We start from the raw sequence: 71,886 nt of genomic DNA, 5'->3' as shown, positions 1-71,886 counted from the left end.
TCGCGAGACAACATTATTAGCACTTTGCGCAGCTCCACTTATTCCGCAAGACAATTGCAGAACAGTGCACGAAGCATTTTACAGACTAGTGTTTTTCTTCAGCGAAGTGGTAGAAAGAGGCTTACTGCAAGTATAAGTAGTCTGGTTGAAAAAGATTAAAAAAGGAAGCGGCAAAACTGAAGTCACCTCAAAAGGCGAAGTAAATCAAGACCTTGAACTTATCATTTCCTCTCACATTTTGCGGGGATACGGCAGGAAACTTTGTAAAGTTAATCTCTTCCTCTCTTTCTCCACGACCCAAAGCATGACAGTCATGCAAATTCCGCGATGTGGCGAGTGAAATAGAGCTCCAGCCACTTGTTTTAGAAGACACGAACTGAGACCTCACTGCCTTGCATTCGCAATTGCTTTCCTTGCCATACTTAACGCCGCTCCGATTGTGAACTCGACAGGATAATTTTGCAGCCCGCTTCTTTTCCTGGATATTTTTATTCCGTACGAAGGTTCTTAGCAGTTGCATTTTCATTCCTGTGTTTTCTTAGCGAAACACAGGCTAAAAGCTTGTGATTTTTTTCTAGGGCTGTCATCGTAGCGAAGAGGATCCAGAGATCATTGGAAGTTTCTTCCATGCATTGAGGACATCATTTTCGACTTCTTTGCGTGCGCATGTCAATGAATCGGCTGAAGAAGAGGTGACAAAACTCTGACAAAAATCATTGGACATATCAATCAGCAAGTGCAAGGCGCAGCAGTGTTTATGAGCGAAAAAAGAAACAGAACGACCACAGATTAGGTGACATTAAAGCCGGATTTACAGCGTAGCCGAACGCACATGAATGATGTCGCCGGAGTAAGTTAAAAATAAATTTAGGTGTGTACAAAACGGCTAGCAACTGTCCACACTTTGGAAGACAGTACAATCACTGCATGCGTGCGACGTTTCTTCGTTCAACACACCAACCCAGTGAACACAAACGACGTGAAGAAACACGTGCGACTGCCCTTTTGGTTTGTTGCGCTGGTCTTATCTTGATGCTCAAAGGCGAAGCCATTATAATCGCCCACCGTCTCTACCACCTGATTACGTTTTCGCTTTTCCGCTGTAACTTTTTCGCAGACAGCTAATCAATATCCTTCGCATCGCAAGGAGCAGCTGGGAAATGAAGGGGGAGGAGGGGGGGGGGGGAGGTCGGTGGGATTCAGTTGCCACCAACAGTAGAACTCCCGACGGGCCTTTTTAAGAATGAATCAGCCGACTTATTTACTACTTTAGTCAAGCTACTATTTCACCCCGCTTTTTTTTTACTTTTGCTTTCTAAAAATTGGTTGCACCTCGGCTGTTTTTAAAAACGATGGGAACTCGGACCTCTGTGGCGGCCTCGTGTACTGCAGCCTTACTGCACCACCCCCGCAGCCTGAAAGAGCCACAGAGAATCGATTTTACCAGGAAATAAATTTGGACGCAGCTGTGCTCATTGTCCCTTTAAGTCCAAGTCGCCCTGTCATCTACAGGTCATCCAGCAAAAAGGTTTGACTCCCGTCCCTGATAAAAAAGAGGTAGGGCTCACCAACAAAGTAGACGAGATTGGTGCCCGTCGTATTCGCTTGAACGTTTCCCTAAGGACTGTTACTAGCACTCAAATTTGAAGTTACGATAAAGAAGGGATGCTTCGGACGAAATATATCTCACAGCGATATTCCTAAGTGGTACCGTTTTCACGTTAGATACATTTGAAGAACAAGATATCTTCAGCTGCCACTTTTTTCACTTTCTCGCTCTGCGCTAACACGGATCGAGCTATCAGTTTTTCCTCGCTATCGGGCTATCGGGAACATCACTTTTCTGCATGTCAGTGCCGCTCAGTGGGCTGTTGGGCTGCCACAACGTCTATACCGCGAATAGCTTCAAAATCAGTGAACATTTGGTGCCGTCCAATTCTGTCAGAGTTAGACAGGGAGCGGCGTCCGCATTAATCATGCCCGACTAGAAGCATTTGCCCAGACATCCTGGGCTTGAGCGTATTCAAAAACGTAGGAGGGTGAAAGGGCATTCCACTAGCACCATGCATCGTCTTCTGCCGGATGCCGTAAGAGTTGTCTATTTAATAATGTGCCTTCTTCGGTGGTAACAAACAAACGCGTCATTTTAGCTAGAAAAATGACGATATTCTCTCGCATACATCTTTAAAGACCATACTCACTTCTTTTCTTCCTACTCAGCCTTGTTTAAAAATAGCGATGTTCTCTTCCCGCTTTTCCTATTTCCGAAACAATCGGTCCATTTCACTTGTCATTAGCTGCGTCGTTCAATACAATATTTTCAAAACCACTTGCGTTCCTCTTTTTTCAACAGTAACAGTAACACGTTTCTGCTAAAGTAACAGTAACAGATCAACAGTAACACGTTTCTTTGTCGTAACGCAAGGAATTTGTGGGCAATCTTCTGCCTTATGATCAGTTTCTCCGACGAGCTTTTAAGCTACGAAACAAAATCCCCAGTTCGCCAACATCATATTTGCTGACTGCTGAAAGGCAACTGCTTCTGACAAGCAAGAAAAAAACCCAACGATGCTCACTTGTTTTCTCACTTGGGCTCTGCAATGGAAGAATATTTTCTGAAATATGGTGCTGCGCCCTTGAAACCTGACACCACCGTTCTCGACTTTTTTTTTCTACTTCACTGGCGCAATCTAGGAACGCGAGGACAAAACTATACTCATAACCGCAGTAAATACTCTCCCCACAAACACATACGTATTAAAGCCAGCCAAGACCCCTTCAACGTCAATCAAAAGCCGCTATCTTTCTATCTTTTTTGGAATCCGCGCAGAGTGCGTTGCTTTTATTACCTTAAATCGGATTTTTTCATTTCCGCAGTGTGTGACCACATAAACACTCACGATTCCCATTTGAACCCACGCCATAGCCAGGAGTGTACCAAACATTGATATTTTCTGTTCGACGCAGTGCTCCCTCCTGGCCTCAATAAACGGCCTCAACAAAGAGAACAATGTGGTGGAGTAAGCGCACTGGAGAGTGCTCCCAAGAGGGCGATAGAGCTCGCCTGGGTGCCCAGAGCATTTCCTTTGATTATTTCCGCTTGCAACACAATAATACAGATCACTGGCTACTGCAACTTTACGGCTTCGTACGGTGGGGATTTCGTTCGCCCCAAGACCGGTACTTTCTGAGTCCCCGACAAAAAGCACATCTCGCAGCGTCCAAGCTCCCACGGGTGCCAGGCAGCCAATCCCCGTCTCTCTACGACGCAATTCCACGCAGTATCGCAGCGGCCTGGCGAAAGACCTTAAACGATAATTGGGAAAACGGAAGGCGCGTAGACTGCACTCTGGATCGTCACTGGATTCACCTAGCTGGATGGGCGCGAAATCCTCGCGGCCACTCTCGTGCACGATGCGCTGACATTAGGCAGATGGGCATCTGGCTCAAACCCGTTATGCGGGTTGGAGCATAATACAAGACCCATTATACGCGAAGCGAGGCTGGCCTGCCGCATTGCGTACTTTCGCGTTCACGGCGTCGAAATAGTGCACGCTGTGTGTGCGATTTTGCTCCTCCATTATCAGCCTGAACAGCTGGATGTGTTGAATAAGCTAACTGTAGGCAGTTGACTTCACAAGGAGGATGATTATAGAGCAGCCTTTTGTGCCGTCAACATATATGTCCCCATTGGTTGCCGAAATGAGAGCTCACTGCTTTTCGATTTTTAAAGCGCCGGCGCTCGTAAAATTCTCCCGTTAGCTGGAACGAACTGACGTCACCAGGCCCTGTGTTCCAATGAGACGGAAGGAACTGACATGAACAGACGGGAGCATTTGCATCGGCTAGAGGGAAGTGACATCGCTAGGCGGGAAGTGACGTTTCCAGACCTGAAGCGACGTCAATTCCGGTAAAGGCGTCAGCAGCGTCTAGAGATAGCGCACTGCCAACACATAATAGAATTAGGTGTCACAGAGAATTTTTCGTGATCGTGTTCTTCGTCTTTCTCTGCCGTAACAGTGAAGTGCACGCAGGGTCGTAAAACATGTGAAGAGCTGCTCCACGAGCTTCACACTCTTCTTTTCATTCCAATGCATTCCACGGGAAGCGAAAATTCTACAATGCATCGTATCACACTGAACAACAGTAATCTCATTTGTCGCATAGGTTCTGTGGGTTGCGTCTCAGCAATTCTGTACTCCTGTGTTGTTTTCGCGTTCCTACTGAATTATCAGAAAAGATGCACCACCGCCCATGAACGTATACATGGCAGATTACTATTGAAAACGAAATTAAATACGTTTCTAACTACTTCCCATAAATCACGTGATTGCAGTAAAGTTACATCACCAATTACTCTTCCCTGAATGTATACAATGACACAACAATATGACTGGTTATGAAAAATAACGTTAATACATTAAAATTTCTTCATTCCTGCACACAAAAATCTTAAGCACACAGAGTAAAAGAAACACGAACCCCTCTCTAGACGCGACGCACACCATCTCTGGCCTACACGCCAAATTCCGTCACAGCCAACAATTCCCTAATTCCTCCTTTTTCCTCTAGCACTGGTCATTACAAAGATAAGACAGCCCCAACAAAACCATAAAACCAGAAGCATGGCCGAACACTCGTCACTTCTAATGCGCTCGAGACACAAACGAGCGAAGAACCCAACGCCTTGTTCCCCGAAACTCAGAAGCAGTTCATTTATTGCTTAAATGAAGCCAGGAATCGACCTCGCAAGCTTGCGCTCAGTAATGTTCCTGCTATGCGAAATTCTGCCTGTTCCCCCCCGCGCTCCGGGTCTGTGACCGTAACATAGCACCGCTCTGCCCTTAACCGACGCAAGCTTCGTAGTGCCTCTGCGCTCTCCTGACCAGTTTTAAACTCCAACGTAGGCATCCAGCCTAGTCGACGCCTTAAATCTTGAAGGTGATGCTCGCGACGCGTGGACGCCTGCCTACTCATCCGATACCCGAAGGCAGTGACCGTACTACGGAGGACACTGCAGTCTCGGAAGCACGGTGCTGCTCAATTCTGTCTCTACTTGCCGACCTTGTCCGCTGGCTCAGGCGTGATGCACGTCGTTTTCATTTTCGAAGAGCTGTAGCGAGCGTACAATATACGAACGTCTTGCTGATAAAACGATCAGCGGTGGATTTTTTTATGAAAGTGATTTCGAAAGGAAGTAAATTACTTTTGGGGCAGAATTGCAGCCCCAAAGTAATTAATTACAATACTAAATAACTACGCCAGAAAAAGAATTCAATAGACTACAAATTGAAAGCCATAGATGAGATTTTGGGCCGCCGTGGCTCAGCGGTTATGTCGCTCGGCTGCTGACCTAAAAGACGCGGATTCGATCACGGCCACAGCGGTCGAATTTTGATGGAGGCGAGATTCTAGAGGTCCATCTATTGTGAGATGTCAGTGCACGTTAGAAAACCGCCGATGGTCGAAATTTGCGGAGCCCTTCACTACGGCGTCCCTCGTAGCCTGAGTCGATTTGGGTCGTTAAACCCTCATAAACCAACCTATGACCCTTTCGATACCTAAATCTATTCTAGCATGCTCCGCATGCCTTACCGTAAGCATAGTATTCCCCGTTTCCAAATGCATCGCTTAATACGACACGTAAAATAAATATGACCTGCTCAGCTCCTAATATTCTACTGATATTTAAACGTTTGTCGCTGTATCGCTCTCTCTCGTGAAAGGCACACCTGCAATACTCTATAATCTACCTCTCATTTTATCTACCTCTTAGGGGATCTTTCTTTTTTTAAGAGCAAAAATTAATAGGCAGTCGGAACACAAACTAAGCAGACGGTCCAGCGGTTTTCTGCCTGCAAATTGTGCGCCGGAAAGAGAGAGAAAGAGAGAAAGATTTATTTCTCGACACTGGTTTGGGCCGCCGTCTCACGTCGGACAGTCACAGCAATACTACAACTTGTTGTATCAGGTCAGGGCGAAGCAGAGTGCAGTCAATAGGAAAGTGTTGCTTTAAAAGCACCGCCAATTTTCTACTTTTATTTTGTAAACATCCTAATACTACTTGAAAACAGCGGCTCACTATCAAAATGACCAATAGTGTCGAAGCACCTTGCAGGACACCGGCACCAGGCAATGAGGCGTTGGCCGCAGCTGCATTATTCATGTGAGATTAGTAAACCGTTCACTCCACCTTATTCGACATCTCGCCTCTTGTGTACAGCCATATAGTACATAACTCTATTTCGCTATAAGTTTATACATATCCTACGTAGGCCTCGCAAAATCACAACTCCTTCCTCTAAATGTGGCCGCTGCGGTCAGGTGTTAAATAAGTTGCCTAATTCTAGCAACGATAATAGTGACGACAAACGTGCCCTTAGGAACCGCAGGGGTCATGAGGGTAAGATTAAAACACCACGTTCAGCATACTCAAATAGCCTGAGGTCAGCCTTCGAGACAGGGGTCAAAGGTCTTGGCAAATAAATGAAAACAACCGCATTGATACTGTCTGTGAAAAAAAAAACACGCAGAAATGCCCCTCCGGTCCTTGTGAGAGCTCTCAGAGCTGGAAAGCAGCCGCGAATACAGGGATGGTAGGACGGGCCCCTTGACCTTTTTAAGATTTATGTCCTCCTTGGGACAATGCGAATACAACTGGGCTGCCATACTGACAGTCGAGGATCGGCCTTGCTGATACCAGCGTCCTTGAATCAACAGGACGATGCCTTTACCGCAATACTGACAGGCCAGCGCCGCGGTACCAAGTTTTACCCCTCTTCCGCCCAAGTTTACCACTCGCATGCGGCAGACAAGAGTGCCAGAAAGAAAAACTATGGCACTCGGAATAAATGGCCGTTACTCTACGCTCACGAAGGTCCTGAACTTGGAAGGAAATACGGCACCCCATAAAAATGGCCGTGACAACAGTGGAGGCCGACTCCGCGGCGCCTGCGTTTACGCTGACGCCACTCTTCATGAAGTGAGCTGGTTTTCGAAAGCTGGGGGGGCACATTATATTCACTCACTCGAAGCAGAGGCATGATGACAGCCTTTCAGGGAACGGAATCAGCACAACGGCACATTTCTTGGGGGTATAATACCCGTACCTAAATATACCGCCGAAAGTAAACGGACCAGTGCAGAGAGGTCCAAGTGCGCAAAGTATTGCCCAACAATTCTGGACAAAAGCATTTTTGAACAGGAAATCATTTATGAACTCAGTAAATTTTTATATAATGTAAGATTTTACTATAAAAATCAATATATTTGCAGATCACCCGACTGAAGTCCTGTATTTTTTTTCTATCAACGGTTTTGCTATCGTCAAAAGCGTTCCCCTGTTCTTTTCTACGACAGTGTTAACTGTTCGATGCGGTTCATAAAAACACCTTAAAAAAAGATTTTGCTTTATATGAGAAGAATCGACCATTACCTTCAATATTTCTATAACAGCCTCTTGCAATTTCTCAATTTTCAAAATTTTTATTCCAGAATATTGGACATAGTTTCGATGCAGCTCAGGCATCCTATGCTTCCGTGTGAACGTTTCAGCGTAATGATTGAGTGCCAACATACTACCTCCAACGGATTCACAATGCCCTCCACGCCAGCATAGTTAGACCACGCAACCATATTTCGGTAGCGGTTCGAGCCGACTAGCAAGAGGATATAGCCGCGAAATGATGAACATAAACATAGGCCTATTCTAAACTGACACTCGCAGCCGAACCCCGGCCGCGAGTGGGCAGAGTTGTCAATCGAAGAAGTTTTTTTTTGTTCATGGAGTAAACGTGTTTTGCTGACTTTGCAAGTGATAACGATGGCAGTGGTTGCCTTATTTCAAATAAAAAGTATTTCTGAGCCCGCGTTTCCCGTTTTGTTGCTAAGGTGAAAAGAACAGCAGTATTTCGTACCTACGCCCCTAGTAACACCTAGTCGGTATGGTGTATTTATTTATTTTCATTTATTTAATTAAAACATACTGCAGTCATTGAAGGCCAAGCAGGGCGGGCAATGCAGGTCACAAGAAAATGCATTTCAGCGTCACCATTGGCAAGCAATCACAACATTTAAAACGAACAGGATGCAGTGCAAACACGTGGTATACGGTGGAAAGGGGGAAAATGAATCAGCAATCAGTGAAGCAAAAAATTAACCAGGGTTTTTCGAACACTTTCTTCAAAACTCACATTATCAGCGAAAAAAAGACATCTCTTCGAAGTGCATTCCTCTGGGTGACAGTGCATGAAAAAAAAAGAATTCTTAAATCTGTTATTAGGTGCAAAGATCGGTTCCTGGTTCTATCACTCGCGGTTTCTACTTCTTAAAATGAGAGCCTATTTATACTGCTTAAAAAATGAATAACTTATATCACAAAAAAACATCTTGTGTCCTGCGGATATTACTGTTAGGGAACAATATTCCCATTAGCGAATTTTGGCTTCAATAATGAGCTTACTCGGTGCTCGTCTCATTGCACGAATTCGCCACCTGGCGAATATAATAGTGTGCCCTTCGCTACCCTTTCTACCATCTGGTAAGCAAAAAGAGTGTTCTGTTTTCCATTGTCTCACCATTCTGGCTCTTGATGCGCCGCTGGTGAGAACGACAGGAACTGTAAGTTCTTTCCTGGCGCAACTCTTTCCATCCCTGTTTTCCGCCTTGCTGGACTGGGTTCTCGTTACTCGGCATGACGAAGCACGACACTCCGGTGTTCTGGCCTTACACTCGTAGTAATCAGCACACGGACCATGAATATTTCATGACCTTTTTCCCTCATATCAAGCTTTTATTCTATCTGGGACCGTTTCCCTGGGATTGGCTCTGCATGGCTACTCCGTCTGAGTGAGTAAATTCTCTCTAATATAGAAGGACGCGTAAGCTTTAGTGCGCTATTTGTACAACCGGCGAACATTTTGTGAACGTAAACGTATCCTGTCATCTGAATTCAGGTTACGGAAGCTGGATTCACGTTTTATCACTTCACGCTTATTTTTCAAATTGTCAAAGTGCGATCGAGTCTCTCTTCCGCCTTTTCTGCCCTGCTAAGAAATGGTTCGTGCTCACGCCCACTACTCGTTGTGCAACACCTCGCGCCAGGTAAAACAAAACATGGAGCACTGTTGCTACAAAGGAATATTGATGATAGCATGGAACATACTATTGTCGCAACAACAAGCTTAACGACTGAGTACTTTTTGTTTTTGTTCGTTTTGCGCGTCATAAAACACGCCATTACTCGGTAATTACAGCACTCTCCGTTTCGGGAAAACATTCCTAGAGGCGCACCTTAAATACGCATAGCAAAATAGACCTAGCTCATCTGCCTTTCCAGCGGAGTTATGTCGAACACAAACGCCATCCTGTGCAGGCGCCATTGCACTCGAGCTCCATCCTAGTCCTTAAGGTGTGAATGTAACGACAGCGGGATGGAATTTCGTGTATTCTACTATTCGATGAGCGATAACTTGTGACCTGTGCAAGCAGAATGTAACTGCTTTTAGTGGATAATTTTAAGCAGCGAAAGGACGAAAAAATGAAACTTGAGCAATTTTTAATTCCTCGGACAAGAAGAGACAATAATAGGGAAGCTTTTAACGCTAACGCACTGTCTTGTAGATATGCGCAGTTCATTTTCTCGATGTCTCAAAGTTGTGACAAGAACGTCTTTTATAGACGGGCTGACATTCTCACGTACCTGCAGCTGCAAACCGCTGACGTGCTACTCTCGTGGGAGCCAGGTGCTGTGCAGAGAAAAAAACAGAACAAATAAGAGCAAAAGAACTACGAAACGCCTGTAATTAAACTGGCAGTCTTCTTTTATGAAAATAGGACAGTAGTTTTTTTTGGTGCCTCATATATGGCAAAGGCTGTATGCGAAGTCAATGACAGATGGGAAAAAGAGAGAGAGAGAAAGACGGAAAGGCAGGGAGGTTAACTAGGCAGCGCCCGGTATGCTACCCTATACGTGGGAAGGGGAACGGAGGGAGAGATAGAAAAGGGAGAGAACAAAGGGATATGATCACTTTTCCACGTGTCCGTTGGCCGTTACTTGCAGGGTACACAGGGAACCCACTGATTGTTCACAATCTTGCATTCAGTCCTGAGTCCTTCAAGAACTTTAAAAGTGCCTTCAAAGCTGTCCTCTGCGATGAAGGCTTACTCCAAGCACCCAGAATCTTGGCTTCAGTAAGGAGCCGAGGATCTAAACTGCGGAGTGTTGCAGCAAGGAGTGCACGCTCACGCTGAAACCGAGGGCAGTTACAAAGAATGTGTTCTATAGTTTCGGCGCACCCACACATCTCACACGCAGGAGAGTCTGCCATTGCGATTAAGTGGGAGTAGGCATTTGTGAACGCCATTCCCAGCCACAGGCGACACAGCAGCGTAGCATCACCGCGGGAAAGGCCGGACGGAGGTCTGAGTCGGAGTAAGGGGTCTAGGTGGTGCAGACGGCATGTGGAGTTGCTAGTAGAGTACCATGACGCTAAAAGCTCTTTTCGGCCAAGCATTCGCAGATGTCTTGCTGCGTCGGCAGTTTTCAACGGTATCTGGACAATGTTGGCACTGCCGTGTGCCGCTGGAGCTGCAGCGTCAGCTGCGTTGATTCCAACAATGCCAGAATGTCGCGTTATCCACTGGAAGACGATGTCATGACCCTCTTCCTGCGCCTGGTGTTGGAGATGTCTTAATTCAGCTACGAGTTGTTCGTGATCGCCATGGCGTAAAGCAGAATTAAGACACTGTAAGGCTGCTTTTGAGTCACAGAGCACTACCCATTTGTGGGGTTGTTGTGCACCGATGTACTGCACAGCCACACGAAGAGCGGCCGATTCTGACCCGGTGGAGGTTGTCTGATGCGAAGTTTGCTGAATAATACTGGTCTGTCTCGCAGGAATCACCAGGGCGTAGGTTGAACTTGTACCTGAGACTGAACCATCTGTATACACATGAGTGCGGTCACTATATGCGGCGTGGAGTAGGAAGAGTGTCAACTGTTTAATGACCGGTGTCGATAAGTTTCATTTTTTCGTTATGCCCGGAATTGTAAGGCGCACGCATGGCTCCCGCAGACACCACCGCGCAGAGGAAGGCCGTGCTGCCGGCGTGAACTGCGATGGGATGGGCGACTGGTGGGCTGCTATAACCTTTGAAAACGCTGCGTGTGGTGCGTGTGGTCGTGTCTTGTAAGAACGGGACCTGCTGTAAACATACGCTTCACTTACTAAGCGATGGCGCCACAGGCATAGCTTGCAATTTTTCAGAAAAGATTTCTGTTACCCTATGACTGAATGTGGCATCTGGAAAAATATTCCTCCTTCTTGTTAGCCGCATCACTTCGCACATTAGGAAAGAGGCACCAGATTGAAGTAGATGCCGTTCCCAGTTCTTCCGCAGTGAACGAGACCAGTAGGAGGCGACATGCCTCTGTATTGTAGAAGATGCAGCAGCTAGAAGGAAGAAGCCTTTCTAACTGTCAAAAGCAGATGGTGTTCAGCTGTATATTCTCGACTTTCGGTCCCTTCAAAGACGGAAGCCGAGGATGAATACAGGGGAGTTATGCCTCTTACGAGTATATTGTATGTGTTCAGGCTTTTCATTACATCTCAGAATGTTATACGTGACTACCTTGATTCTCTTCCACTCACGTGATTAATATAATGAGATTGTGTTCCCGGGAATCGACAGACTTCAAATCTTCTTAAGCGCTTTCGTAACTCTGTTTGCGCGAAAGGCCACGACAGGACCGCAAACACGTCCCTCATTGCTGACTTTCGTCCTTTCTTCATTCTTCTGTTTCTCATTTTCTGCATACATCTACCTTTTCCCTTTCTTGCCCACTCAGAGCTCTCCTCACATCAGCTTTTCTGCTTCCCCTTTTTTTCTCTCTCTCTCGTGACGCTGACACTTATGAACAGCTACTTATATGAACACCGAATTTACGACTAATGCAACTCCATGGTGAAGTTCTTTGGCTGTAGTAGCTGCCATATGAATTGTATCCGACCCAGAATGCACTGCTTGGCTTCACAAGGGTGGTGTGAGGAGGATAATTTCATAACCTTTTGGATTGACTGGTGCATCCAATGTTCATAGTAGTGAAACGACCGTAAGCTCTTACCTACAGACGCTTCTGACAATGTCGCCAGGAAAGAGTCCGCCAGCGCCTAACTGAATGCGGTGCCATGGATACATCACAGCAACAAGAAGTTGCAAGTTAAACTTGTTTTCAAATCATTTTTTCCATCGCAGTAAGATTGGCCGCTTTCGAGTGCAGCATAAGGGTGTCCCGCTAGTGGGCATTTTAAAATACCTAGCGTAGCACCGAAAGAGCCTGTGACGAATGAAACTCAGTCGAAAGAACGAAGCCGGAACGAATCCTTGCCGGCTACTACCTTTGGTTGCAGTTTTGTTCAGGTAACTCTCAGGTGCGCTAAAGATACGATGTGCACTGTTGACGACGCACGGTTAGAAAAAGAAGCTTTTGGTCTCCCTCGATGCCTCAAACCGGCAGAGTAGCCTCTGCATCGAAAGCTACATGCCTTTTTTATTCCCAGTATTTCTCTATTCCCTTTTTTGCAACATTTGATATCTCCAGTCTTTTTTTTTTCGGGCGGGAGCTTTCTTACGCCCATGAAGAAATGTTTTTGCAAACATTCCAAGCAAATAAAACATCTGCATTTCGGCCCATTTAGCCAGGAGTTAAACTGACGCTTGAGGCTCGCGACGAATAGAGGGTCCACGTAAAACTGGGCAGTTGTACGGGCACGGGCTATATATAGCGCAGGGATCCCGAGTCATCTTGCTGAGATTGTTTCGCACCCAGCGTCATACCGCGTTAGCACCAGCTGTATGAAATAGTCCCGGTGGGGACGGCAGCGAATCATCTCCCGCACTAACTTCAGGCACGCACCAGCCTTGCGAAATGTCCGGAGAGATTCACTTTTTGTGCACTCATCCTTTGTGCTCGCCGCCGTTTCCATCGCCATTTTGGAATGAAAAAATCTTGGAGTAACTGCCGCGGTCACATTCAAAGGCTGAATATGATTTACAATTTTGTGTTTTCCTTTTTGAGCCCATATTTCACCAAAACCGTGAAAAAACATTATCTGTTATGCAAAACGTTTTTAAACGGTCATCAGCGGGGCTGAGTCTTTTGTTCCCAGCATTACCCGCTCGGCTGCAGCCTCCGACAGGGCGTCGAAATAAATGCAGATCCACGTAACGTTAGGGAAAGTTCAGTAGAAAAGGGCAGTATTATAGGCTGCATATTTTGTCCTCTTTTTAGTTTCTTTCGTACTTAACAATTTCAGAGGAAGCGCTGTAGCAAGCCCACGCCCGTTAACGTTTCGTCGTTTATCGACAAACGCCAGCCTACGAAATTACTGATCAAGAAAGACTTGCGATGCTTCATTAAATGAAACTTACACAACAACTAAGTTCCATCCAGAACTTTAAAAGTGCTATTTGTGCCCCGCGTTTCTGTTTTTGAATGACAAACAAAAGCTCGCAGACTTACATGTATGAAAGCTTGATAGTTGAATATGTATTATGGCATTCCCACACACCCAGAAAAGTGTTGTAGGCTGACCAATTCAGCAAGCGTTGGCTGAAATATTGTTGCGTAATATCAGAGCATTAAAGAGCATCTCCTGTAAATTATCATGAGAACGGGTCCGTCACCGGGCCTAGAGGTATGGGGAGTTTGTCGCGCCTGTTATCTTGTGTCGACTCAGCGTCTAGAGAGGTAGGCATCAAAAAGGGGCCAGTGTATACGCTTCATATTCCAATTCAGCCGCATTATTAAGTGTGGCATAAATTAATATTCTGGCCATTCTTGCTTACCCCTTCTCTGCAATCGACAGCGGAGAAGAAGGCTTATCTTTGCCAAAAAAAAATTGTAAATTAGTGACTATAGAGAAGTCCGTAAGAGTGGCATATCCTTGTTTCGCAATTCAGCCTGAAGCAAGGTCTATTCGAGGTGGGCTTTTGTGGCGTGTGCAGGAAAATGTCGTCGGATGGCACTCTTCGTTGGAAAAAAATTTTTGTACGCGCCTCAATAGGCAACATACAGGCCTGCTTAAGTGAAAGGATGCGTTAAGTAAAGTGTGCCTTCAAAGGTGCGAACGTAGCTAGCTGTGACTGCAGGTGTCTCTCCTTGCACCTTTCTTTTCGACAATTTACGGAGGAATGTAAGCAGCCCTTCACTATTCCTCTGCACTAGCAGTATTGCGATTTCATATGAATTTCTTCCTCTTAATCAGAGAAAAAAATCTACCTTCCAAAGTCCAAATGAGTTCGTATGAAAGAGCTAATACATATTTCGCAGTAACAGCTGCACACATTCTAGTACTGAGAACGAAATACACATCCACAAATTTTTCGGCCAATTTTCAGCGTTGTGCACGAAGTAAACCAGTCTCTTTTGTCCGGCACAGTAGTTGTGATAAGCTCCATTTTTAAGTTGGTAATATATGGCCGCCCATTGAAGCATGTCCTAGCCTGAAGCCCTCAATTTTTATTCGTTTATTTTTCGTTAGCCTCCACGTTTCTGTCCCGTAGGTGAGTACCGGTAAGATACAGCTGTTGTACGCATTTCTCTTGTGAGATATTGGTAACATGCAGTTCATGATCTGAGGAAACCTGCGATATGCGCTCCACCCCAGTCTTATCCTTCTAGTTGTTTTCCTCTCATGATCCGGATCAGCTGTCACTACCTGCCTGAAGTAAACGAATACCTTTGCCCATTCCAGCACCTCGCTTCCAATTGTGAACGGCCGTTCCCTGGCAAAGCCGTTGAAAATACTTTGGTTTTCTGCATGGTAATTTTTAGACCCACCGATCTGCTATGCCTGTATAAATCATTGATCATGCTTCGTAATTCATCTCCTGAGTGACACAGCAAAGCAATGTCATCGTGAATCGCATATTATTTAGGTATTCTTCATTAACTCTTTTCCCAACTGTTCCCAACTCCGGCCTCGGTATGCCTCCTGTAAACAGGCGGTGAATAGCTTTGGCGAGATCGCGTTTCCTTGCCTGACGCCCTGCCTAATTGCAATTTTATTGCTGACCTTTTAGAGGGCTATGGTAGCTGTGGCGTTCCTATATATATCTTCCAGTAGTTTTACGTAAGGCTCTTCTACACCATGATTCCGCCATGCCTGTATGACAGGTGAGGTTTCCACTGAGTCAAATGCTTTCTCGTAATCAATGAAGGCAATATATAGGGGTTGGTTATATTCTGCACTCTTCTCTATCAGCTGATTGATAGTGTGAATATGATCTATTGTGGAATATCCTTTACAAAAGTCTGCCTGATCATTTGGTTGATTAAAGTGTAAGGTTTCCCTGACTCTATTAGCGATTACCTTAGCAAATACCGTATAGGCAACGAACAGTAATCTGATCGGTCGGTAATTTTTCAACTACTTGGCGTCTTCTTTGTGAATTAAGCTAATGTTTGCGTTCTTCTATGCTTCTGATATGGCCGAGGTCATAAGGTATTGCGTATACAGGGTGCATAGTTTTTCTAGCACAATCTCCCCGCCGTCCTTCAACCGGTCTGCTGTTACCTGATCCTCACCAGCGGCTTTTCCCCTTTGCATAGCTCCCTAAATCCCTATTTACTTCCTCTTTCGTTACTGGCGGGATGACACATTGCTGTGCGCTACTTTATCATTAACGGCCTGATTACATTGCCTGCTATATATATTTGCGTAGAAGTCTTTGGCTGCATTAACTATAGCCACTATAAAATTACGTGGTGTATGTTGCGCACAGTTTGTACAATTTATCTAGCGAAAATAGCACAGTCCCTGAATGAGAGGATCAGAAAAGTGATGTCCGCTCATTCCGGAACTGTGATATTTGCCCGCTATTTTTTGTTCTAGTTTCGGAACACGCTTTATATGAGGGCTTTTCCGGAAGACATGTCTGAAGAAAGGAGAAAACGCCCGAATCACTGTGGGGCCCCAGAAAATTCCATTATTTGCCTTACAAAGGCAATGAACGCCATGGTTAAAGAAAGTTCTGCAGTTAAAGTGTGCACTCTGTTGTGTTGCTCGTAAACATGTTTTGTGAAAACAATTTTGTGAACATTATAGTTCGGCAATAAAATTCTCAAGCGATTAACTTTTACAATACTAGTAGCGTTTGGTGACTGCTCTCCCGCATGAGATAAAATTCACGTAGATACTTCTTTAAGATAGCAAAAACTAATGACAGCTAAGGGTAGCGGTAACCAAAAGTAGATAATGAGCGCTCGATGGGCAATATCTTTTATTATCGGCGTAATTTCTTGAAATGCCATGAATTACACGAAAGTCGAAAGCGCCGCGAACAACTTTTGGGCCGTTATGAGTAAATACACAAAGAAAATGCACCGCGGACTATGAGGAACTTCGCAGTGGAGCCCTGAAAAAAAATATCGACCCCAAATTGAACATTGAATATTTCAATGAAATTATGAGCATGTCTTTGCTAATTGTCAAAAATTTAGACCTCACAGGGTTTGCTTCTGAGCTACGCCTTGCAGCTCGTTATGAATAGCCAGTGTTCGAAGGACATTGGTTTTTATCACCCAAAGGCTAGGACAACAGGAGCCTCGCTGCAAGGCTTAGAAGAAATCTCCTTGAGCTGTAAACTTTTCACAAAGCCCGTATGTCGAAAAATTCCTGAATGTGCACAGCTGATACATATTTCATTATTCGTATTCAAGTATAAAAGCCACCTAAACGGTGGAATCGTAGGGCTTTGCAAAGCACTTCTATCTGTTTAAAAAATAATCAACATTTTGTGCTCAATTCCTGAGGATCTCAATAAAGATATCCTTTACTGTCTCATTGAACTGCTTAATTTTAAATTGAATTGCACTGCCTAACTGCTGTCCAGACGATAGATAGTGTCTACATGCCCACTCAAAAAACTTGAATTTCTTCAGTCCGTACATTTCTCTTGATTATGCGAAGGCTGTGACAAAAAGACTTTTCATTATGTCCTGCCGAAAAGCACGTATTTTGAGAAAACAAAACTTCTTAGCCCTTCAGCTGCACCTTCCTCCACCCCCTCCCCCCGCCTCATTTTCATTAGTAAAGTAAGTTCACAGGTGAAAAAAACTTCCCAATCCTTCTTCCTTTAACTACTCGAACCCTATTTTTTTAACAGAGTGCGTGCTTTCATGAGTTCAACACCTTGTCTAAACGCTTGCTCAGACAGAAACGTTCAGTCATTCACAAAGCGTCTGCTCTCAATAAGAAGCTACTCTCAAAGGCCACTGAGAATGTGCAGAGACAATACAAACATTTCATACAACGCTGATAGCCCGGTTGGGAGCGATACTCAATATAGATTGACATCAATGCACTGAAGCTAACATGCTGGGCTTTAAAAAACAATATTTGCATTTTCAGTACACGCTTTGCTGGTAGTTGCACTTCCCCTGCGTTTCTTTATTTGCAGATGAAATCTGCTTTTGCGAGCAGCTTAAAGAGCATGTACTAGGTGCTGTACGCAAGAGAAATAAGATATATCGCTTACGTATTTGCGTCTGTTGATTTGAAGCGCCAAAATATCTTACTTTTCACATCTGCTGAAGTTTGAGTTCTGATTAAAGTAGAACTAGTTTTAGAAAAAAAGCAAAAAGAAATAAGCAGCTTAACGCCAGTTCTCGAACATTATCAGAGTGAGGTGCTATAAAGGAAATACTCATGATTTAGAATGAACAAGCTTGTTTGACCGCATGGACACCATATCTGAACAGCGCTACTTTGGCTTGTTAAATGCCATGTTGCTTCAATATATCCTCGTATTTTTTTCTTCCTGCGAAGTGCCATGCTCAGTGCTTACATTGCCTTCACAGGCATTAAGTGGCACCTTTACCGAAAATGAGGACATTCTTTACAGAGTACATGTTATTAGGCCAGCTATAGTAGATTTATAGTGGTACTGTTGCTACACTTGAATCTTCTATGTCTTCCCGGTATACAGTAGAGGTTAAAGAAAATCGTCTGGTCATTTATTCCCTAGCTGCTTATTTCCTTGATTTCAGAAATGCCTTCCTGCCATAATAAGAACGTGCGGTAGGTAGATTGGTGCCGTTGGTTTCAAATATCTGAGCTACTCATGGGCTATGATGGGCGCCGTATCGGATGATTCTGGATTGATTTCCACCACCCGGTGTTCTTTAACGCACACGGACATCGCGCACCACATGGGCAATTTTACATTTCGCGCCTCGATCGAAGTAGACAGGAGCCTCGATTAAATCCTGTGTCCCTGGACTTAGACCCGAATGCCAAAGCCACTGTGCCACCGCGATGGAAAATGAAATAAAGCTGTCTAAACGCTTAATTGAGAACCGAATAGCTATACATACTTCAATGGCAGTCTGTGTACACCGGCGCACTCATTAGCACATGCCAGTTATCCATAGAGGGTATTGTGAAAGAGCCCTGCCTTCCCGACAGATTTCATCCCGCTGCCTTGCCTTATTGCTTAACTCTCTCCAGTGCCACAACAGAAGCAACCAAACGGAAGAAAACACACTCGAGAACAAACGAACCGCTAAAAGATCGTGTCAAGCAGCCCCTCAGCAAGCGACAGGCGCAGACGCCCACGAATTCAATCACTGATCGATATCGCATTTGAAACAACAGCCACAGCACTGCCAGACTGCGGCATACGTGGCGTCGTTTCTGTCTCCAGAACGTCAGAGTCAGCTGTCTCCTTCTCAGCTGTTACACTGCACGCAAAGGCAGAACCGGCTTACAAATGAATGGGTGCCGCAACGTTGCCATGCCGAGAAAGAGGACGAAAATGCGGACGACAGCGGATGCGACAGGACTCAGTCTCTCATAACAACGACGCTGTCTTCATTGCATCAGCCGGTCGACGTGAGGACCTTTTCAGCGTCATGTTTACACAACGCCGTCTATTGCGAAAAGCGACGAGACGGGCGTCAGCGCTCGCCTCAGTGACCCAACGTTAGGCACAGGTCTGGCGAGACTTCATGAGGTAGCTTTTTTTTTTTATTCGTAAAGTGCGCCATGAGGCATAAGGTGAAAGAGGGGGAAGGAATGCGGGAAATTGAAAGTGAAAAGAATGAGTGAAGACTCGTTGTGCTGAGGCAGTCGCAGAGGTTGCTGATGAAACGATTGTTCAAAGCCCACTGCACATAGGCACGTTCGCGGTTCCACCGCAGGCCCACCGCCCTGAGGAGCCGTTTTTTAATGTCAGCCGTCGCTGGGCACGTCCACAACAAGTGCCGCACATCACAAATGTCCGGTGCAGCGCTACAGTGAGGGCCCCTGTCAGTTGCTGGTAGACCTTTCGCACGCCACCCATGACGGCCAGATGGTGTCAGAGCAGCCCCTGCCCGAATCCGGCGCACGGATACCTCCTCCTGCCGAGTAAAAGTACGGGGGAGAGTGTGCGAACACGGAGGAATTAGAGCGCGTGTTCGCTGGCTCAGAACTTCGGAATAGGAAACATGGGGCAGGAACTGACCTGGGGGAAGAGGGGAATGTGGCGGGTTGTCTGATGTGTGAAGATGAGTCATAGCATCCGCTTGAATGTTATGTGGATCCTGAGCATGGTCGCGAATCCAGTGTATGCGCACAGGATATTGATACTTTGCGCAGAGCACGTGAATTGATTGTGAAATCTGGAATGTTGGTTGAACAGCCTTAAGCTGTTTAAGGGCGGCGCGGGAGTCGCTGTAAATATGATGTGTATTGAATGTTGGAACGAGCTGAAGGGAAGCAATGGCATTATAAATGGCAAAAAGTTCCAATGCCAGGGGAGTGCACGCATCCGCGTTATACGTCGCGCGAGTGTTGAGATGCGTATGAGATGGACTAAACACAGCAGTAACTCCTCTCTCTGCAGTATGTGATGCGTCCGTGTACAATATGCACCCTTGAGGCACGTACGCGGCTGATACCGACGGGGAAACAGTGTGGCGATTGTCTGTGAGCTGGCAGGATGACCACGGAGGAAGTGTCTTTAAACGATGAAGTTGTAGGGACTGTTTTCGAGCTCTGTTTGCCACCCGTTGGTCTACGAGTTCACTGAGTGTGTTAAGTTGGGCGAACTCCTGTAGCACAGATATGGGTGTTAAACGAGGCAGATATGCTATGGCGCGAATAGCCTCACGATTGATAGCTTCAAGGGAGTCCCACTGCCTGTGGGTGAGACGTTGAAATTGAGCCTGATATACTATCCGTGGCTGAAGGATAGAGCGCACAAGCTGGCGGGCCGTATGAGCTCGTGCGCCACCAGAGCGCATAGCTATGCGATGAACCAGACCTAGAGTAGCGTGAGCCGATTTACGGGTGGCTGTCAGCCACGGGGTGCCAGTTCCAGATGAATGGAGGAGAAGACCAAGAATACGAACAGTTTCTACCTGAGGAATCGGAGAATTAAGTATCGTAAAATTTAAAGGAGGAGCTTTCCGTAAGCCGACTTTATTTCCGGGAACTCCGTATCAGTAGCCGGAGTTCCCGGGTTCAAACCCGACCGCAGCGGCTGCGTTTTCATGCAGGCAAAACGCTAAGGCGCCCGCGTGCTGTGCGATGTCAGTGGACGTTAAAGATTCCCAGGTGGTCTAAATTATTCCGCAGCCCTCCACTACCGCACCTCTTTCTTCCTTTCTTGACGAAGAAGAAGGAGCGCCGACCAAAGAAAACAAAAAACAAAAACAGACGTTTCACTCCCTCCGTTATCCCTCCCTTACGGCGCGGTTCAGGTGTCAGCCGGTATGTGAGACAGATACTGCGCCAGTCTTTCCCCCAAAATCAATTATTAATTCCAATGCGAATAAAACATGATTTAGTAGGAGAGAGTGTTGGACACAGAGGTGGGAGTCGAGATGTCAGTACATCCAGCGCGTGCTGAAGGACCAACTGACGCATAGACGCATCTGGATGACAGCACCACAGGGTTATGTCATCGGCATACGCAAGCACACGGATAGAAGGGGTGGTCTCTAGGACTCGAACAAGTGAAATAAAAGCCACAATAAATAATGTGGGGGCGAGAACGTAGCCCTGGTGCACTCCTCTATTGGAAGTGAAGTTACCAAAGGGCTTTCCGTGGACACGCACATTGAAGGTGCGTGTCTCCCTCTTGGACTCCCTCAGCGATTCCTCCTCTCCATTCACGCCTTTTTAGCAAATCATGCGGTAGCACTTCAGACAGCCTACACATAGAAAGCACAGAGAAATAACAAATACAATAAAAGCAGCCTTCTTGATTGAGATGGATTTGTATGCTGCAGATTGTCGCAATTATCCCCCTTTTTGGCAAAAGGATACGTGATTTTCAGCTCAATCTGAACCCGCTTTTCGCGGTAACAGCGCGGATGCCTCACCGGCGGGAACCGGCGTGAGGGACTGAAACAATTGCTCCGAGCATGTTCAGCTTAGCGTGCGTATCGGCTGAGCCGTACACGCCATTCTAGCGGAAGGAAGGACAGATGCATCGAGAAATCATGGACGATGTCCATTAGTCCGGCCACGAGACTGGTACTAAGATGACCTTAAAACAATACAATAATTTACTAATGTGCAAAGCGTGTGTCATCATAAGCTGGCGTTTTTAAAAAAAGAGAACCTGCAAGTCCCACAAATAATTTTGAAGAGTTCTGTGGCAGCCTATGGGCTTTTAAGTCAGTGACAACTGAATCCTCACGTATGTCTCTTCTGATGGATGATGACGCAGGACTTGCTAAGCTGCACCTTGAAGTTCTAGTCCTTTTTGTCGTTTTTAGAACGGAATCTGTGTTCTTTGATCTACAACTGCCAAGGTCAAGTTTGGTGTGCGTTTGAGCTTGAGCCGGCGGAACGGAGGTGTGGCAAGAGACGCCATAATAATAATAATTGGTTTTGGGGGAAAGGAAATGGCGCAGTATCTGTCTCATATATCGTTGGACACCTGAACCGCGCCGTAAGGGAAGGGATAAAGGAGGGAGTGAAAGAATAAAGGAAGAAGAGGTGCCGTAGTGGAGGGCTCCGGAATAATTTCGACCACCTGGGGATCTTTAACGTGCACTGACATCGCACAGCACACGGGCGCCTTAGCGTTTCTCCTCCATAAAAACGCAGCCGCCGCGGTCGGGTTTGAACCCGGGAACTCCGGATCAGTAGTCGACCGCCCTAACCACTGAGCCACCACGGCGGGTTTGACGTCATACCGCGTGACTCGCTTTGGAGAGGCGCCGCAGCTGCATTCGCTGGGAGCCTCGCCGCTGCTGTACCACGTGACTAGCGGGAGATATAACAGCTGCTTCGCTGGAGCTCGGTCGCTCAGTCTCACCATGGATGAAGAGCGCGCCGGGCCCACTCCGGCGCCAAACCATGCGTAACCACAATTAACAGAGCTTTCACTCGTATCACTAGTTCTAACAAACGCTAAAATTGTGCGACTTTATACTCTTTGCATATTTCTAATATATTATAAATCCCTTTTCTTGGCTGCCTTTTCATTTCTATAGGTGTTTTTGCTCACCCTTCATCATTTCGCCGAATCAAGCCTGTTGTTTTTTGGTGGAATTCAAAGCGCTATTTTATTCACCGCTCATGCAGCTCCTAAGACAGGGATCAGGAAAAATTATACTTCGCTGGATTATGTTTCCTATGTACCGACACTCGCTCCTTTTCCAATTAGAAAACGTGCTCCTCGTTCCTTGAAATGGGAAGTTTTCTCCAGAGATGGTACGGGGCTTCTTTGTCAGAGGAGTCCTGAAAGAGGTGTTGCCGATGCCCTACTTTATCCCCTGACCATACAGGGGACAGTTTGTTAAGGCTTACGTTCCTGCTTGTAACCAGCAGGTGAAAGTGGTAATCGCTAGTCAAGACCTTTTATGGCGGCTCCGTCGACGTTACTTATCGGCAAAAAGTCGCATGAAGGGCCATCGCTCAAATAAGTACCCAGTTGTATGCAGCGCATGCTGAACAGGCGCTGTAAATCTTGCATTTCTTCTCCTAAAAAGGCAGTTGCCATGAAGAGCTAAGCTGACAACGCGTGTTGAAAATATTGAATACGCAGCACAGCGATGTTCCACCTAAGGGCGTCATCTGCTAAATAACAGCGCCCATCTTGTCAAGGATTTCCGACAAGAATGCTTGGGTGTTATTGCGCCCCAAGCGGCAAGAAAAGAAAAACATGGTGGAGGGCTCCCTGTCGACAAGCCTGGAGAGCAACGCTCACTCCCTAAGGATAAGAAAAAAAGAGGGTTATGTTAGCGACAGGTGCTGTGAGAACGTCGCTTTTTGTTTTGCTCCGGTTTTTGTAATTCTATGCAATACAAGGGAAGCTCCCACAACCAGAATAAAATGCATCGTCCTCAAGCGCTGCAGTGAATGATCAAGCTGTACCAACCTTGCGGCGAATATAGTGTTCCGCACGCACTGACTCCAGCTTGGCGAACGAACCATTGCTGCAATAATGAACGCAAGAGTCCAAATGCACCAGAAAACCAAAGACACGTAAATCGGGGCTGACGCCAAGAGGAGAAGCCGCCGCTAGCACCGAAACGAATTGCCTTGTCTTTCTTTACAGAATTGGTGAGACTGAGGCTGCAGCATCAGCGCGCAATGCAGCGAACATGCGGAGACGCCAGGTCTCGTCAGGCCGCCTCACTCCGGCAGGTCTGGGGACGACGTGGCTTGTCAGCGCCACTTTGCGAACTCAATTACGAGCTTTAGTGAAGTCGACATAACTGCGCCTCCTGTTCTACAGCACTGAGAAACTTTTGCAAGCAAGTAAAATTCTTAGAGGCGTTAATAGGGCAGAATGGACGAGTTATAACGGGAATGATAGTGATGAGGTGCCGGCGATGACGACGAGCGCAATGAAATAGATATTTATTGCCGCCAATTATAACGTAAACACACATCATTCAGGTCGACATCTGCGGAGCTGCTTCCCTTTTGTTGTAGTTCCTACGTTAAGCTGAAGAGCTAATAATACAGCCCTGATAGCACTCATATGGTACATCGGAGAGTTAGCTGAATACATAATGCTTAGGACACGTGGTAGTATTGGTGCACGAACACGGTCGTAAAAGAGCCACTCATTTCAGCTGACGGCTGCATCTAATATTGGATGGATGTCCCACATGCACAGGTATCTAGACGAACAGAACTTATGGGATAATACTGATGCAATTTAGAATGGTGCAGTCCATAGGGGAGATGCGACGTCCCTGTGCGTGGCTGCGCCAGGTGTGTGGAGAGTCGATGATAATGAATTGAACTGGGTCCTTCGCACTGCCAAAGCTATGGCACAATCTTCCGCCTCTGTGCCGTTTCTGGTGCGCACTGTGGCTGTGGCGGCTGTCACCCCTCCTATCAGTCCCCTTCACCACCGCGTAATGCACGAAAGAAGTGTGGCGGCGTCTTTTATAGAAAAAAGCGTGCCTCTCGGCGGCTGAAACGGAAATAGTTATTGTAACACAGGAACAACATTGTGCCATATGGTCTCGTATCAACGCCGCGGTTCCTACACAGCCAGAATTTCTGGTGATCAGCCTACTTGTGCCAGTTTCATTATTTAATGAACGTTTCGCTTTGGGGACATGCCCATGCTACGCAGCAATGTTCAAGAACGGCGCATTAACTTTACGGAGGAATGAAATTTCCCACAGCGCAATCAAGAGACCGGGTTAGAACATGATGGAAGCGGCAAAGGGCAGTTTATATAACTTTTTTTGTCGTAGCAATGAAGGCCAATGCTCTAATTTGAACACTGCTTAGAGTGATAATACTGTCACGAAGTCGTGACTACAATCCGGAGGACAAAAATACAGGGGAATTGCCACTAAACAAAACTCTTTATTTGGGCTGACTTGCGTCCACAATCGACCGAATCATTCGGCGGCGGCGTAGCCACAAGCGTGCTCGGCGGTCGTCGAACAGAATGCCCGCCCCTGTCGACCGTGCTCAATATAAAGCTGATAACGAACGTTCGAGATAAAGCGTGCAAAGTTACAACAATCGAACAACGTAGAATCGGCTCCGCCAGGATGCGATCAATTAAAACAGATCTGGTCGCGTATTGCATCACAAAGCGATAAAGCAGCGTGCCTGCAGCTTTGAAGAATGATTAAACACTAGAAAGATTTTCGGCGTTACAATACTGATAAAACAGACAAAAACAGCACAATTAGATCAAAATTGATAACCTTATATTAAAGTAAATATATCTAATGCAAATACATAACTGTCAAAAACACACCGCTGCGATGAAAATACATGCTACCATATGATTGCAAAATAAATATGTTACACCTGTAAAAGCCCATCAAAAGTTCAGAAGCGTTCCCTTGATGTTGCCTCGACTTGCAGGAACGCTCCGAGTGCAGTATAAGGGCGCGTTCACACTTGTCCAAAAATTCGGCGAGCGAAGCGGATTCGCTCGCCGGGAAAACTAGTACCTGTTCTCATCTGTTGACGCCCGAGCGAGGCGGAACCGCCACGACGCTGCTGTTTCTCGCTTTTCCACACACTTCCCGGCCACCACGTCACCGCTCGCGGCGTACACAGATATGGTTAGAAAAGAGCATAAATCGATGCTGTCTGTGTACCATAACCGTATGCACTCTTGCGTACGTAAACGCAAGCACATTCCCATTTTTAGTTCAACGTGTGCTGCGCGATGTCAGTGCACGTTAAAGATCCCCAGGTGGTCGAAATTATCCCGGAGCCCTCCACTACGGCACCTCTTCTTCCTTTCTTCTTTCACTCCCTCCTTTATCTCTTCCCTTACGGCGTGGTTCAGGTGTCCAACGATATATGAGACAGATACTGCGCCATTTCCTTTCCCCCAAAACCAATTATTATTATTATTATTATGCAAACAAACTCGCAACGAAACGCCCAGCCTAGTGGCGCCATCTGCTTGTCAGGGCAGGAACTAGTACTGTCAACAAAACCGGCGGTCCTATTAGGCCTAGTAGCGGCAGAATCGTCACTCCAAATAAAAGGTAAAGCAAATTTATCACTTATACTTTTGCTTATAGGTGAGGTGAGACGAAGCGATGTACCGGTGTCCGATTTATGGCCAGTGAACGCGGTGAACAAGGCCGCAACATCGACGAATTCATTCCCATGAATTCCCAGGCGTCAGTCCTGTCTTTTGTGTGCCTTTTGTGTCCCCGTTTCTTGCGCCATTACCAGTTTTTCTTTCATTCCCATGCGAGGGGTCCTGCGTCGTAGGGCGCCGCCATATTTTTCGCCGCGGCGGCGAACGCGAAAAATTTGGGTCCAGGCCGATCGCCCTCGCCGCGCCGCTTTCCGCCTCGCTCGGCGTCAAATGCGGCCGAATCCACTTCGCTCGCCGGATTTTTTAACAAGTGTCAACGGGCCCTAAGATATCAAACAAGGCTGGTTCTGCTGATCGCTAGAAGGGAAAGAAAAATACGCACGGAGGGAGAACCAGCGTCTTTGTGCACCGCATAGAGCATATATTACCCGCTACGCTGCAATAACTACATAATTACCAGAGCAAGAAGATGTGTTGCAACCAACACGTTATGCATCACGTACGAATACAAGCTCGGTTGATAACGCCGAATCGTTTGTGTCACAGCAGAAGCCTGCGGCATCAGAATACAGAAAAAGAACGCATTGCGCTCAGTTCGAAAGAAGAAAACATGAACTATCGAAGAGCTTGTCCGATATTATAGTAGTGAATACAATCAAGACGCCGACGCAAGAACTGAAGGTTGCAGTTCACGCTGGATTTTGATAAAGTAGAGAATTGACGACGGCGACGCAACGAACTAGGCCAGGTGAGTCGGTGAGGTAAAATGTAACATGTTGTAAACATAAAAGAAACGCCTATTAATAATAATAATTGGTTTTTGGTGGAAAGGAAATGGCGCAGTATCTGTCTCATATATCGTTGGACACCTGAACCGCGCCGTAAGGGAAGGGAGAAACGCCTATTATAGATATGTTTTAAGGTGGATCTTTATATAAATTGATATGCATGTGTTCGCTGGTGACCCGCGAGGGCGCACTGCGGGCTGCGTGTTGTCAAACAGCGGGCCTGTTGTGCCAGTATGACCCAGTGGCCATTTTGTCAAGGAGTGTGCGCGCATAACTGAGGCGCGAAAACAGTTTTGGTGGGCAGCCACGCTCAAGTGATTTGAACCTATAAGTGTGAACGATGCCGGCGTTGTCGATGTATGTTACGGCGTCCATCAACGGGCATAGGACGAGCTTAGTATGGTCCCGAAAAAAGTTGACCTGATCAGAAGCAAAACAATGAAAAGAAGGCTATTAACATAATACAGGGAACAATTAATGAAAGGATGCCTCCGTGAAATTCAGTAGTTGGTGTACTGTACTAAGCCTCAGTAAATCCACCGAAAGTTCAAAACATATGTCAGGACTACGTTCAGTATATTTCACCGCATTCACTCGAACATTGCGTGGTGACGGAGAGAACCGGGTGGTCACAGAATAATATGACCTACAGGAACAGCGAAGACAGCTTTACCGGACTTTTTTTTCATAAAAAAATTGATTCTAGGACTCTTTGTTGCTACTTTGAGGACGACAGTGCAATATGCATTTAATGCTGAGAACTTTAATTCAGCCATTCAATTCACAATTATGGATGTCAAGACCGAAAGTTGTGGGTTCGCGTTTGTAGATAATTAATTCTTGACAAGAAAATACGCAGGAAACTACGAAGACGAATTCGAGAAAAGACAGACAAGCGCTTCTCTCGTCTTTGTCTTCGTCGTTTTCTGCGCTTATTTAAGATCCGAAAAGGAGTCCATAATCCCCGTTTTGAAATTAATGGCGCTGCTGGAAGCCTTTGGTATCTGCTTGAGAAAAAATGTCAAGACGCCAACGCAGTTTGCTTGCGAAAACGACCCGAGGACAGCGATACCGCTATTCCATTTCTTCAGCTCTTCTAGTTTATTAGAGCTCACTTCATAGTGATAACAGCATCTGCCATTAAAACACTGAATTTATCGATAGGGAATTTACCGGTAGGGATTGTACCTCCCAAGCTCCTCTTCCGGAGCAACCTCTCGGGCAGCTGGTGCGGTGTCCCTCCGAACCTACCCGTGCAACTCGCACGATCTTCCGACATATCCTAGTACCCGAAGTAAAAAAAATTGGAGGACGCTTAAGCTTGGTCTTTAAGAGTGAGACGCGACAGATTGTCGCAGCGTTGCCGATGGGTACACGGAACGCCATCGCCCGTTCGGCGCGACGCGTGGCCCGTTGGACAACTTAAGGAAAGAACGCCTGTCTCACATATCTCGGCGCACACCCGAACCTGCCATATGGGAAGCAAAATGAAATGAACAATTGCTCTTAAGGAAAGCAAATGACTCCTGTCTCACATTTCTCGCTGGACACCCTGATCGCGCCGTAAGGGAAGGAAAAATCGATCGATCAATCAATCAATGTATATCTATCAATCTATCGATAAATCTACCGAACAATAAATCAGTCGATCGATCGATCAATGTTAACGCTGTCGCGTTAGAATTCCTTCCCATAAGGCGCGGTTCAGGTGTTCACCGAGATGCGCCATTTTTCCCTCACAGCGAAAGACGCGGACGACACCGGCTTTTCTGCGACACGAGCTCTTTAACGCTGTCGCGTTAAAATAGCCAAGCATCCTAACCACTTTCCACTGAACGTCCACCCACAACACAACTGGGGAAGAAGAGTGGCCAGGGCCAGAGCTCTCCTACACAACCACGGAGACGAAACGGGCACAACGTTCGTTGACGCCGCGGAATACGCAGAACGCTCGCGATTCGCGGTAGCGGTCGTCGATTCGAGTGGCGAAACGCGCATAACAGCAAGTGTAGCGTGCGAGCGCGCAGAAGAAGCGCAGGAAGCGGCGGCGGCCCTCGCCCTCACGGATCCGACGTGCACTACAGTACTCTGCGACTCGCGACAAACGGTCAAAAACTTCGCCAAAGGATGGACCTCACAGACAGCGGCCCGAATTATGAGCAATGGAAAAGTCCAGTGGGAGGAAGCTTTTCAAACCAGAATCCAGTGGTTCCCGGCGCGCATGGGAGAAGTATCGAACACATAACTGAACTCAAATGAGACGTCACACGCCAAGGCGCGCGAGCTCGCGAACCGCGCCGGCGACCGTCGCCCATGGGACACCACCAAAGACTGACCAACTACAACGAAATTACGACGGCCCTCTGCCTGGCCCGCCGAGCCTTCCCTCCGCCCAACGAGAAGCTGGACAGGGCGCACGTGGTGGCCCTCGGACAACTGCAGACGCTCACGTACCCCAACCCGGCACAATACCACAGACTCTACCCCGGAACATACCCGACAAATATATGCAAGTCTTGCCACACTGCTATAGCAACTTTACCCCACATGCTCTGGGACTGTAGCAAAAAACCTCACGGTGCTAACTCCGGAACCCTCGCGCCGCGGTGGTTCGCTGCCTTGCGCAGCCCCATGTTCGGTGACCAACTCTGGGCCGTCCAGCAGGCCCGCGAGACGACAGCGAAGCAACACCTCGACGTCGCCACGTGGGAGACCTAAGGCCCCGTCGGCGAAAGCTCTGCTGGATTTTAAATAAAGTTGTTACCAATCAACCAACCTAACCACTGAGCCACCGCGGCGGGTGATGGCAGGGTGGGTGCGCTGCCTAAGCAGTGTGCAGAAGGCACTCAACGTTACGAAGCCCAGCCGCGTCTGCTTGCCCGATACACTGCAGTTTCCGCTCTCTAACCAGATTCAGCAGTAGTCAAACCGCAACGCAATTTTTTCATGCCGCATTGTCTATTTTGACAAAAAATGCGGTGCAATGACTTAAGCGCAGCTTGCTGGTGGATACGCAGAAGTCTTCCTTTGGAATTTTACCAGTACTGTGGCTAGAAATTGCAGCTGCTTCCTCACACGTCTGTGCGCTCAATACCAGAGCAGGCGATTAGAAAGACTGTGCGCTCGATCTCATTCAGCGGTCTTGTAAAGACGGTCAGTGCTGTGGCATGTTGCAAGTTGCGCGTCCGCGCCATAAGTGTCGCCACGGTCGGAACGATTGCAGCGATCCTGGTATCTGGCAGCAAACGCGGCTGGAGTCAATGACACAACGCGTCTGCGCCGCCAGTGCCGCCGCGGGCAACGCTGCAGCGCAGTGGCGCAGTGGCAGCAGACGACAGCGACCGGCGCAAGCATAGCGAGCAAAGTTTTGAGCAATTTATGTTTTTACCGCCAACTCCCAGGCACCGCCACCGTCGCATTTCAAAATCGTCCCCATTGGCTCTACGGGAATGTCACACCCTTGAGACGGTTGCATTGCATTGCATTGCATTGAGTTGTATTGTATTGTATTGTATTGCATTGCATTGTATTTAACTCAGACTATCATGCGCCAAACACCATACATTTCAACGATTGGGTGTCAGCGAAAGTTGTCCGGACAAGGACTCCGAGGAGCCCAACAAATCGAATGTAGACCTCACCCTTCTTCTCAGGCCTGATAGTGAAGGCTATTGTGATCGAGGCGCTCTATGTTCAGAAACTGAGTACCGGTTAGAAGGGCGCAGTTGTGGAATGTCCCGGTGTATATTCTACCACCCAGAGCTATAATATTTCTGGCGGTTTAGCTCTGGTTAACATTGGTTGGAAGCAAAAAAGCTGCATCTCGCAACCTACGTTTGTGGTCTAGCGATTGGCGGTTTCCACGGAAAGTCATACTGACACACAGGCATTTTTTATTCGTTAAACATCTTTCTTTCTTGGAAACGACATTAAAGGCGCTGGCACAAGATAGTATATATTTAACATAGCTTCGGTGATATTTACAACAGTATTATTAAGAGTGAGACGAGAAAGAGTGTCGCAGCGTTGCCGAGGGGTACACGGAACGCCATCGCCCCTTCGGAGCGACGCGTGGCCCGTTGGAAAATTTAAGGAAAGGACACCTGTCTCGTACCTCGGTGGACACCCGAACCGGGCCGTAAGGGAAGGAAAATGAAATGAAAATTGATTTTAAGGAAAGGAAAAGACGCCTGTCTCAATTCTCGCTGGACACCAGTACCATGCCGTAAGAAAAAGAAAATCCCATTCCTTACAGCGCGGTTCAGGTGTCCACCGAGATGCGCCATTTTTCCCTCACGGCCAACGCCGCCGACGCCGATGACAGCGGCTTTTCTGCGACACGAGCTCCTTAACGCTATCGCGTTAAAATGGGAGGTAAAATATTTTAAAGCGAAAGCTTTATTGGCCGCAAACTCGCGATTTCGCCATGGCGGTACTCCATCGAAGCACATGACGTCACAACGCGGGCCTCGCCGCGGAAAGTTACTGTGCTTCGCACGCTCGCCGCGCCATCTGGCATGACGTCACACAGCGTTCCATCCATCTGGCGGCAGAGGCCGCGAAGAGCCAACAACTCTTTGCCTGCATCTATTCGCGGAGGCCCTGGCCTCTGCCCCTAGGCCTGCGCGCCAGGGGTAGGGAATAGAGGGCCTCCATTTCTGATAATAATAATTAATAATAATTGGTTTTTGGGGAAAGGAAATGGCGCAGTATCTGTCTCATATATCGTTGGACACCTGAACCGCGCCGTAAGAGAAGGGATAAAGGAGGGAGTGAAAGAAGAAAGGAAGAATAGGTACCGTAGTGGAGGGCTCCGGAATAATTTCGACCACCTGGGGATCTTTAAATAAAAGTTTTCGGAACTGGAACTGGAACTCGTCGTTGCGCTCGCCTCCGCTCGCTTCGACAGCTGCACTGCATGCGCTATGGGATGTCACAGGATTGAAATGGGAGAGCTGGCGTGCGCCGCAACCACAGTTGAGGCGACAGTATGGACGGCGACAACTCTGATAAGCTGGAGGAGGCGCAGACAGATACTACGCCATTTCCTTTCCTTTCCCCAAAAACCAATTATCATTATTATTCATCCCTTGAAATTTCACACAAGTGACTCTACAATGAGTGAAACCAGAGACAAGTGAAATGTACTTCAACCCCTTTCTAACCAGCTGCAATCCTAATGTTTACCGGAACGCGTAGTTATTGTCGGCACCGCACGTCCGAAATATTCCTTCCCTTACGGCGCGGTTCGGGTGTCCACCAAGATACATCTCATTCCATAATTGTCCGGGCAAAGCATCGCGTCGAACGGACGATGGCATTCCGTGCACCCTTTGGCAATGCTGCAACACGCTACCGCGTCCCGCTTTTTCTTTCGCCTGGCGATCTTTGCTGACGACAACGACATTACGAAAATTTCCTTGGATGGTAGAGCTATACAGCTTCGCTGTAAAAACTTACACACCGTCCTAAAAATGGCTGAAAGAGGTAAGGTAGAATTCAGGATCACCCCAAGACCACGACAAATAAAGCATAAAAACGCACTAGGAGCAAGACTCAATTTTGCCCAAGTACCTACTGCTGCGACGGGGCACCCAGAAGCATGCGCCGCAAAACGTCCAAATGGGCAGTCACTATTTTCCGCGCTTTTCACCGAATTTCATGAAACACCAATCAATGTTATTGCAGCTATAATTAGAGATATACCGAAATCTCTTCGATCATGCTGTACCGTAATGCATTAGGCACCGTCGTTCCTTAGAGACAGCTCAATGATGAACCCAATGACAAATTGAGCGGCGTGAGAGCGGAAGACCGTTCCTAACAAGGCAAAAAAAAAAAACGTCAGCAGGACAAGCATGTCATGTGCTTGTTTGCGCAAGAAAGCACATTTAGGGGCGCACTGCAAAGACAAACCGAAACACTTCAGTTAACTAGCGCGGGCCACGCGAGCTTAATTGGTCAAAATAGTTATACATCCGTAATAGCAATCTTTTGTGATCCAGTCGCCGCGCGAACACATGCAAGTTGAAGAGCTGCCTTTGGCTCAGTTGAGGTTGGCATTTTGGCGGGTGATGATCGCACAGATTGAAAACTAAATATGACAACATTCTTCGGCAGGATGCAGAGTTTTTGAGGTGATAGATTGCAGTTGCATTCCGAAGAACTCAATCGTGCCGATGGGATTTCAATATGTGGCATAATTATAAGTATTTACTCCCTTTCTACCTTCAGAAAATCTAGCTGTGCCATCATATCCTTCATATATGACACTTTAATTGAACTTTAAAAAGGTTCTTTCTAATAAATCTCCCTCTGGTAAAGCGCGATAGCAACAGATTATTGTGTACAAACACGCAAACGAGATACAGCATTCACTTTGTGGAAGCAAGAAAAAATTTGGTCATGTTGCATGTAGTACGCACCTTTGTTTTATAGCAAGACTTCACTAGGAGTGTTTTGGGAACGATCTTGGCTGCGAAACGCTGACTCGTTTTCTGGTCCACAACTTCGCAGCATTTGCCAAAGCCTCCCTAGAAAATAAAGAAAAATTATTCTGGGGGATACATTGTCCTCCGCACATTAAGTAGAAACTGAAATTTTCAGAGTTTAATTCTGCATGCGCAACCAGTGATAAGGAAATAATTTTCTCAGTAACAGTATTAGCTGATGAAGTCTGCGACATGCAATGCACAGCACGAGTGTGTGCTGCAGTTGAACAAGAGGGAGCGATCGGCTGCTGCGATAGCCTAGTGCTCTCGTGCAGTGGCCAGCAAAGCTGAGCTGTTCGCGCCCCCGCGGGCTCATATCCAGTTGCGGCAATAATAATGCGAGCGCGTTACTTGGCTCGCTGTGCCAAAAAACCCGCCGTCGACTGAACGCCGTGTCAGAACCGAGGCACGCGAATGACGTCATCACCCCTCCTGGAGTAATACTACATCACAAGGCAGGGGTAGATCGAGAAAGCCAAGTGGCCTTTCGCAGTGAATGGAAACAGGTTTTGAGGCGCCCTTCCTCACTCCAAGTCCTCATCGTTAGCCGCTCATGCTATCCGCTTACTTCTTATCATCCAAGGAAATAGAGCAAGACCGCAAGCTTACCTCAGCCAGCTTACACTCGCGGCCGGTGAGCAGCGGGGCTCTAGCTTCATTTTGTAGCGCATCTGTTTTTTGTCCACTTAACACTGCAGAAGACGCGCTCAGCATTAACGTAAGCAAATTTCAGTGTGCCTTGCGACAGGTCTGGAAAAGGGCATTCGCCGCAAAATCTTTGTAAAATCCGGCCGCTGCGTGCCATAAACTCAAACACTATGCGTGAACAAGTTCACGCCATTTGTTTCGATTTGCCGTATTTAAACTCCAGTTCAGTGCAGGAATATCTCAAAAACTGCATCAGCAGCTTCAGTATGGCTTCACGGAACTTCGCGTTTTCAATGTGATCAGGATTGATAGCATGCAGCCTCTTGCGGCAACAGCAGACGAACTGCTACATCTCACCTTACCTCCTTCATCGCTACCGCCCAGCCTTAAGCCTGCCACTTTGCTCAACAAGTGCGGCGGCAAAGGCCACCCTCATGCACTACATGTGAGAATGTCCCCAACACATGGCAGTTTCCGCCATATCCAACCCATCCATCTCCTCAATGGAGGCCGCTCTGCGAGCTGCTCAACCAGCTGGCCAAACATGGCTAGTGGACAGCGCTCTCCGTGAAGCCCAGGCCCGTGTACTCTTGAACAAGTAGGAGCCCATCCTTGGGAACCTTTTGTTATTTTCTTAAAATAAAGATGTTCCCTACTCCCAAATGTAGCCATTTGAAAGCCGCATAGGAGTTGTATCGGCATTAGCCTCAATAGCTGAAAGGAGCGCTGTCACGGCCCCTTGGTCTAGTAAAATCTTCCCTGAAGATGTCTTCTTAGAGGCGTGTTGCGCGCGCATGTACATACGTACGCTCCGAATCTACCCTAGCCGCTCGTAGGGGTGCCACTATGCGCGCCAACTCCACCGGCATAAATGGTGTGAGTAAAGAAAATTGCTAGTAACCGCGAAAAAATGGAAGTTCAACGTAGCCAGTAACCCAACGTGAAACTCATCGCCATACGGGGTCAAAGTAGCCAATTTGGCGCAAAGTTGCCACCAATGTAAAGTTAAGTTGTTGGGCGAGTTGGTAATGGTATTCCATGATTACCGCGTGACGAACCGGACATAGAAAAAGGAAACCCGCAGGGGCACAACACAGCAATGTGTTGTGTCCCTACGTGTTGACTTTCATCTGTGTCCTGTTATTCGCGCTGTAGTCATGGAATGCCACCAATGGCCGCTATTTTTTGCAGTTCTTCTCGCTTCTTCACAGTGGTGACCTTGACCTCCAGCTCTGTAAAGCAAAATACCAGAGGGGATATAATACTTGCCTAAAGTTCCGATAGGCTGGAAATGTTTCCCTGCTCATCTAAGCCCACATTTGCCACAGAGGAACGGCAATTGTGTCTACCGCTGCTTTGATGTTTCCCTTAATCGGTATTCACTCCTATATCTGCTAGAGCGCGTTTTCTACAAACGAGCCTACCTGTTCCAGGAATGCCACAAAAAATCGTTTAATATAATGGGCAGATGTTTTACAATGAATTGTCTATAAAAAAGTGGTATACCTGAAATGCTTTTTAATGTTTTTATACGAAGCTATGAAAGATTGTTGCCCAGAGCTTTTAACTGCGGGAACGATGTAAAAGCAGCTTGTGGGCTAGTAGAATTTATTGGACTTGTCACCTTGATGAAGGATGTCTAGGTCACAGCGAATACTGTGTCGTTCACTAACACGTAGCCTTGTATAGTTTTCCGACTACGAAGTCATTCTCGTTCAAAACATTAATGGCCAACTCACAACGTTCTTCGTTTATTTCCAATAGAGGAGAACGGCCGCCAGTGGTCACTTTGGTACTAGGGTCGTCAAACCGCGGTGCTATCACCAGGCAGGGCGTAGGAAGGTGTGAAGGCAGAGGCCCTATAAATGAAGTGAACAGGACAATGAAGATTATACTTCATGGTGCAAGAGAATCTGTGGCCAATGAGCGCGATGGCACAAGGTTTCCTCATCTACTCGAGGTCGCTTCAAAGACGCATTTCCTAAGCAATTCACCCCAATGAAGCCGAGCATGAGGTCAGGTGAAGGTTACGTTGACTCACGAGGTTTTATCGTCCCAAAGCGAATCAGGCTATGAGGGACGCCGTACTGGCGGGCCCCGGATAATTCCGAGTACCTGGGGTTCTTGAGCGTGCACGGATATCGTACTTTGCACGGGCCGCTGTCATTTCACCTTCATTGACATGCACAACCCCAGGCGAGTATCGAACTCGCCAAGAGAACGCTTGTACCCGTTGTGTCATCGGTCGGCCCCTGGCGGCACTGGGTTTCGTACAACGCCCCTCCCGCATGCGAGGCTGATGCTTAAACAGCTAGGCCAGCACTTACCTTCGTACTTCTAGAGCGATTGTTTGGTTTTCTTCTTGAAGAGAGGGAGGTTTTTTGGGTGGGGAATAAACACAATACTGCTTCCTCTAACAATAAAGGAATAGTATCCGTCTCCCTTCAGGAACCTACTCAGAGCATAGCTGTCGCCGACGTTTATCTCCGCTACGGAAGACGTCAGCAATGTGCGATGTCGCTCGTACGTACGCACGAGGCCACCGCAGCCATGTTGCGAGACTCTGCTGTTCACTATTTATGTTTCTTTCACTGGCTGCATGTTCCGTGGTGCGTTTAGAGCAGTCATGATAGTCACAGTGATGATATATGGACATTTGGCGGCACGTCCAAATTCGGTTTCGCTACACATACGACGCAAATTTTATCACCGATTTTTCGTTGCCTATGTAAGTGCAAGTTCTACTTAATATCACAACATGTACGCCTGTGCATATACTGGCCAATTACGAAAAAAAACTCGCACTTCGGAACAATAGCGCAACAGGACAAGGGACCAAGAACGAGTAACCACACAGAGCTTTTTCGAGCCGCATGCCTAGACTTCGGGACGTGAACCTTGCTTCTGAACAGTACTTACATGCAGTTTCTCGCAGTTTTTTTTTTTTGCTGATTCCCAAGGCTCCATACTCTTAATCGTGCGGTTCTCGAACGTCCATGTATGTTCCCCTCTTCAATTGACCTTGGTTTATTTAAATCTTGATGTGCGCTACACCTTGCTTAGTTATAATTTAACCATAGTTGCGTCAATGCTGTACACAGCAAGATTTCCAGAATGCACGTACTACTCGTACCTGCTAACAAAGAAACATTTGCCGCAGGTCGTACAAAATCGGGTTCCGGAACAAAACGGCCATTCTGTTTTGTAATTTAACGCTGACGGCAACGCATTCCCGCACAGTTGCGTAAAACATCTCTGGAGAGACCAAAAAAATTTAAGGGTGTTATAACCACGGTCATGAAGATGATCGGTGCTAGCTGGCCAGCGATTACGTTTGTCTGAGAAGGGTAACGATGAGTGCTTTATGCGGCGCAAAATGAGTTTGGACCGACTTTAGTATCTCGCCGTTCAGCGGGTTCGCGGTCAGCCCCCCCCCCCCCCCCCCCCCCCCCCCCCCCATAGTTTGTCCCATGCCTGCACATTTCTGGCTGAGGCCGTGACCATCCAGCACCCGTTGGATGGCTAGGACAGACTGTTTACGCAGAGGACGGGAACTTCCGCTCCAAAATCAATCATTTTAAAAACGTTACCACCGGTAATGAAAGCATCTTCCCGGATGACGTCGATGCTATGCCTCTTTCCTGGCTCATGCTGAAGCAACCACCAAATGAGGGCACGCGCAAGGGAGCCAACTGTCGAAGGGAAGAGGTACTCGTTTTTCTTTATGCGCACGTAGGTTTCCTGCACGGTGAGAGCCGCAAATGGAGGGTGTACCACAAGCATTGTGTACCTGCAGGGAAATGTGCCACAGTGATCACATACGGCTTTCGGCTTCATCACTATTGCCAACACGGAGGACATGTTACATTTCGTAAAGGATGGACAATATATTACGCACATCTGCGCTATTGTTCCGAAGCAGATACTAGAAATCAGCACAAGCATTCACATCTAAGTGTGATGCACTGAAAAGTTCCGATCCTAGCAATAATATTAATAGCAAAGAAATTGTTTTCTCATTGCATTCGCTTTATTATAAGGCTCCATATCGTGCCGAGTTTATCAAGCTCCACACTGCATGCTAGGATGCAATGTTAGGTAGTGCATCGTACCTTGACCTCTTCCCCTAAATGGCTTGTTTTCAAAAATTTGATAAATTATTTAGATGCAGTTACTATTCCATAATATATGAACAATACTTTCTCGCCGAAATGTCGTCTCCCGCCGAAACTTCGAGAGATCAATGGGCGTGCTAGCTTAAAACAACCATTAAAATTATCTTATCCTGTATGCTTACTCATAAATTTCGGGGTATCATTTTCATCCTGAAAGCAAGAGATTAGGCCTCTAAAATGCAAATATGAAACTGGTCGACCGGTTGAAGAAACCGGTTGACGAAAAACCGGAAACCGGAAACCGGTTGACGAAAAATGCATCTGGTTCGAAGCTTTTCTTCTGGCTATCATGTTGCACACAGTATTTCATTGGCAGTAAGAAACCTGGTGCAGCGCACAGGATGCATCCCATCGACCAGACGTCCACTTCGAAGCGGTGCCGCTTTTTCGATAAGACCTCCGGGGCGATGTAGTTGGGCGTTCCGCACAGGGTCTTCCTGCGCTCTCCCTCAAAACCAATGCGGGTGGCGAGACCGAAGTCCGCCACCTTGAGCTTCATACCCTCGTTGAGCAGCAGGTTTCCTAACTTGAGGTCCCAGTGGACCACCCGCTGCTCCCTCAGGTATCGGCAGGCGGGTAGAAGCTGCCGGATGAAGTACCTCGCCTCGCCCTCTGTCAGCATCTTCCGGCGCCGGTGCATTTCGAAGAGAGAGTGCAAAACAATGAATAAAGTCGGTTTTTTTACCCTCCCGGAGACCGGCAGCCCTGTGCTCTTCTCCAGTGTTAGAGCCGGTCCTCTGTGAGCGCATGGCCGCAGAGCAGGTGGTATGCCCAGCGTTGAATTCGCGTCGCGTCCCGTGAGCATTACGTACAGTTCTTGAACTGAACCGATAAAGGAAGATTTGCAGTGTGTGTGAGCTCATGAATAGATATACCGAACCATCGTATGCTTATACGACATGCCATGAATATAAGGGCGCGAAATGAAATGAGCTGCACCTAATGCAGCGCATGAATGACCCAGCATCAGCGGCAAGTATGTATTCCATAGCCAAAAATTAGTCATTATGAAATGTCATATTGCTTCGTCTTCATTCTCTACTCTTACACACGCACATGCGACGTTAATGAGTGTATACGTATTTACGATAAACTGAATCATCGAAACATTATCGATCGTGGTTAACAATGGAAGGTAGGTGCTGTACACTATTTTAGCACGGTATGAGAAAATATACATACGAGTGTTGGTGCATGGTAGATAGCTTCAATCTGTCCATGCAGCTTCGATCAAAATTTCCTTAGGAGCAGTGCTTGGGTAAACTGCCTTCGTGCCCTCCGTTCTAAATTCTTAGCCCTCCATGAGTAAAGCCAGAGAACCTAATACAAATTTAAAAAGACATTAATAACGAACTTTGCTCTCTGCTGCTTGCAGGGTGGAACGATATTCCGATATGCCCGCAGTTGAGCACTGCTGCACGTTCTTATTAACCATCGAGATAAAACTTCCCGCCATAGCACTAAAACAAAGGGTCAAACAATTTCCTTCGCCACCGTGTTTTTCTACGTGCCTCAAGGTTCTCCTTGTGGTGTCGAACTCTGCAAAATAAGAAGTTCTTTTGCGAATCGACGGAAACGCCTGGACTCCAAGCAAAGGCGCACATGCAGTATGAGTGTATGTCCTTCTGTGCCGTGCTTTTGTATGGAATGGGCACACCATTCGTTTCTTCTTTTTCTCGTTTTTTGTGTACTTGTTCCGCTTTTTTTGACGTGGAATCACAAAGAGCCATGAACAATATGAGCATTTACGAGAAAGATAGGAAGCTGCTGAAGGCAAGTTCATACCTGTCTGCTACACAGCTCAAGGATGATGTAAACATTGCTCCCATCCTCGAAGCAGCTGTGGAAGCGGATATTGTGATTGTGGTCAAGAGCCTTTTGGATTTGGATCTCCTGGGTGATCTGCGCACACACAAAACGCCGAGTGTGAAAGGTGTGTCACATCGTTTTACACAGTACACAAATCGGGAGAAGGCAAGCAGGCAGGATATCATTCGGCGCTGAAGGCTTGCAGGCGGACGGCTGAAAAGCTGAATATTAGATGCGAGGTAAAGAAAAGAGAACTAAAGGCCTCAAGCGGGGATCAACCTCAACCGCATCTTTAGAGAAGGGACGAATGACTGGGTTATTGAAAGAACAAAAGAAAAGGGGGCACCACAGCAGAGGGCTCCAGATCAAATTCGGCTGCCTAGTTCTCTTCAACAGGCCTCGACATATGGTACAGCACGTGTGCTTGTTGGGAGTTTCCCCTCCACTGAAATGCGGAGGCTGCAGTTTGCATTTGGTCCCCTATCCTCTCTCTCCATATCTTGTTACCTGTTTCATTTCATTTCTACTTTCTGCATGCTATCCTTTCCTTCCGCTGCCCCAGCTCATGTGCTTCAGTATCGATGGCAGATGTCCGGGCTAGCAAAAATCTTTTCCTTCCTTTTTATTATTATTTCAATAAAACCACCACCACCACCACTATCACTACCACCACCACTACCACCACCACCACTACTACTACCACCACTACTACTTGCATTTGGCACCTTGAGCTAGGTAGCCGAACATCGTAATGCATTAGGCACAGTCGTGCCGTAGAGACAGCTCAATGATGAATCCAATGAAAAACTGAACGGGGTGAGAGCGGAAGCCCGTTCCTAACAAGGAAAAAAAACGTCAGCGGGAAAAAGCATGCCAAGTGTTTGTCCACCCAAGAAAGCACATTCAGGGGCGCACTGTAAAGACAAAGCGAAACACTTCAGTTAACTAGCGCGTGCCACGCGAGCTTAATTGGTCAAAACAGATAGACTTCCGTAATAGCGATCTTTTATGATCCAGTCCCCAGCAAACACGTGCAAGTTGAACAGCTGCCTTTGGCTCAGTTGAGGTTGGCATTTCGGCGAGTGATGGTCGCGCAGATTGAAAACTAAATATTACAACATTTCTCGGCAAGATGCAGAGTTTTTGAGGTGATGGATTGCTGCTGCCTTCCCAAGAACTCAATCATGCCGATGGGATCTCAATACGTGGCATAATTATAAGTATTCACTCCTACTTTCTACTTTCGGAAAACCCAGCTGTGCCATCATATCCTTCATATATGCCACTTTATATTAACTTTAAATATGTTCTGTCTACGCAATCTCCCTCTGGTAAAGCGAAATAGCAACAGATTAATGTGTACAAACACGCGAACTAGATACGCAGAAAAGAATTTTTTCATGTTGCACGTAGTACGCACCTTTGTTTTATAGAAAGACTTCACTAGGAGTGTCTTAGGAACTATCTTCGCTGCGAAATGCTGACTCGTTTTCTGGTCCACAACTTCGTAGCATTCGCCAAAGCCTCCCTAGAAAATAAAGAAAAATTATTCGGGGGGATACATTGTCCTCCGCACATTAAGCAGAAACTTTGAAAATTTAAGAGTTTAATTCCGCATGCGCAACCAGTGATAAGGAAATAATTTTCTCAGTAGTAGTATTAGCTGATGAAGTCTGCGATATGCAATGCACAGCACGAGTGTGTGCTGGAGTTGAACACGAGGGAGCGATCGGCTGCTGCGATAGCCTAGTGCTCTCGTGCAGTGGCCAGCAAAGCTGAGCTGTTCGCGCCCCCGCGGGCTCATATCCAGTTGCGGCAATAATAATGCGAGCGCGTTACTAGGCTCGCTGTGCGAAAAAACCTGACGTCGACTGAACGGCGTGGCAGAAACGAGGCGCGCGAATGACGTCATCACCCTCCTGGAGCAATACTACATCACAAGGCAGGGGTAGATCGAGAAAGCCAAGTGGACTTTCGCAGTGAATGGAAACAGCTTTTGAGGCGCCCTTCCTCACCCCGAGTCCTCATCGTTAGCCGCTCATGCTATCCGCTTACTTCTTATCATCCAAGGAAATAGAGCAAGACCGCAAGCTTACCTCAGCCAGCTTACACTCGCGGCCGGTGAGCAGTGGGGCTCGAGCTTCATTTTGTAGCGCATCTGTTTTTGTCCACTTAACACTGCAGGAGACGCGCTCAGCAGTAACGTAAGAAATTTTCAGTGTGCCTTGCGACAGGTCTGGAAAAGGGCATTCGCCGCAAAATCTTTGTAAAATGTGGCCTCTCCGTGCCATAAACTCAAACACTACGCGTGATCAAGTTCACGCCATTTGTTTCCATTTTCCGTATTTAAACTCCAGTTCAGTGGAGGAATATCTCAAAAACTGCATCAGCAGCTTCAGTATGGCTTCACGGCACTACGCGTTTTCAATGTGATCAGGATTGATAGCATGCAGTCTCTTGCGGCAACAGCAGACGAACTGCTACATCTCACCTTACCTCCTTCATCGCTACCGCCCAGCCTTAGGCCTCCCACTTTGCTCAACAAGTGCGGCGGCAAAGGCCACCGTCATGCACTACAAGTGAGAATGTCCCCAACACACGGCAGTTTCCGCCATACCAAACCCATTCCCCTACTCAATGGAGGCCGCTCTGCGAGCTGCTCAACCAGCTGGCCAAACATGGCTAGTGGGCAGCGCTCTCCGTGAAGCCCAGGCCGGTGTACTCTTGAACAAGTAGGAGCCCATCCTTGGGAACCTTTGTTATTTTCTTAAAATAAAGTGGTTCCCTCCTCCCAAATGCAGGCGAGGCATTTGAAAGCCCCATAGGAGTTGTATCGGCATTAGCCTCAATTGCTGAAAGGAGCGCTGTCACGGCCCCTTGGTCTAGTAAAATCTTCCCTGAAGAAGTCATCTTCTTAGAGTCGTGTTATGCGCGCATGTACAACCGGCGGCAAAATAAGTCGGGGCATGCGACAGGCGGCCAGAATCAGATAAAACTGCATCGCCGCGCCGTCTGACGTTGCACTTCTGGTGTCGAGACATCGCAGTGTGCGTCCTTTCATGCTCGCAGCCGAATTTTTTTTGTCGCCTGCAGTGGACTAGCTAATAGCATGCGGCGTTTGTCGGTGGGGGTCGCTTTCTTTATTCGCAACCTCACGCTCGCACTTTGACGTGCGCCGAGCGTCACGCTCTGAATGAAGAAAGCGACCCCCACCGTCAAACGCTGCATGCTATTAGCTAGTCCACTGCAGGCGACAAAAAAAATTCGGCTGCGAGCATGAAAGGACGCACACTGCGATGTCTCGGCACCAAAAGTGCAACGTCAGACGGCGCGGCGATGCAGTTTTATCTGATTCTGGCTGCCTGTCTCATGCCCCGACCTATTTTGCCGCCGGTTGTACATGCGTACGCTCCCAATCTGCATTAGCCGCTCGTAGGGGTGCCACTATGCGCGCCAACTCCACCGGCATGAATGGTGTGAGTAAAGAAAATTGCTAGTAACTGCGCAAAAATGGAAGTTCTACGTAGCCAGGAATCCAACCTGAAACTCATCGCCAGACAAGGTCAAAGTAGCCAATTTGGCGCGAAGTTGCCACCAATGTAAAGTTAAGTTGTTGGGCGAGTTGGTGATGGTATTCCATGACTACCGCGTGACGAACCGGACATAGAAAAAGTAAACCCGCAGGGGCACAACACAGCAATGTGTTGTGTCCCTACGTGCTTACTTTCATCTGTGTCCCGTTATTCGCGCTGTAGTCATGGAATGCCACCAATGGCCGCTATTTTTTGCAGTCTAATTTGGAACCAACCCCTAGCACTAGCAGCCAGCATGGCACGAGGCAAAGATACAAAGTACCCGATTCGGCTCTGGCGAAGTTAGTTGCAACAAATAAAATAGGATTCTTCACACCACACACCACAACGAAAGTTCATATCGCGCACTGATAGATGTGAAGGTAAGACTGCGGAGCCCAGAGGATCCCTGCACTAGAGAAAATGAAGCGCTTTGAGGGTACTAAATGAACCACGCCTCCAACCACTGCGCACGGTAGAACATCGGCGACGTGTCCTACCATCGATTACAATCTGCGTTGCGGAACCGCTGTAAGCGTATGGTCGAAAGCTTACCTTTCCCAGCAATTTGCCTAGGATGTATTCCTTCTTCGACCTTCTGTCCACGAGGACCTCTGGGGCGTCGTTGCTGGTGGCAGAACTCGTCGGGACGGTGGAAGCCATCGTGCGCTAATGAGCCGCTGTCCACAGTTCAGAGTACCAGCTGCTCCAGCCTGACACTAACAAGGCGAAATGACTGGAAACCGCCGCTAACGACCACCGCCAACTATTTACGAACGTTAGTAGAGTGCTGCGTGCACACACGACAGGGGGTGTTGGCCGCTGCTGACTGGCGCGGTGTTGGCTCGAAGACGAATGCAGCGTCAAATTGTTATCACGCGCCTTCGCTTCAAGATGTATGTGCACTTCAACTTTCTCCAAGCATATCAGTGGAGCGCATACGTCGTTTGCTTTTATTGAGGTCGCATTGGCTGCTCGTCTTCTAAAGAACGCTGCAGCTCGAGGCCCGTTTCAAATGCCGATACTGATCGGAATATGCGCTACTAGATATTCGTTAATGAATGTAGTGTATTACTTCTTACAGTGGTATCTTGGGGAACGCGGCGTTCAATTCCTTGAGTGCGCCAGTTCCACATTGACAGCGTTGTTGCTTTTTGTTGAAGGTGTGAGGGACAAAACTCATGTAAAGGATTTTAGTGAGCGTCAAAAAAAAAACCAAGCTAGCGGTAATTAGTCCGTAGCTCTGCAACACGGTGAGGCATAGGTCCAAAATTATTGTTTTTGCATGTAGCACTGTATTTGCACGCCGTTTATTTTGGAAAAAATCGCTCTTTTGAAACACAAGAGACATTTCCGGTGTATGGACTTTTATATGGGTCCAGGAAACAACTCTGATTGCTCTTTTGTCGTATATGTCCTAGGATAACCGAAGCCACGTTCCGGCACAAAACAAAGCCTGTTAGCGTGCTGAATTTAACGTTTTATTCTTGAATCACAACTGAAAAGTAAAGCTCTAAATACATTTAGGAAAATTTTCTTTTCTCCCGATTTAAGGCGCAGCGGTGATGTTTTCAGGAACGTACAGACCACCAACAAATTATAAAGCAATCAGACAACGGCTAGTACAGAGTCGTTAATCGCACCCTGAACGTACTGAAGTAGACCACGCGTATCCTGTCGAATAAAAGACTAGATTCCAAGGGAAGGAAATTGTAGCAGGGGAAGCAGAAATTTAGATGGGCGGATGAGATTAAGAAGTTTCCGAGGATAGGGTGGCCGCAGCTGGCACAGGACATGGTTAATTGGACGGGTATGGCAGAGGCCTTTATCTTGCACTGGGCGTAGTCAGGCTGATAATGATTGTTTTTTATAAGGGTGACTTACACCACGTGCTGTTGCGTGGCTCTGTGCTCTTGCGAGGCCTTTCGATGTTTTTGCCACGTACTGAAACGAGCAAACTGGCATGCACATAGATAAAAGTGGCCATCTCCTCGGCTGTATCGGCCGCAGACTTTGCCAGTAAGTTGCGGGGGACCGTTTTTCGAGGAACACATGGTGTCCACCACGTTTCCTACCAAGAGTACAATCCGTTGCATTTTGGCGGCAGTGTGCCCATGAGGAGAGACACTTGCTGGGAGTGTTTAAGCGTCCGATATCGCAAGCACATGAGCGGTGCAGTCCCCTTGTATTATCCGACAGTGCGTTTCTGTAGCAACTATCCGAACGCACCCTCCACCATGTTACTGTTTTCATTCCCTGCCCAAAGCGTAGCCCACCCTAGCTGAACAAATGTAGTCAACGTGAACGTAGAGAACGATTTCATTCAGTCTTTATCGCACAACTTGTCTCGTGCGCGTTTGTTCGCGCGTGCGTGTGTGTGTAACAACACTCGATGTTGACAATAAAAGATGGCGTCCTCGTGGAACCTGGCAGTCGGCAGTTGAATTGGTTAGTCGCGTGAGGTTGCTCGGAGAAGAAAAGCCTGAAAAGACCCCACCGGTTGCAGCACCTGCCATCGCAGTGCAGTGGCGCACCGCTTAACCGCTTAACCGCTGCGCCAGGAGTGGGGATCTATAAAGGTAAAGTTGAGAATGACATCATGCAGACAGTCGGCTCATCCGAATCGAACCTGATACGGCAGGAGTTGGGGGAGACGGGCGCGAGCAGTGGTAGGGCGGCGACTGCTTTCACGGCGGCGTCGGCTACATAGATACACGCCGAGGTAGATTCGCCCCCTTTTTGGCATTAGGTTACATCAAGGCGCAGCGCGCGGCGAATGAGTTCACTAAGTGAACGGCGGGCACATATTTTCACACGTAAGCAGTCTTCAGTGCCTCTACCGAATATTTTCACACCATTTCCACGATTCAGCGCTATGTACTAAGCGTCATACACATTAGCTGCCTTCAAATTGCTCTTCTTAAGGCTATTTTTTATCGCTTGGGACCAGTGTTTTTCAACGAAAACGCCCAGGTAGTTACAAACACGTCTTTCGATATGCCGCCAGCCGAACCTGGGCTAGCGTAGTCTGTCAAAAAACCTGTTGCAACTCCGCAAGCAGCGCTTTTAGCGCACCTCTGTCTCCCTTTCCCCCCTTCGTATTTATGTCCATGGCTCGTGTGAAAGCTGTTTCTGCCTCCTCACCCCTTCTCAACCCTCTTCCCCTCTTAAACGATATATTGGCCTGCGCAGCCAGAAAGTTACCCGGGACATGTAAGGAAATTACTAGCGACTAATGCGAAAGCATTCAATGGTATTCAAATTCTAAGCCTGTGCTTAGAGTGCGAGTGTTCAGCGCATGAAATGCATCAAATTAGCCGTCGAGGGTAAACACAACTGCATTCACCGAACTGTCGCGTCGCATGTGTGATCGTACCATAATTTTTTTTAACCAGTAAGGCAGCAGTTGGAAACCGCTCATTAGAAAATATTGCTACCTGACGGCAAGCCGAAGAACTAGACGTGATGACAGATAGCGATAATATGATTTAACAGCTGCCGGCCGGATTTAACAGTTGCACAGGGCTGTCGTGCTGCGTAAGCGATGAATAACGCATAGCTGGTTTTGTATTAAATATCCGACTGCGAGTGCAATTAAAACATCTGTCGGCATAACTAGTATACGTCTATAACGGAGCTAGGTCCGCGGATGATGCAGCTTGCCTGTGCAAGCACAAACATCTACGACAATAAAAAAAAGCACTGGGAGCCTGCATGGTGAACTGGGCTGTATTCAAGCCACGGCAAACACTGAGCACACCCATTTAATTAATTATTTTATTTCACCCATTTTTAACCATGATTTTATTTGTAGGTGACCCGCATAAAGCAACACTTCTCATTTACTTATTTATTTATTTATTTATTTATTTATTTATATATTTATTTATTTATTTACATATCTACAGCGCCCGCCGGCGTTAGTGTAGGGGAAAAAGAAAAAACAATATGAGTGTACAGATGATATATAATAGAAATTCAGCTGCAATTTGAAAGGCAGCCCACAACCAGTGAAAAATAAAACGATACGTATACACGTAGTTGTCTTGATATTTGCGTCACTAAATCACACTGTATCGTGGTAAGTGTAAAAACAGGCATGAGAAGTTAAAAGCAAAGCTAAAACCCATTAAAAAAGAATATCTTTCAGGTCCTGGATAAAAGACGAGGAGGTCACGGACACAACTGTTGTAAGCATTGTTGTAAGCATGTTGTACCAAACAACGAGTCTGTCTAGCTACTAGCATGTTAAAGTGTTCATTTTGCCAAGGATGGTCTGGGCGTACTGGAGGCGCGAGAGCAGCTGTGGTGGGCAGCCGCCTTCAAGTGTTTTCAGCCGATAAGTGTGAAAGACGCCGGTTGTATCGATGTATGTGACCGCGGCCATCAAAGGGCAGAGGATGAGCTTCGTGTGATCCTTATGAAAGTTCACCTGCAAAGAAGCAAAACAATGCCAACTGGAATTGCTACACTTGAATTTAAAGGCTAATAACATTTATAAAGACGAAATATTCAGTATACTACAGAAAAATCACAGGGCGATGTACTACGAGTTTTAAGGGTTTACTCCAAATACACTCACATGAAGCTCCCAACTATTTTCCTGCAAAGAAGGCTGCTTCACTCAGGCATGAAGAAATAACTCCATAAAAACAATACAAAAATAATCAAACCCAAAACTTAATATTACGTGCTTAATAATGAAATGCATAGGTTGATATGTCTTTGCGACCAGACATTGCTACCTTAAATTTCGAAGCGAGGGACCCCATCTTAACTTTCCCCATCCTGAGAAAAAAAATGAACTAATTCCGGTGTTTTCGTTAAATTTGCTGCTGCAAGAATTAAGAGGTTCAATATTTAGGGCAATACGTCAAAATGAATGCAAGTACACTAACTTTTTAAAATTATGAGTTTCGTTGAAGTGTTTGATGTCTTATTATCAATTATAGGATTAATATTTGATAAGACGTTATTATTATATTTTATTTGTGAGGTCAATGCTCCTAGACTGGCAAAGATATGCTTGTATCCAAGCAGAAAGAAGTTTTAAAAACTTGCGAATATGCAAAATATCTGCCCGTCCAATTGTAAAAACTTCAGGAAGACAAATCTCAAGATATTAAAAAATTTCCGCCTAGAAAAGGATTACTTTTGGCTCTACAGCTGGGCACAACATTGAGCAAAACAGTCTGACGAACCGTTCGCAGCGCAGCCAGCATGAAATCATGCCCAAATAATCTGAATACCTTAAAAGTGAGACAAAGAACCTCGGCAACGTCAACACCCGAGAAATATGGGCCTAAATAACTAACCGAGGGACTCCAGCCGATGTTCTCGGCTGTTCTTTCGTGTCTTCGCCCTCTGAACCAAAGTGAGATGGTGAGGCAGCATCTTTAGAGTCACTGTTACCTTTGACCAAACCGAACGTGGGCGTAGCTGAACCACGGGATTTGCCGCGTTCAGTGTGTGTGCCACGCTGGCGTAGGAGGCCATTCTCAACTCTACGCACCACTGTTCTCACAAGTGGCGCAAAAATCACCGCCACGCGTAAAAAGGGAAAGCTAAAGAGAAGAATAAGCTGTAGCTCACTACCCTCAATATACATGTCACAGCATGTTGAACAACGACGCGAAAGCGTTCGAAATTTGCGTTCGCACCTATTGTTAACGGTCTAACAATGATCAATGGCCGCTTAGCGGAAGAGTTAAACCTATCATGTTTTCTGCAAATTAAGAATAATAATGACATTTTTAGGTATATTTAATAATTCTATAGTTTTTCACAATCTGAACCAGGATCACATGCAAATTCAACAAAATCTTGTTGGTTCGGGCTGAAAATTCGCTATGACACACCTCCCATGTACCAAATGGATCTTCTGCGTCCCACATGCTTTCTTCATCATTAACTAATCACGCGCGCAACCTGTACATATTTATTATTGTGTAAATAGCTTTTGCGTACGTTACCCCTATCCTTTCTTCCTGTCCCCTCACCTCTTTCATTTAATTTTTCCATTCTGCCTTCTATCCTTTAATCCACTCCCCAGCTCAGGTGCTTCAGTAGGGATGGCAGATGTCGGGAGTAGGAAAAATCTTTTCCTTCCTTTTTATTCTTATTTTAATAAACCACTTACTACTGCTACTACTCATAGCATGAGCCGCTTTGGGACGTTAAGCCCCATAAACCAAATGGACCTTCACGGCAGTGAAAAGCATGCTTTTAATGCAATCACTGGATCATCGAAACATAGTTTCAAAGCTTTCTACATTCCGGACAGAACGAGAGTCATGTGATCAGACTACTGTTAGAAAACTTTTCGCAAAAAGCAAGAATCCTGTCGAACAATGCTGCCGCAATATATTTCAACACAGAGAGAACGTTATCACTCCTACCTGCACTGTTCCGTTGGTAAGACAGAAGCAAATGGCCGGGCGGGTCCGCAACCACATCCCCAAGTATGGCAGCCTGACAAGGTCGTCACACTCCCGCGGACTCACGTCCTGACCAGTATTCGCAAGGGTTTCTTTCATGTAGCTCGTGAGGCCCTTCAGCAATCTGGCTTTCTTCGCAAGCGGCGAGGGGTATTCGTCCAGTGTGTGGTAGTGCTCAGTGCCATCCTCGTCCACATACGTCATGCTCCTATAAAAACACGTAAAAGCGTGAAAGGCGTACGTATTGTACCAACGCGCACAATTCAGTTATATGTCCTTCGAGGTCCCTTGCTTTGAAGCTGTTGAAAGTGACCGATTAGAAATCCGGCGGCTTAAAGATAAGCTAATAAATAACTAAAATAATCGACGTAAGGAAGCATAACATGGACAGGATTGGGTTTTCACTAACGTACACAGGTTGGCTAAAATCGGTTAAGAGGAAACTAGGCGTAGGAAATAAACAGATGCCGGCACTAAGAAAATTAGAGCAGTATCTCGTTAGCAATAAAGTTAAGACACAAAGATGCCGAGGAATTACAGAAGTATCCTTAAAGAGTAACCAGAATAATCATGACGCTAATCACGAAGTATTGGTGTGGAGTAATTGGGAATTCCTTTGCTACCAAACAAAGAATTAAGTGAAGCCTTACAAGCAAAGCAAAGGGGGAAGTCAGCTGATCAGCAACAGGTAACTGCAGCTCTCTTGAAGGATGGTCAGGAGATTGTGTTCAAAAAGCTTGCCACCCTGAATACTGAAAGGCTCACGACCTTTAGTATGCCGGAATCATGAAATAATTGGACCGTTACTTTATTCTATAGCAATATAGATGTCACAGACTTGAAAAACTGCATACCGATCACCTGACTGCATGTAGCACAGAGGGCATTCTCTAATATAATTAGCGCGGCGTTAGAATTAAGTAAACCAAAGGACCAGGCTGACTTTTGTAAAGGTTCCTTGAAATCGTAAGAGTTCACGGCGTGCAACCAAGCACCTCAACGCAGCGAGCAGCGCGCAGCAGACAAAGCGGCTGGGTACGCCCTTGTGACGTCAGCGATCAGAGGCTGCCAGGGCAGCAAGCTATTCGTAAAATAAACGAAAAAAAATCGTTTTAAAAATATCTGTCTCACCGTCTAAGGGCAACTAATTTCACATGCTGGGAATTAATTGAAATAAGCAGGGTATGGACGAAAATACGCTGCCATGGCCCTTTTATTGGTAGCGGATACGATTTCAAGAGAAGGCAAGGCAAGTGTAACAGGGGGCTGCAGAAAGTCAGGAATTACTTTGGTTTGGGCTAGTTGGTGCATAGCTGGTGCATAGTTGGTGCATAGTTGGTGCATAAAAAAATGTGTTTTTAGGTGTGTAGTGCTGAATGCATGAATGTATCTTGCGGTCTGTTAGAACTGGCACCTACTTCCTGAATTCGGATTGTTTTTCACAATCTCTTATTCTTGTGTGATAGGCTTCTGCGATATGGCTCGGGTGCTTCATAAAATGTAAGGGTTTGGGCGAATAAACCTCAGTTGAAAGTTGGCGCCTGTCCTGTTGTGTTCTTGTGCCTCTTTTGTCCTTGTTCTTCTCGCGCCGTCCTAACATCATCCAGAAGATAGAGGGCCGGATGAGATTACGATGCGGGTATAATATGGCCTCAGACTGCAGAGAACATGGTTAACAGTAGAAATATCAGAAAGGCCTTTTTTTACATGGAAATAGGCTGGTAATTATGAGGATGAAAGCAAAAGAGGATTATTGGAGGGCTCATGTGAACTAGAAATAATAACACCGAGTCCCCCATGTAGATAAAATAACTCAGCATACACCTCGGCCGAATGATAGAGCCATGCACATCAGCGTTGCTTTAAATACGTGTAAGTTTTTCATTTAGCGTGGAAACGATTGCATTTTCATGGGAGAAAATAGGGTCGTTGCACCAAAAGAGACGATATTCAAAACGTATGTAACTGACAAAATAGTTTGTAATGCTCTTTGCTTTAGCGTTGCTAAAACGTTCGGGTTATTATTAGGTGCAATACGGTTAGAGCGCTAGCCCAATTATGACTGTAAGCTACTAGTGTTAATTCTCCTGACTATCCATCAATAATGTCACATGACGCTGCCTCCTATTTCTCCCTTCTTTCGGGAAGCGAACAAGCACCCACACTTAGTGCAAAATAAGCGGGAAGCTTACATGTTGTTGTTCAGTAAGATGAGACGTGTGTTGTCATTAAACAGCACGCCCATGCTGCTATCGCATAACTGGTAGGCCAGGCCGTAGTTCTCACTGCAGTCCACCCATTTGCTGATCCAGAAAACAGGTAGAGAAGCCGGGTCCTCCGCCTCCTCAGGGCGTTCGAAGTGACGCTCGGGTGGCTGCTCGCTGAAGAGCTTCTGCAGGAGACGCTGGAGCTCCTTGAGGTAGTCTTGTCGCTGCCTTCCTCGCATCGCGGAGCTCGACATTTCCGCTTCTTCAGGGGGCACTCGGGCTTCCTCCGCTCTTGCGGCTGCACAGTGCGACCAGTGAGGCATCCACATCAAGAATGCCAACCACTCCACGACTACACTACAACCTAGATGGAATCATAGAAACAAAATTTGGTCAAGACATGCAGCGCGCAGCACACAGTTCTCACTGTTTGTTAGGGTAACGAACTGCCCACCAGCACAAATAAAACGTGACAGTCGAGCAGACGGAACAGCAGATATTGAAAATTCCCTTGAGTTTTGCGGAAATATTTACAAACGCGGTGTTATTCGTTCGCACAGCGTAGACAAACGCGCTGTGAAATAACTGCACGCTTATTGCAAACGACGCCATGACTGCATTTGCCTACCGGCCCTGTCATTTTTAACAGAATCACTTTTTTCTTCACAGGGACTACGTAATTGTGGTTGAATAACGCCACGACCATGTAGAACAAAGCTGAATGGTACCTTCTGATCATTGTGGGGCGTTTAAATGATTTGTACTCGTTCATTCGGCTACGATGTCACATCATCATCCAGCAATGGAAACTTCATTTTCACATTACAGGGGCTGCCAACAAACGGAATTTTGTTCTTACTCTTTTTTTGTTGGCGCCGAACATGCACTGAAACGCTATTGGTTCAAGATATCAATTAAAAGGCGAGGCGTGATACCGTGGCTGCATTTTTCACTGAATTTTGTCTACTTCCTCGTTCACATAGTAAGCATTTGTTTCCATTGTAAGAAATAGACCGTACGATGCATGTAGTTTGGCGGGGGTAAATTATAATAATAATTGGTTTTGGGGGAAAGGAAATGGCGCAGTATCTGTGTCATATACCGTTGGACACCTGAACCGCACCGTAAGGGAAGGGACAAAGGAGGGAGTGAAAGAAGAAGGGAAGAGAGAAGTGCCGTAGTGGAGGGCTCCGGAATAACTTCGACCACCTGGGGATCTTTAACGTGCGCTGCCATCGCAGAGCACACGGGCGCCTTAGCGCCTTTCCTCCATAAAAATGCAGCCGCCGAGGTAAATTCATAAAACATGAAAATCGTCATTTTCAAAACTGCACAAGGATGTAATCATTTCCTTCACAGTGCAAATGAAGTCGAGCAAAAAAATTACTCACACGGCTGCGGCTTCAGGCTGTCCACTGGAGTCACGATTTCTTCTTTCTTTAATGGTGTCACAGTGGCCTCCAGCTCTGCGAATTGTGAAGGTGTTAAGTAGAGATCATGCTCAAGTAAATGCTCTGATATGCCAGGGCCATGAAACTTCCCCGTTACTTTAGGCCCACATACACTGCAGGGCAGCCTCATCTGCACGCCTCCTGCTACATGGAGGTGAATGTTTCTTGTTGATTCTGAAAACACGCATGAATGACTCTTCCATCAATCACGCAAACGTGATTAAGAAAATGTCAACAATTAAAAACAATAGTAAAAATTCGTTGTAAACTTTAAAATTAAATTTACTTAATATTTGTTTCATTCCGTCATGAAGTCATTACCCTTCCTCACAAAGAACATATCTGCGCAACGTTAAAAAAGGTGCGCCTGCGCCATATACTGCCGCTGAGACAACTATGATAACCTTTAGCAAAGAATCCAATCCCGCTTAAATGCTGAGTAGCCCGAAGACGATCGCAATGGCCGCGTAATATATGTTACTGTGTTTACGATCATCAGCATGCTTTAGATGCCAACACGCAATCACAGGAGACTGCGAGCGTGAATATGGAGGCTTGGGACACAGCAACATCTCTGGTATCCAACAAACGCGTCTTCATTGCGTTCACGCACTTATGCTTCGCGGTTTGGAGGAGCTATATTCACTTTTCTTGTCGCATTATGTACAGTTCGATGTCGCTATAACGGAGTCGAAGGTGGCCTGTGATAACTTCGTCATAAACGTTGCTTCCTTTATAACCGGAGGACAACACTGCGTATATATAGGACAGCATATCTGGCGTTTTGTCTGCAGGTGATAAGCGTTGAGGACGCCTTCAAGACGAGCGTCCCAACGCGGCTCCAAGGTTTTCAGACTAAGAAGGAATATTCAGTTCCCTGCGTCATATGATTGAACTGTTCCAACTTACCCCATTCTTCGTTCTTCTCCGCAAGTGGACGACGGTCGGTGTCAGTGGTGACGGTGATATTTAGGGTGTCTAAACGCGGAGGTGTCACCAAGCAGGACGTTGGGAGGCATGAAGGCAAGGGTCCTAAAGATGCAGCGAAATTGGCAACGAGGAACTTTGTAGATCTCAGGTGGAAACGTCTCTTTCTCTGCTTTCTTATGCCCTGACTGCTATGCAAAATATTTATTAGGCTCCACCCATGTTATTCAAATTATACTGGCCTTAGTGCGTTGCACCATTCGGTGATATAGGCCGAAGATCTTCACTGATTTTATTTTAATGCAATCGCACTCAATGAAGGCATCATGAAAAATTCTGAACTGGAATTCAGAATTCTCTTCTAAAGAGGAAGCTAATGATCTACCGGTAGGAGAGAGTACACTGTAAGCATCTTGTGTTTACCAATGTATCGGCGCTACGCACATGTCCGATGTCGCTTCAGCAATTCTGAAAGGCTCCCAGGATAACGGTTCCCTTTGAAGCGATCTGGTTGAAATATATTCACTGGGACTTGTGTCCCTGTTTTCATATTCATTACCAATGCCAGGTTGAACTAAATTTGATAGCCACCAAGGAGAAGTCCTGGACTTCTGCTGGCAACATTACATTCGGCTTCGCTACATTCAAGGCGCTGCATTGTTGATAATCGCTTTTTTACTGCCTGTGCCAGCATAGATCCCAATTCGAGAAATAGCATGTGAGCTCGACTATGAAAGATTTATGTACAATTTTTAATACCTGAACAAATGTTTTCCCAGAAATTGCGGTAGCCAAGTAAAGTATTCACTGCAACATTGAGCTCTAGCCGCAAGCTCATTTCTATCCACATAGGGAAGTGGCAAAGATTCAGGTGGGACCGAAGTGCCAAACGTTTATAGGATCTCCAGCGAAGCCATGGAACTTTGCTGGCAGCGAAACAAGAGTTCTGTGCCTGTTTGTTCTTCATTAGATGTGCCTATATAATATCCGTGCATGGTACCTTCTATGCTGCTGCTCATGCTGCTCTCAACTCGTTCTAACTTTTCCACATACTGCTGACAAACTTCTACGCTACTCCTGATTCTTATTACGGGTATGGTTTTACTCACCTTACTTTTTTTTCTGCCTGCCTAAAAACGTTGAATATCCCATCAATCAGATTGTTCTGCTATGTTTAGAAGCAGGGTTTCTATAATGCATGCAATCCCTTTTGCCAGGGAGTACCTGCCGCAAAACACACAAAATATGCTAGATAATCAAAGCTACCAACTACCCCTTACCTCTGTCGCTAAGAGACACTCGCCTACCATATAAATCTTCTTTGAGTATGTGCATTGAAAAACAAAACAGCGGCTTCGCTACACTCAGGGCGCTGCATTGTTGATAATCGCTTTTTTACTGCCTGTGCAAGCACAGATCCCAGTTCCAGAAATAGCACATGAGCTCGACTATGAAAGGTTTATGTATAATTTTTAATACCTGAAGAAACGTTTTCCCAGAAATTGCGGTAGCCAAGTAAAGTATTCACTGCAACATTCAGCTCTAGCCGCATGCTCATTTCTATCCACATAGGAAAGTGGCAAAGATTGAGGTGGGGCCAAAGTGCCAAACGTTTATAGGATCTCCAGCGAGGCCATGGAACTTTGCTGCCAGCGAGGCAAGAGTACTGCGCCTGTTTGTTCATTAGATGTGCCTATATAATATCCGTGCATGGTACCTTCTGTTCTGCTGCTCATGCTGCTCTCAACTCTAACTTTTTCTCAAACGGCTGACAAACTTCTACGCTATTCCTGATTCTTATTACGGGTACGGTTTTACTCACCTTACTTTCTTTTTTCGTGCCTAAAAACGTTGAATATGCCACCCTTCAGTTTGTTCTGCTATGCTTAGAAGTAGGGTTTCTATAATGCGTGTAATCCCTATTGCCAGGGAGTACCTGCTGCAAAACATACAAAATATGGTTAGATAACCAAAGCTACCAACTACCCCTTACCTCTGTGGCTAAGAGATTAACGACACTCATTTACCATATAAAAGTTCTTTGAGTATGTGCATTTAAAAAGAAAACAGCCATACCGCAGGTCATGAATTCATCCTCCAGGATGGCGGCGACGCTAGGCCTGTTTTGTGGCTTTGGCTGAAGCATCCGCTGGATGAGGGTACGCGCTGCTGAACTCACAGTCACGGGGACTTCGTATCTGTTTTCCTTTATGCGGGCACATGTTTCTTGCACAGAGGAAGCCACGAATGGAGGGCGACCCAAAAGCATTGTATACCTGCACAAAACAATCACATAGGGAGCACTTGCGGCATTCTGCTTCTTTAGCAGTACCTATCTATAGTGTGTGCGCGCGTGTCTGTGCGCGTGTGTCTGTGCGCGTGTGTGTGTGTGTCTATGCGCGTGTTTGTGTGCGCGCGTGTCTGTGCGCGCGTGCGTGTGTTTGTGTGTTGACACATGATGGTATCCATAAAATATGGCGCGCTCATGCAGCCTGGCAGATGGCGGTTAAATAAATGACTGGACGGGCGAGGTTGCCCGGAAAGAACCTGGATCGCACAAACCCCACTGGTGGTAGCACCTAACATCGCAGGGCAGTAGCGCACCGCTTAGCCCCTCTACCACTACGCCAGGAGTGCTATGAGGATTCCTAAGGAAAGTTGACAATCACCTCATGCAGAGTGTCGGCGCATTCGAATGCAACGTGACGCGGCAGCTGGTGGGGGAGGCAGGCGACTTCCTCCACAAAGTTAGCGCGCCGATCAGAAGAGGCGCGGTGGCGTTGCGGCGGGGGCTTGGAGGCATGCAGAGGTAGAATTGCTAGCAGCGTGGCATCCGGTTACATCACGTCGCAGCGCTTGGCGACGGCGTTCACGAAGCGAGCGAGCGGCTTTACGCCTCCTCACATGTAATCAGTCGGAAGTGTCTCTGACGACTTCCGTTGAATTACATACTGCAATTTTTACGCACGTAGTGATAAGGTCTGCTTTCTTGGTTTCTTACTATTCACCTCTATGTTCGCCAAAAAGATGTATTCAACATTGCTCGAAAATACCTAAATTTATTGCAAAAACTTCATCCTGAAAACACCTCTATGGGACTCCACCAGTGTCTCTTCAATTAGTTTGGAACGCATACATGCGGGCGGATCCGTAGGGCCAGTACGTGTAATAAATTTCTCGGCTGGTTTCGGTGGTGCTGCTAGCAATTCAAAAACAATGAGAAAATCCAGCATCCCAGAAGACTCACAAAATGCATCCGATCGACCACACATCCACTTCGAAGCTGTGCCCCTTCTTTGACAGGACTTCCGGGGCGATGTAGTTGGGCGTCCCGCACAGGGTCTTCCTGCGCTCGCCCTGGAAGCCGATGCGGGTGGCGAGGCCAAAGTCTGCTACCTTGAGCTTCATCTCCTCGTTCAGCAGCAGGTTTCCCAACTTGAGGTCCCTATGGACGATGCGCTGTGCCGCCAGGTATTCGCAAGCGAGCAGAAGCTGGCGTAGGAAGTAGCGGGCCTCGACCTCGGTGAGCGTCTCCCGGCGCTGCAGCATCTCCTTCAGCGACTGGAAAATAATGGAGTTAAACAATCATTGTTCTCTTATTGAATGCTTGCAGCGACACTTATAGAGACAGATTAGCCAATGTAGCTGAGAACACCGGGCGCCTCGGGTCCCCTGGCCTAATCCAAACACGAGGAACAGTACTCTCATTTACAAACACAAAATAATTCTTCAGCTAGACAACACTAGAGAAGCTCTTCGTACCCTTCAGTTCTTGTCAAATCTCCCACCGTCCCCAAGGTATGCATTCTTCAAGCATCGACATAAATATACTGATCACCTCTGCCCGTTCCTTCCTCTACCGACTCCGAACCTCCATCGCATACCCCGATTGGCCTGAGCCCTGTCTAAATCTTGAACATTACCTTTTCTCCTGCTTGGCCGCCATTCAATCCGTTAATTACCCATAAGTTTCTCTCTCCTTCCCCCCTATATGTTGACCCTGGCCAATTCCGGACTAACTGATGGGGTACAATTGTCTTTAATGACCCTCGCGTACCATATCCTCGAAGCTTAATGCTTCGTCGCAATAAACGTGTTTCTCCCTAATGCGTGCGCACGCACGTGACTAATTCTCGTCTGCTGCAGGGTTAATTAAAGAAGCAGTTACTTCAACCCTTGTTGGCAACTTCTGCCAGGAGCTCTGAACTAGAGCAAGCGACACGTGCACGGCAGGGTGTCGTGCACTTGTAGGTTTGGCTGTCTCCGTCCCTTTGCTTTTGGGCCTGCGCGTGCGCTATATTTCTTGCACTGCAGCATCGATCAGAATGGCATTTTCGAGAATCTGGACAGTGACATCAGTATCAATAACGACCAGCCTTAAGCCTCTAAGTAAGTGGAACGTCTAGCTGCAAAAATAGATAAAAAGTTAACTGATTTTTGCTTCACGGCTCGCTAGTTACCGCTTCAGGGTTACCTTCTGGTATCAGCCTCTGGTGACCTGTGCACGAAGCGCTACTTCTCACGCATGGGTGACACAGTCCTTTTCAAGCTTTCAAGTCTGCCTTTCGTACAGAGACTTATGTGGTCATTGCCACAGAGCCCAAAGCCAAATATAAATAACAAAAACCCAAAATGTCCCTGTTAGTCCACTGCGTAGGCTTTGCACACTGATGCCTGTGAGGCGCAACTCTATCCGTATGTGTCTAAGTGTTGTGTTCTGTAACCAGCGTTCAATGTAATGATTTTTGCCTTGCTGTCAAATCAAGACCGGAAACACTTAGGTGCCTTGGCTGCACCCTTAGCCGTGTTTAATATTTTGCCAGTGGTGAAGGCCTGTGAACGCAAAACTTTGCCAGCCTCGCTGGATGAAAGGGTATAGGGGAATTTGTTCGCGTCAGCTCAAAGTAATGTGTTCAACCAGCGTTCATGACATACTATGGCATGATCGCGGTCATGAAACTGAGTTCTCAGTGATAATAATTATGCCGCACATCAAAGGCTCCAGTGAGAAGAATCCCTTGGAGATAGTGCACTGTATTCAAAACCAGCGTTTAAATCCGAACTTGCAACAGAGCGCACAACGAAGGCAGCTTCTCTTTTCACCTTTAAAACGAAGGAAAAAATTAAACACGGTTGAATCAAAGCATGCTGCATTTCCTACGGTGGAAATGAGGATAGGGGTGTGCTTCTCAATCTTTAATTCCTGCGCTATTTAAAGTAAAAAGATAATTTTTTATACTAGTCGCAAAAATCAATGTTCTAGGGACATGTTTTAATGTACTGCCGCTCCAAACACGGCATTCAATTTAACGCGAAATAAAACCTTGTGCAGTTATCCAAGGCTTTTTCACGAACTTTCACGACTTTTTGCTAAAAGGAGCTGGCTAAACTGCATGCCTTTAGTTGTTGTTTTTTCGCATCAAGAAACGCGATAAGGGTAAAATTATCAGCCCGTTTACATGAGGTTGAAGAAAGTGTAGAGCTGGCATTTCAGCCTGAAGTTTTCACGTGGCTCTCATGGACACACTAGTGGGTCGGCCTAAAGCAGAGCAACTCGTCTTTAACGAATGGGTTGACTTAGCCCGATCTACTTGGCAGGGTTAATTAAACGGGCCTGTTTCACGCTGCGTCAGTAGCGTGCATGAACGCAAGGAAACAACAAAAAGCAGGAGTCGTTCGCGCGCTCTGTTGGGTAGCCTCGATGATGCTGACTGCGGCGATGTGGGCCAGCTAGGAGAAAGATCATGTGGACACCATCGAACCGAACTTCTCAGCCAGACTTCAGGCTCGATCACCTCGCGTTAAGTTAGACGCGAACGAAGCTGTTGTCGCGACGCAGAACGCAAGCTTCGCGATTCGATAGATTGCGTTATTAGCCGGGTACCGTAAAAAAAGGCGAAGTTCCTTCTGCGGAGAAATTAAAGCAATGGAAGCGCAGCCCGGATGTCGCTGTTCCTGATTAAACCATTCCACGAAATGAACACTTGTGTCAAGACTGCAATACAAGACCACCCACAGTGCTAGGTGAGGCAGCCATGCAATTTGCTTCATGTTTCCATATCACATTTACTTTTTACTCCGATACACAACTAACCCTCGCGTTCCGAGCTGCCACTAGATTGCTGCGCGCCTCTCATAATCAAGAGGTTTATAGCATAGCAGGTTTACAGTACTAATAGGCATTTTGAAAGAAGCATGTTTGGAACACAAGGCAGTGACAGAAGGGCACAGACATAGTCTTTGTCAGTCTCCTCCACTTTCCTGTGTTCCGGAGGTGCTGTTTGCAACAGGTCGTGTGTCTATCCTGCCTTCTGCTCAAGAGAGACATTTACACGAAGGTTGAAAGCCAGAACGAAGAAGTCTACACAGCTCGGGACAAAACACGCAGAGAAATACGCACCTGTCTGGTGCAGAGCTCTAGGATGATGTACACGTTCATTTCATCCTCAAAACAGCTGTGGAAGCTGACAATGTGGGGGTGATTGAGGGTCTTGTGGATTTGGACCTCGTCGACCATCTGCACAAAGCAAGCACAGGATGTGGAGGATAATCGGACAGTCGCCAAACGTGAAAAGGCAAGCAGGCGACGCATTACACGGTGCGGACAAAAAATTGTAAACTATGGGGTATAACGGCCCTGTGCGACACAAGGGCTATGAGGGACGCTGTAGACAAGTGCTTCAGGTTAATTTGAACCACCCGAGGTTCTTTAACACGCGCCAAAACCGCACAGCACACGGGCGCCTTTTGGCGTTTTGCCTCCATCGAAATGCGGCCTCCATGGCCGTGATTGAACACGTGTCTTCTGGCTCTGTAAGCGATCGCCCTAACCACCGTGCCATCGCGGCGGACAAACACCAGTGATGACTTGCAGGCACGCAAGTGCATCAGGAATTCAAAAGCTAATTTTTTTTAGATAGGTCTTTGGGGACAGCAACGTATGCACAAAGACTCAAACGAGTTCAGCAGTTCAGCAGCAGAGACGTTGTCTGTGCCACCGATGTCCGAAGAAAGATACCGGCGCTGGTAGTAGGTCGTTTAAACGGCTAGTGGTTAGGTTTAGAATAAGCTTGTTGGTGATTCCTCCCCCCCCTCCTGTTTTGCATAGTTTAAACAAGATATGACTTCTACCACTTACCCGGAAGGCAGTGCGTCATAAAATGCCAATAGTAGGCTCGGTACCCCGTGGCTCTTCGTGGACGTTCAGCGAACACGAATTAAGCGCCAATAACTGGCTATGGGTAGTACTAAAATCTAACTGGGCAAAACTAACAAGGTAATTACTATCAGCTAGGAAACTACTGGTCACTGTATTTAGACATGCGTGACTGCGATCTTTTACGATATATTCAAGCCGGGCGAGCGTATGCAAAACAAATCAGTATTTGACCGAGCGAGCTGCCAAGATAATTTCGCGGACGGTGAAAATAACTGCACTTGAAACGCTACACCTGAAAACAAATGTCAGGTAAATATGCGCGGTTTTCGCTGTGCATTGACGTTAGCCGGTGATGGCAGCATTTTCGATGAGTTCATTTATGTCAACAGTTGCGAGCATAAACCGTAATCAACTCCCTTAGCAAGTATTTTTGTTCACTCGTACCAGAGCGTGAAGGGTTTCAGGTGTATTGTGAAGAATAGGTATGTATATAAAACAATGTAACATATATAAAAGCTTTCTACCATTCTTTCGCTCCCACCTTCCTCCCTTCTCTTACAGCGCATTTCGAGTGTCCAGTCAGACGTGAGACAATTACTGCCAATTCTCATTTTCATTTTTTCATCTGCTGAATAGCAAACACAAACCTGAACGAAGATATATTTTGCTATATCGAAAGCGGCAACAAAAACGTTCGAGATCACTGTGGTAACCCGCATTGGAGTAATGCCAATTAGCACTGACGCCTTCTCGACATTCGTTGCGTTGCTTCTTGTTGCTTCTCTTTGATTCTTTAATTACACTAAATAATTTACTCAGTACCAATTTAGAGTTTTCAAATTTGGCGCCACGCACTGACTGCGCCCACGCTTCAGGTTTTTTAAATGTCGTGCCACACGATGCCTTAGCTCCGCCCACTTTTTGGGCATTTTTGGCTCTAACGTATTAACTAATCACTCTATCGACATAATTTCTTTTTGCGCAGCATCCTCACATCATCCTCTTTCAATTACAACCCCTCGTTTGACGCCATCTCTTCAGAGTTCCCCGCAACGGCTGCCGACACAATTTGATGACGCGTGTTGGTGACACGGCCCCGCCAACGTAGCCTAGTAATGGTTTTGCATTAATAATATCAATGGCAAAAAACACCAACCTTTGCCTCGTTGGCCGGCTTTACGAGAAGCGCCTTCGAAATGATCTTCCCTGCATAAGTTGTGTTGGTGTCTTTGTCAAATAATTCGTAGCATTTTGCGAAGGCCCCCTGGAAATGAAAAACAAAAAAATGGCAGTAGCTTAACTTGGCTAACCCTGGAATTCAGCGAAAAGCAAGCACGCTTGCTAAGCCTCTGAGGCTCGTCCATGGCAGCTCCGCTACACGCTCGCGACAGCCGTTCTATAAATACCCACACGACCACGTGGCTATGACGTGGTGTCTCATGATCTTAAAGACACCCCCATCAGATGTCGTCACGTGACTTCACAGCAGCCCATCGGATGTTCTTAAGGTCAAAGGTCGATCCAAAGGTCACCCAACGTCAAAGGCCAACTAAAGGTCATATGTCAAAGTCAGGGGTTCGACACCATCACTGTACCACACGAGGTGATACAATGCTAACGTAATTGAGCTGAAGGTGTTTCAAGGTCATTCTCCGGCCTACGCGGCGACCCCTTTACCTAGCGTAGTGAAGCTTTTCGCTTCAATATGCAGCATCGTTCCCCATCTGGCACGACAACCCAATTTTAATCATGCTTGTGTAATTATTATGCTTAGTATGTGTATACTGCGCATGTTGTAATGCAGCAATGGTTTTCACGTGTCCGCTATAACACTTTGGAAATGCAAGCAGCCCAACGCTCGGCGAAAGGCTGCTGAAGATCACGCACGTGCGTCACCCACGTAGCGTTTCCCTGGTGTTCGTCTGAGCTGCCCGTGTGGCCTCGTGTCATCAGTGGTAGGTGTTTGGAAATCCTGTAAGGCGAAGCCCGAGGCCAAGCAAAATCAACTCCTTGGAGCACGCTATCGACGCCTTCTCCGGCTCTGCGACATCGCCATCCTCTCTTAATGCTCAGTGTATTGCGCAATTTGCATGGAGCGACACTTGAGCGTGGTGACGTCAGCCATCATGACATGGTGGAGAAGATAAAATTTGCAGGGCCGTAATTGGTAACAAGCCTCTATAAATAGAACCAGCATGTGATCTATAGCCAGTAGCCCCGGCTAGCACACTTGTCCAGAGCGATCCTGCGCTCTGCTGCGGTCCTCATGAATGTAATCTTCCCGACTCTGTTCTGCTAGGGGAAAAGCGCCTTTGCCTTTGCGGTTCTCTTATCTATTCGGCCGCGCTCGGGCGCATGTTTTATGCGCAGAAATCAGTACGTGGATAAAACTTCTACTTTATTTCCTTCGCACAGTACCGCTGGAGCGCTCAAGACAAGTGTCAGCAAGCCTGTAGACCGCCGTACCAGCGCAATAAGATATATCGTTTGATGAGGGAAGGTGCACCAAACTGTGCGCCGTATATCCGCTGCTTAGACGACCTTGGAAGCGAATGCAGGGCCTAAAGAACAAGCACTGTGACGGCTCAAAATGGTCTACACCTCGAAGCGCTGCGCAAGGCATAACGACAGGCCCTTGCGTTCTGAGCACCGAGTTTTAGCTAAAATGTCAAAATCTAGTACGGAACCGTACCATGCTGGTTCCCACTCAGCAGCGGTCGGGGTGCTTACCTTGCCCAGGAATTTCCCAACGACATATTCCTTCTTTGATGTGCTGTCGGTGATGATCGCCGGGACGTCCTTTCTCGCCGCAGAACGAGACCTTATTGGGAAGGCGGAAGCCATCGAGCGCAAGTGAACGGCTGCTCGCAGTTCAAAGCAGCAGCTGCCGCGCCTTGACGCTGACTATGCGACGGTGCTTATAATCGCAACAAACGCCCAGCATCAACGGCTTTCGACAGTTGCCTTAGGGCTCGAAGCACAGAATAGAACCGTCATGCCCCGAGCAGGACGCTAGAAATGGCGTTGATCAGCTCGCAGCCGGCGCGAGAGCACATGCCTTGTCACGGGCCACAGCGAGCGCGTTTCTGACGCCTATCACGCGCCTTTGCCGGTTCAACTTTCTCGAAACATTTGAGTGATTAGCCTCCCCTTTGAAGCTGATTTCACTACCAGGTAACTATATCGACCAATTTATTTAGTAAGAAATTGTCACTAGTTGCAAGAAAGCAGAATACATTTCCAGTACATGGTCTTCTTCATAGTCACGGAAGACAGCTATGACTCCCGTTCTACCACTTGTATCTTAAAATAAAATAAAGCACAATTGTTCGCTGAGACGTGACTATTGGTGCCGAGGTTAGACCCTTTTCGACGACCCGTAAGCGTACGCCAGTCTTTAAGCCGGTGGATATGACTTGACGCCTACCGCAAGCGCTGCCTTAGCAGCAGTTATATGACGTTTTGCTCTGGCGTTTTGCTCTCCGCACTTTACAGGAAACTGGTCTTGAAGAAACGAAAGGATGCGAGCATTTTTCACTTTTCGTTGGACACCTCAACTACACCGTGAGGGAAAGCATGAAGGAGAGATTCAAAGAAAAAAAAGGAAACCGGTGAGACAAAAAAAATTATCGAATAAAAGATGTCTTGTGTAGGAGGGACTCCTAGTCCAGCAGCCCTCTGGAGAGGGGTCGTGAAAACAAGCAATGAAGTGTACCATTTTCACGCAGTGGTGACGGCAGTGCGGCAGTCAAGAAGACCGAAAAATGGGCTTCCAAATAAAACTCTTTTGTCGGGCGGGCCTGCGCCTAAAAAAAGAACTCGGCGGCGGCGACAGCAGAAAGCATCTCGGCAGTCGTCGAACCGAATGCCTGCCGCTCTTGGCCGCGCTCAATTTAAAGCTGACTGACAAGGAACGGTCTAGATAAGGCGCCAACGCAACTACAACATTCCAAACAAAGTGGAAGCTGTTGCACGTGGCTGCGGTCATTCGAGATAAATCTCGTCGCATCTCACGTCATCAAGAATATGACAAAGCCGAGTGCAGACGGCTTTGAGGGTGAACATACAAACAGTACAAATATTCGCGGCAATATGGTATGGGCCTGCCAGCCAAATCTAGCTTTGAATATCAATAAACAGCTTATGCAGGAGGTTTGGAGGCAGCTCTGACCAGCTCGGACGAAACGTGTCAAAAAGAACTCATCGAAAAAGCCCGGGCAGCAGCCTACGCCAATGAGTTTCCAGACTGGCAGCTCGTATACCGTCGCTGCAATATCCTTGCACATTGTACGAAGAAACATAAAATTTGATTCCATTTGATTAAAGAGATGCAGTAAATTATTTTCACCAGCAGTAGTACTAGCGGAGGGCTACAAACAATTTCTACCACCTGGGAATCTTTAACGGGCACTGACATCGCTTTGCACATGGACGCCTTTTGCTTCACAGCCACGGCCATGCACAGTACCCGTGAATGCGACGGCTCGAGTGAGGATTGTCGCTCTGGTGTTAGGGGCTGCCAAACTGAGCCAGCTCGGAAGAGGCTTGCGCGTACACTGCTCCACGTCAACAAGAAAGAAGAACAATGAGCAACCTCAACGGCAACGTAGTGCTCACGCAGTTATTACGAGCAATGTAATGAGTATAGTTTGGTATGGTTTAAAGGGCTTAACGACCTAAAGCAACTCAGTCCATGAGGAACGTCGTAGTGGAGGGCTCCGGATAATTCCGACCGCTGCCTGGATCGAGCCCGCGTCTTTCGGGTCAGCCGCCGAGCATCATAACCATTAAGCCACCATGGCGGCTCAATATGATGAGTGATACGGAAGTAATCGCTCATAAGCATCCACTAAAGCGCATCTAAAGGGCTACTAAGGAAAGTCTTTGAGCTTCCACATAAATTTCGTAGCTCAAAACAAATTTGTCCTGGTCCGAGGTTTGAACCCGGTACCACCATCTCATCGTCGCAGTCGCTCTACCACTTTGCTAACCGGGAAGGCTGGCATATCGTAGGGCGAGAGAGAATTTATCAAAAGCTTGAAGCGGGAACGACGCTGGTCACTCCAGCTGAGATCTACGGTTTACTACACCTTGGGGGATTACTCTAAGCATTGGACTAATATGCTGAATGTCCATGTTGCACTATCAATGCGTGATATCCCAGATAGGTAACTGGTTAGATGCGTGATGCCATGGGCGGAAGCGATGCCATGGGCGGAAAGTTGATTCTCTTTCATTACGCTGCAAAAGTCGTAAAACTCAGCAAGAGCAAGCGTCAACGTTGTCCATATATTTTTTTTATAATTCCTGCCCCTTCCACCCCTTCATTATTTATATCCTTCTAAGTACGGTGCAGGGGATGGGATTCCAAATTTATCCAGAGTCATCCACGGCGGCCCTTCTTTCTCTCCTCTTCCCTTTGTTCCCTCCTTGCGTACATCCGTCACGGCATGGTTCAGGTGTCCAATGCGACTGGGACAATTATACTCTTTGTTTCATCTCCTGAATACCAAATTTTTTTCAGCGTTCACAGACTGTAATATTGATACCGAGTCCCTCCAAATGAATGATAACCTCAACACAGATACGCAGAGAGTGACCAAGAGACTGTTCTTTCTATATATATTGGTCTACAACATGCCATAGTGAATCGGGCTGTGAGGGACACCGTAGTGAATGGCTCTCGATCATTTTTGCACGTGGGGTTCTTGAATGTGCACTGACATTGCACAAAAGATGGGTTTCTAGAACATACCCAGCAATTCTGGACAAAACTACTTTTGAGCTGGAAACCGTTTATGAACGCAATTTTTTCATATAAGATTTCACTATAACAGACAATATATCCGAAGATCACGCGAAAGCAGTCTTTTTTTTTCTATTCACGTTTTCGCAATCATCAAAAGCGTCCTCCATTGGTTTTCTATGGCAGTCTTTACTGTATACAGTGTTACAATTCAATTACAAATTTCAAAATTTTTGCCCGAGAAACCTGGACTTGTTTCTCCTCCCTTGAAATGCCACAGCCGCGGCCGGAATGCAACCCGCATCTTTCAGGTCGGCAGCCGAGCATCATAACCAGTAAGCCGCCGCTGCGACAAATATACAAGTGTTCGAATTGTGTTGCGTAAAGCCAAATAGACAAAGGGTAATGCAGCCTTTGGAAAACTCTGCGCGGAAACAATTTGGCGAAGAAGAGTTTGAAGGCAGTAGGTCATTACAGATAATTGTCCATTTAAGCGGAATTACGCTTGGCGACAGGAGGAAGCGTTGACTCAGGAACCATGGCGTCTAGATTTCTGCATTCTCAAGTTAACTGCTGGAACTTCTTTCCGCAGCAATACTCGAGAAAGTCAGCTTCAACCCCCGAGAAATTCAAGTCATCAATCCCCGAGAAAGCCAGACCCATTTATTAAAACTCTCACCTTACATCGAGATTACGATGAGAAGTACTGGAGGGTTGCGTTAGAGGTTCGCAGCCAGCTTGAATGAAGACGCCGGAAGGTGTTGCGAAAAAACGTGCATCATAACCGCGGTCATGAAATCACTGAGACAGTGGGATGAGGACAAGAATTAGTGGCGCCTGTAGTTTTATCGCCTTTTTTTTAAATTCCAAACAGGCTTCGCGTTTTGGTCGACGTGTGCAGCAGCAGTATGTGTTTTCTGTCGGTCCTAGACATCAGAAGCCATGATTGATCCTTTTTTTGCAAATATTTTGTGTGGGAATGCTTACAAATTTAAATGCTGCTTACGCAATCATCAGAAATCAGAAATTGCAATCATCGAAGTAATGCGACACGGCTGCGGAACAGGTGTCAACTAGTGACTCGTCTAGAACTCGCAGACACGGCCTACAGCAAGGTTCCTTTGGAACAGGCGTTATTCAGGATGACTGCGCACAGGATATCACAGTAAATAATGATGCACAGCCGACGTCCTCTCATCCTCAACAGGCATTAGGCCAGCAGCTCTCTGGCCAGCACCCCACTCATTCTCAGCACTGGGGCAGCGCTTGAAGCAAGTCCACCATTTAGCTGGCACCATAAAATGCTGGACCTTACAGCACCTGAGATTCATGCATTCATCATGCCGAGAAGAAGGAGCACTTCATAAATCTGGAAGTTCACATAACTAATAGCAAATGTGGTGCACAATAGATGCCATTTGAACCAAATGCGGCCGCAGTACCACCAAAGATGCATAAAAGAGGACAAAGTTCATGTCACAGCGAGACGGATAATTATTGCAATTATCGCAGCACTAAATCCATCGCTGATTGCTGTTTTTAAGTTATATTTTTCTCTTCGTGTTAAAAATCAAATCTTTTAAGTTATATTTTTCTCTTCGTGTTAAATATCAAATCTGGGTAAATGTTCTGCTCAATTCTTTTCTCCTTCACAGATAATCGTAATGAAAGTAGGCTGCATTCTCGGAAATGAGCTGCAACGCAAATCTAACGAAGAAAAAGAAAACAGTAACAATTGATTTGAGCTTCGGCATCGCTTTGAGTGTGTCACCCGTTCGAAACTCTGTAGCAGCAGACTGCATTAAGTTTCGACCTTCGGGCTTCTACGCTGAATGCACGTAACTGAGCGAGAAGACAGATTACGTCATCACGGTGAATGTCCGAAGCAACGAATAAAGCAGCGCGTTGCATAATGCATGCCATTTGCAGGGTAGTGTTCGTGTTAAGCGAAGTCGCAGTACTGTCAACCAGGCGTAAGAGAGAAAACGTTCCCACCACACATAACGAGCGGAGATCACTACACTGATTGCAGCAAGAAACCGCAGCACTGCCTGTTATATTTTGTGTTGTTATCAAAACAGAATTGGGATGAATGGTTTGCACATGCAGTTTTAATTGTTACAGACATGCGTAATGAACTTCGTCCGCCTTCTGTGAATTGACAGGCAACAAAAAATAGAGACGAAGGGGAAAGAAAGAGAAACGATGGTTTCTCAGGAAGATCTCGAGCAGTATTCTGCCGCGGTGAGAGATGGTCTTGGGGGGGGGGGCAGGCTATTGACTTCAGGAGCGGCTGCTAGTGCGAGGCCGGCGCTTGACGTGAGGCAATCAACGCCGGATTAATCAGCCGTGCTCTGGTTCTGAAAGGCGAACGACCCGACTACCTGTGATAAATCTGCACCGCAAAAAACCACGATCATAGGTATTAAACTACTAGTTATTTACACTGCATTGCCGGTTCGAGTCTGAACGAAAAAAATCTTTCGAACCGGGAGAGAGGATTGTGAGAGAAAGAAGCGTGATCAACATTTATTTAACTGTCTTCTTGTTATTCCTGTAAAAAAAGGTGCGACGCCTGAGTAGCGGCCATTGAAAAATGGTCCTTTAAAAAATTGGTATAGCGTTAACGTGGAGGAGAGCAAAGTGGGGAACCGCAGTTCAGGCTCGAAGCTCACCTCAAGCCATTCGTTATATGTTGCTTACTCCCTACACTTGCAACGGCAGGCAATTTGGAGGTGCCAGCGAAGCGACGTTTAATATCGGGTTTGCTGTGCCGTAGCCAACAGCAACGGTTTTGCATGCATGAGCGGCGCCGGGAATTCTTAGCGCAGGACTGCAAAGTTACCCAACTATTAAGCGCCGTCAAGTTCAGGTGAGAGCGAAAAATAGCTGCCGTTCTTGACATACATCGAAACCATGCCGCCATGTGTTTCACAAAATGAGATAAGGTTGAATTTATTACGAGAGTGGTTTGGTGACGGTTGGTCGCTCGAATTGGTTTATTTTAACAGCGCTAAGACAAAAAAAGGAGAGAAAAAAACAAGGCACCGACAGAGACTTGTGTGCCTGCAAGTAAAAACAATCGAATTGAAAAGACGGTAGGAACAGACAAACAACAACTTCTGTGTCTACTTTGAATGTAGCACCATCGATTTAATGATTATACGCTTTACTACATGTGATTGAAATGAAGGCAACTGTGGCTGCCCATAAAATAGAAATTATCGTCGAAAGGAGGCTGATGAGGGGGAAAAGTGCCGGTGCTGCTATCCACCACTCGGATTCCAAGTGCAACGGGGACCTTGAATGTGTAACTGTTATAAACAGGAACGACAAATCAAGTTGGTACGCAGGAGCTAAAAAATGTTTTGGTACACACACCGGAACTGGACATTTCGCTTCGCTTGCTAATCGCTTGACAAATATAACAAGTAAAGAAAAAGATATCCAGGGATATAATAAGTATTACCGCCCTTTTCAAGAGCTTCCCGTAAATACATCGTTGTTTTCCTTACAAAGCGAACAACTAGCGTTTTATTCCGTAAGCTCGTTTAAACCACATCATTGTAACGTAGTGTAAAAGCACCATGAGAAGTTTTCTTGCACATTTCTGTGGCATTATGAATGAATGAATGAATGAATGAATGAATGAATGAATGAATGAATGAATGAATGAATGAATGAATGAATGAATGAATGAATGAATGAATGCTTCCTGGGTCAGCTGTGAGGTATGGTTCCTCCATGCTTCATGTGCACCATTCATTCTCCGTCTCCCTGGATAACACCCGGCGACCTTCACTGTCTCCCAGCGCTAACTGTCCTTCCAGCTGTCTGCCTTGTTCCCTCTCACTACCCTTAATCTTTGAGGCTATCTCGTTAAAACATTGATTTGAGCAGTCCCCACTGCAGGACAAAGGACTCTCTCGTCTCTCGCCAGTTAACCCTGTCCCATGCCAGGTTAGCCATTCTTGCCCTCGCCAACTTCATAATCTCATCCGGCTGCCCGAATCTTCGCCAGCGATGTGAACATCAGGTAGCTAGCTTTAAATTTGTAGATTATGCTAAGTTGGCCACTAATCCCGAAACTAGTTGCATTAAAGCTCTCGAAAGCCACATACACAGAAGAGAAAGCAAGATGGAAAGATAAATTATTCATTGGTAATTTTGGCATCCACAATTTTTTTCCTCCTACTGTGGTGGTGATGCCTCACCCTATCTGCTCGCGCTCTCAATCCAGTTAAACGAACGTACAAGTGTTTGCGCTCCATGACCTCCAGGGACGAGAACTCTGCACTGCTCACTGTTCATCCCTCCTGTTTGCCTCCCGACTCCTGCTCCCCGGTTGCTAGCTTTCTGTGAGAACTAACGAAGTTACACAATTCGGATCCGCGTTACTTTCGCTTGTGTCGGAAAGTTCCGGGGAATCA

At 46.7% G+C, this 71,886-nt stretch overlaps 2 protein-coding genes across 2 annotated transcripts; both read right to left on the bottom strand.

Annotated features, from left to right (window-relative positions):
• Nucleotides 1-35,128: 35,128 nt before the first annotated feature.
• On the bottom strand, nt 35,129-44,219 carry LOC144119733 (serine/threonine-protein kinase PLK1-like). The gene is made up of 8 exons (XM_077652283.1): nt 44,085-44,219; nt 41,378-41,485; nt 39,934-40,050; nt 38,487-38,800; nt 37,564-37,763; nt 35,713-35,832; nt 35,598-35,612; nt 35,129-35,205 (listed from the first exon to the last, which is right to left on the bottom strand). Exons 1-8 carry the CDS (start codon nt 44,190-44,192, stop codon nt 35,129-35,131), a joined length of 1,059 nt encoding a protein of 352 aa, XP_077508409.1. The 5' UTR covers nt 44,193-44,219.
• Nucleotides 44,220-47,443: 3,224 nt separating this feature from the next.
• LOC144118659 (serine/threonine-protein kinase PLK1-like) lies at nt 47,444-64,645 on the bottom strand. Its single transcript, XM_077651529.1, has 10 exons — nt 64,441-64,645; nt 62,867-62,974; nt 60,952-61,068; nt 57,799-58,112; nt 56,628-56,827; nt 54,534-54,656; nt 53,565-53,639; nt 52,159-52,471; nt 49,928-50,174; nt 47,444-47,961 (listed from the first exon to the last, which is right to left on the bottom strand). The coding sequence occupies exons 1-10, from the start codon at nt 64,552-64,554 to the stop codon at nt 47,770-47,772; spliced, it is 1,803 nt and encodes a 600-aa protein (XP_077507655.1). The 5' UTR covers nt 64,555-64,645; the 3' UTR covers nt 47,444-47,769.
• Nucleotides 64,646-71,886: the final 7,241 nt, after the last annotated feature.

This window comes from Amblyomma americanum, chromosome 2 (assembly GCF_052857255.1).
Source record: "Amblyomma americanum isolate KBUSLIRL-KWMA chromosome 2, ASM5285725v1, whole genome shotgun sequence".
NCBI lineage: Eukaryota > Metazoa > Arthropoda > Arachnida > Ixodida > Ixodidae > Amblyomma > Amblyomma americanum.
The sequence above is the reverse complement of the archived record's forward strand: the minus strand, read 5'-3'. Positions and strand labels throughout refer to the sequence as shown.

Excerpts from the sequence above, each read along its gene's own strand:
- LOC144119733 (XM_077652283.1), bottom strand. The coding sequence starts at position 44,192 with ATGGCTTCCACCGTCCCGACGAGTTCTGCCACCAGCAACGACGCCCCA. Across the intron at positions 40,051-41,377 it reads AGTCTTTCTATAAAACAAAG|ATCACCCAGGAGATCCAAAT; the intron begins GTGCGTACTACG and ends GTGTGTGCGCAG. Across the intron at positions 37,764-38,486 it reads TGGTCGATGGGATGCATCCT|GTACACAATGCTTGTGGTAC; the intron begins GTGCGCTGCACC and ends ATTTCCCTGCAG.
- LOC144118659 (XM_077651529.1), bottom strand. The coding sequence starts at position 64,554 with ATGGCTTCCGCCTTCCCAATAAGGTCTCGTTCTGCGGCGAGAAAGGAC. Across the intron at positions 61,069-62,866 it reads AGCCGGCCAACGAGGCAAAG|ATGGTCGACGAGGTCCAAAT; the intron begins GTTGGTGTTTTT and ends TGCTTTGTGCAG. Across the intron at positions 53,640-54,533 it reads GGAGAAGAACGAAGAATGGG|AGCTGGAGGCCACTGTGACA; the intron begins GTAAGTTGGAAC and ends CACAATTCGCAG.